A 72089-nucleotide genomic window follows, 5' to 3' on the forward strand; every position below is an offset into this window, starting at 1 on the left:
TCTTGCACAAATGATTAGCTCGGGGGTGTGCTCAGGCATCATTAGTACTCTGATTTCCAATTCTGATACACAGAAACCCAGCCCATTGAACTTGATGAGGACACTAACATTGTAAGGGGCATCAGTTAGGAATTGCAATAAGCTGCTGGTATCATAAAATAGAACTAACAGAGTCTTAAACAAAATAGAAGCTGATTGCTCTCCCACAGAAAGGAGTGTCTAAAGATGGGCAGTTCAGGGCTGTGTACTGCAGCACACTAAGTCATTGGGAATGGCAGCCCCACCATCTTCAGCGTGTAACTTTCATTCTCAAAGCTACAAGATGTCTCTGGGTCTCTAGATACCCAACTTTCACTCCAGACAAGAAAAGGGGTAGAGTAAGGGATGAAGGGAGAGTCTTCCTGATGCCTTAGTTATTGCTTTGCATTTATATCACATTGTCCACCCCTAAATGCAAGAAACACTGTGAAATGTAGTCTTCCAGTTGAGCACACTGGTGCCTCAAATAACATTATACTATAAAAGAAGGGGAAAATAAACACTGGGCAACAAGCAGTGTATTCTACACTCAGCCTAGATTTGTACTCCATACATTAAGAAAATAATTACCCTGTTTTATAATTTCAAATTTCATGTAATCTGAGAAGCAATTAATTGTTTAGTAAGAAGAGTCACAGCAGGGACTTTGAAAACAGCACATTTCAAATATGAAGGAGGCATACAACAATTCAAATCACATATGATCTTTGGAGAACACACCTCTTGTGCTTCATGAGGGATAGTCTCACACAAAGATCTCACTTATTCACTTATGTATTATCCACAGTGAGCTATTAATTGGTAACATTGAACATACCAATGTACCCCCTGTTTGCACCTCACTTCATAAAGCAGGATTATTAACCCCACTTTGTAGATGAGAATGCTGAGGCAGAGAGAAGGTAAATAAGTTATGTAGAAGCACATTGCTGGGGACAGCATCAGCATTCAAACCCAGGTCTGTCTGAAGTTCCCCATACTCTGTAATAGAACCTTGCTACAAAGCCCAACTCCAACTCCACCCGCAACACAAACTAATGATTCTGTCACTCCAAGAATAAAATTTCCACAGTGGCACCCAGTAACTGAGCCTGCAATGGCCTAACCTTAATGGAAATTATTGGCCACTTCGTTGTGCTTAAGCATATGATAAGCAATTAGGTTACTCAGGGTTTTAAAGCTAGGTAGGTCTGTATAGATCTTTGGGAATCACTCTACTCATTTTTGAGATGAGAACATTAAAATTAGCCAGAGTCACTCCAATGAGTTGTACTGCCAAGGAGAGAACCCAGGAATCAAGGTTCTCATTATTTCTGGGTGCTCTTCCTCTATAGCACCTCTCAGCTTTCTCTTTCCCAAATATTTTCAAACTCCAGATTAAATTCCATTGCAGCCTTAAGACATTCCATGATTTTCCCAATGAGAATTAATTACTTTTTGCTCTCAGCTTAAATTATACTTTGAACCTCTGTTCTAGCACATATGTTGATGTCCCCTCCTAGATTATAAACCCTTTAAGGACTTATTTTTTATAGCCTTCAAGCATCTAGTTTATTATTTTGTCCATAACACATGTTCAGCATGTATTTATTGAATGAATGAATGACCTAATAGTATTTTAGTATTTCTTTAATTCAAGTGTTTCCATCAAAAGCTATCTCTCTCTAGGTTTCAAAATAAATACAACTGTGCTTATTCCTCTGTATTAGTTCTTTACACATTGTGGTGCTTTTTTTTGTTTATTTACTCATTTAAAGTGTCCTCTGACAGAAGTTGAGGTCTGCACAAACAGACCTACCTACATTGCCCTCCCCACAAGCCCTAATGCCCAACACTGTGTCTGATACAGAGCCAGCACCTAAGCACCCAATAAATGGCAAATAAGTGAATGAATCCTCGCTTCCATTTCACAGACACACATAAGATCTTTGCAGTTTTGATCCAAGGCTTTCAGAAGCATGAACCCACTAGAGACAAATGCCTCCAAACAATTATTGCATTCTTCCAAAGAAATAATTATGGGATGTGTGAGAATATCAAGTTGGCAGATACGCAACATGTCTTGGGAAAAATGAGAGTGTGGTTGTCAAGGAGAAAAGATATCTTGAACAGGAGTCTTTGAAACTGTATCACTAGCTGTTTCCACAATAATGCTGACTACCAACCAAACACAACACTTCAATGACATAAAACAATATGCAATTCTTACTCACACCTCTGGGATGGTTGATTAGGCAGCTCTGCTGATCTTGGCTGTGTTGTCTGGGTGGTTCTTCTGGTCTCACCCGGACAATCTCATATGTTTAGGGAGATGTATTGATGCATGGGGGTCAGGTGGTTTTCAGCCAATATAGGGTGTTCTTGGCTGGAATGACTGAGCTAACTCATCTCTGTTCCAAATGTCTCTAATCATCCAACAGGCTAGAGTAGATATTCTCATGGTGATGAAGAGGGTAAGAGTGAGAACAACCCTGATTTCCCAAGTGCTTTCAAGCCTTTGCTTATGTCATGCTTCCCAAAAAATCTGGCCAAAGCAAGTCTCACGTCTGAGAACAGAGTCAAAATGGAAGAGCCCTATAAAGTTATGTAGCAAAGAGGGAGAGGTGGAAGTGGGAGCCACTTTTGCAAATCGACCACAAGGGTAAAGATGAATATTACTTGCTTAAATCTTTTTCCCCTAGCACATAACAGTAGGCTCAATAAATATTTGTTGAACAGATGCACAGATCAATGGACGGATAGATGACTGGATGAATTAATGAAGCTAGTTTATGGAGCTCTTCGTAGAGACAAATCATCAATAATTCAACTATTATCTTGATGATGCTAGCAAGAAAACATTTGTCCATACATTTTCACAAACTGTAGAGCAATATCTTACATAAACAGAAACAAGCACAAACATACTGGGTTCATGATACAGCTCTGGGGATGGGTTTTCCAGATTCCTTCTAGAATAAACATGAGGACCTTTCAAAGTGTCCACCTTCGTTAGTTATCACAAACCTTTTTGTGCAACTAAGCTGAGGTTTTATCACAGTTGTATTAAGAACATTCTAATTTCTCCAGTTCTTGTTTTCTTACTAAACAAATTTGGGGCATCAGAGAAGTATTTTTGATCTCAAATACAAGCTCTTTTATTGCAAGAGCAGCAATACTAAAAGCCTCTTGAACCGTAACTCACCTCTGAGAAAGCCATGCAAATTTTCTGGGGTCTTCATTCAGATCTCTACTCAAGATTAGTGAAGGAGAAAAATCTCCATTGGAGATCACACTGCAACAGAAAATTGTAAACTGAAATTTAGGACTTCTGTGGCTTCCTCTACACCCCTTTTTTTCTAAACCCAAGAACAGTAAGTAGCAGTCTAGTAAAATAGATTTAATAAAAAATTAATTCATTCAGGCAAAAAACTGGGATAGCAAGACTTCTGTTTTGTACCAAAAAGAAACAGGAAAATAACACACATGTTCCAAGAAATAAGATCAAGATCTTCTGGTGAGTTCTGCATGATAAGCAAGTAGTATATATTAATATTAATTATTAATACTATTTAACATTTTAGAATGCCCTGAGGGAAATGAAAAGTTAGACATGTACTCACAATAATAACTGACACTTGGTGACTCTTAGTATATGCCAGGCTCTGTGGTAAGCACTATTTATTCATTATCGCATTTAATCCTCAAAACACCCTATAGAATGGATATTTTTCAAATTTTTACATTTTTTTCTACACAATTTACAGAGGAAACGGCTTATTCTTTTAACAGTAGGGTGACCATGCTTCCTGGTTTGGCCAAGATTGTCCTGATTTATACCTGTTGTCTTGGCTTAATTATTGATTATATCACCTTTCACTCTCAAAAGTATCCTAGTTTGGGTGATCATTATGGTTACCGAGGTTAAGAGACTTGCCCACATAGCCAGTAAGTGACAGAGCCAGGACTAGGAGCCAGGTCTGTCTGACACCAGAACCAGCAATTTCCCGACAGTGAAACCCTCGCTGCCTTACTGGCTCCACCGTCATGATGACTGGCTCAAGTTCATCCTCCAGTATCTGCCAGTTTCATTCTGAGAACCGGGAGTGTGGAGGTGCTCGAGTATATTAAGGCTTAGAAAGTGGAACTTTGTTAAATTCAGGCTGTATTTCAAAAAGACTAGGAAAAAAACTGAATTGCCCAAAAAGCTGGAAAAGGCGGAGGGATAGATGCTATTCAAAGTCCCTGAAATTAATCTTTTGGATAGAACCTAAAACAATTATTTTATATATTTAAATTTCAACTTAGTTAACCTGCTATTACATTTATTGAATATGCAACATTGAAGACTCTAAGATTCTGTCCCTGCTCTCAAGTGAAAGGTACTACTTTACAGTTGGAATATCCTTCCCCCTTCCCATGTATCTTGCTACCACTAAATAGCAATATTTATCTCTTTCTATGCAACAGAAAGGATAGCTTGTATTCCCAAAGAGGGTGAATTTGGGTAAAAGGGAGATCAACAAAATCATAAATTCCGTCTTTTACAGCCTCCCTTTCTCCCAGTAGTAGAAAATACATACGTTAGCCACATAGAAATGTAAGAGACCTAAGGAGGAATATTGTGGGAGAAATGCAAATAAGTAAAGTTCTTGTATTTACTTATTATGAGTACAATTCTTGAGAAAAGAGACAGTCGCCTCAGTTCTTTAGATCATATTAACTGTTCTTTGCTAATGCATGAGACTAGCACATTTCAAGCACATTCTCCTTAAGCAAATCAAGTTGGAAAAAAATTAACTTGGACGGGTGGTTGTTTGCTTTTATAAAAGAATTACTATTAAATTATTTTGATAAAATATATTGATTAAATCAAAGCAGGGGGAAATAATTAGCCAAGAAAAATGATAATTGTAGGAGTCATTCCAAATTATAAGAAGAAAGATCAAAAAAGATCAGAGGGGGAAAAAGCAATTGTAATAAACATATATAGGTGCGAAAGGAAAGCATAAGTAGAAATAAAGCCTTCTTATAGAATAATTAGAAAGTGTGGCAGGGACATTAAGAAATTCCTCCCCCAAAACACAATATATTGAGGAAAGCCAGAGAACTTGTAACTGATAGCGGATGAATCCATTTTAGACAATGAAAAACAGATGTTTTTAGCCGCTTGATTGCCTTGGAGAGAACTGTGGAAGCAATAGTGCACACCCTGCCTAGGAGACAGTTCCACTGAGTCCAAGGAGAATTTAAAGAGAGAGAGAAAGGAAATTCACTGACTCATAAGGGAATAAAGGAATTGGGTGGCCTCTCCGCCATCTGCCTAAGATTACCCAGAGCCACACCTAAACCATCCCAAGCATATGAGACCTCCAGAGATGTAGCTCCCATGATCCCCCTTGGTCCCAGTGTTCCAGGGTGGAACACTGGTCAGAATGTTTTCCTTCTTACTAATCAACAGTCACATGCAGAAGATTATTGTCTTTCATTCTGTTCGCAGTGGAGAGAGAGAACAGACAAATCCCTCACCGCCCTTTTCCTTACAGTGCTGACAGGCACTGGCATTGCTTTGCAGCATAGCGCTACCATCTCCTAGAAGAATGTGACCAAGAATTCCCATGGTCATCTCCAGGTTCATTCACCCAGATCCTTTTTGACTTTCCTCCTGAGAGGGAATTCCTAGGCTTTTTGTGAATTAGTGCATTTTGAGAAAACAGTTTTTAAAAATTAATACTAATGAAGTAAAATGTCTCATAATTAAAAACACATTAAAGCAAAATACTTGGGAAATGAAACTCCAGCCCAGTGGTGACTCTCCAGATATAGTTCCAACTATGGACCCAACCAAATCTATCAGGGCATGACTGTCAGACAACAGAGAAGCAACAAAGACTCCAGGCAGGCCAACACTTGATTAAGGCGGCTCTGAATTTTGACAGCTCTCTCTGTCCTCTCAACTCCTGATTGAGCCCCCCTTTAGGTGGGGTAATCACTATTACTAATACTGAAAATAATAATGATGATGGAAAATTACATAGTTAGCATTTATTTGTGCTTACTGTGTATAGTAGGCAGAATAATGACCTCCTCCCTCAGCCCCAAAGATATCCTAATTCTCAGAAACTATGAACATGTTACGTTACATGGTAAAGGGGCACTAAAGTGGCAGATGGAATTGGGTTAGTAATCAGCTAGAAGCTTTCCCACTAAGATAAGGAACAGGACAAGATGTCCACTCTCACCACTGCTTTTCAACATCATACATTAGTCCTAGGTAATGCACTGACAAAAGGAAAGGAAATTAAAAGTACATTAACTGGGAAGGATGAAATAAAACTGCTTGCAGATGACATGATCATCCATGTAGAAAATCCAGAAGAATCAACCAAAAAATTCCTGGAACTAATAAGCAATTATAGCAAGGTTTCAGGACATAAGGTTAATAAAAGTCAATTGCTTTCCTCTTCTCCAGCAATGAATAAATGGAATTTGAAATTAAAAACACATTACCATTTACATTAGCACCCCCAAAATGAAATGCCTAGGTATAAATCTAATAAAATTTGCATAAGAGGAATATACACAAATGAGAAATAGATGAGGAAAACTGTAAAACTTTGAAAAAGATATCAAAGAAGAACTAAATAAATGAAGTGATATTCTGTATTCATGGATAGAAAGATTCAATACCATCAAGATATCTTCTTCCCAAATTGATCTATCTATACATTCAATCTCCCCCCAAATCACAGCAAGTTATTTTGTGAATAGTGACAAACTGATTTTAAAGTTTATATGGAAAGGCAAAAGACACATAAGATTGCAGGTGGAGTTAAGGTTGCTAATGAACTGAACTTAAAATAGGGAGAATATTCTGAATTATCAGAGTGGGCACAATGTAATCACCAGGATCCCTAAAAGTGGGAGGAGGAGGAAGAAAAGTCAATGTCAGAGTAGGGGAGTATGAAACAGACTCGACAGGCTGCTGCTGGCTTTGAAGAGGGAGAAGGGGCTGCAAGCCAAGGAGTGCAGGCAGCCTCCAGGTGCTGGAAAAGACCAAAGGTTGGGGGTAGATTCTCTTAGAGATCTCAGAAAGGAAGACAGCCCTGCCCACACCTTCATTTTAGCCCCGTTATACCCATTTTGGACTTTCGACCTCTAGCACTATATAAGTATGTTGTTGTAAGCCATGAAGTTTGTGGGAATTTGTCACAACAATTGGAAACTAATACACACTGTGTCAAACTTCTGGGCTAAGTGTTTCACATCTAATTATCTCTAATTCTTACACACACTGCAATAAAGGCATGATCGTTCAGTTTCTGTAGAAGACACAGAGGCCCCAGGTGTTAAGTGACTTGCCTAAGGCCTCAGTTAGTAAAACGCAGAGCTGAAGTGTAAATCCAGGCCTGTTTGACTCCAAAGCCCATCTCTCTTCTCTACTCAAAACTAACCCATGTGGTATTGAACCCTAAATAATAACCTCCACTCTATGTTCGGATACGCACTGCTCATGTACAACCTCAGCTGTTAGACTTGCTCCCCAGAAGCTACACAAAGCAAAAAAAAAAAAAAAAAAAGTCCAATTACCATTTAAAAATAGCTCCCTATCTAAATGGCCAAATGAAAGTATTATTTTGGTCTAATTGGTCCAACTGGCTCTGTTTGATACTTCATTTATTCAATATATAGGATTCTTCTGAGGAAAAACATAGAGAGGCCAAGGGGTGACTCGTGAATGCAGGCTAAAAGCTTGGCTGAAAGCAATTTAAATCAATAAGCAAGCCAATGCTTTGGTCTGGGAAATTTAGTATAGTCGGGTTTGCAATGCTTTTTTGTTTTTGCTTTTATAATTAATTACTGTTGATAATGCTTTCTGTTATTATTTTTTATAATTAATTACCAACTGTTTGTAGTAGCCAGCAAGTTTTCACACATTGCTTAAACATACAGAGATAAGAGATCAGAATTGTAACTGGAGTACACGTTTATGGATTACTAAAATGTTCACATAAGAATTACACACTAATTCAACTACAATAAAAAAAAAATTACACTTGAAGAGCTTATTATATACTATTCCTTCCCCTTCTGAGAAACATTTGAGCAGAAGCCTAGCATGGTTACCATGGCAACTATAATGCAAAATTGGCAGTAACTTTATGAATTGCAAATTCCTCTAAGGGTGTTGGAGATTTTTTTTTTCTTACTTCCATTTTTAACCATCTCATATGCATTATTCCAGCAATATGTTAAACAGGGTTTTTGGGAACTCATGCATCACTTCAAAACAAGCTATGCTTTAAACCCTCAAATTCCATTATTCTAACAAGAGCAGGCTAACCAGGGAACACCCAATTTATTGAATTTTAAATTGTCCATTGTTTTTGATTGAGTTCTTAAGATCCAGGTAGTCAAGTAAATGGAATCACTATACTCTTTCCCATTGTCTGCGCTTGGATCTCTGAGAATGGAGAAAGGTCCTAGTTTAAAAAAAAGAAAAAAGAAAAAGAAAAAAATCTCATATTTTCACAATCTGTTTCTCCTTCCAAGTAATTTCAGTTACATTTTGTATCAAAACTTTAATTAAATGAATGGTCATTTTCATTGTTTCTCTTTTTCAACCCCCTCTTCACTCTCAGATGTTAATGAGCATGAAAGTGACCCAGGGAAGCAACTTAGTGACCAGGGAATTATATGGTTCCCAGTATAAACTGTTTGCCTTGGGAGTTTAAGGATTTACAAAGGTAGCCAAAACTATTGTGCTGTATGAGCCTCTTCATTTATAAATACTTGCAATTGAGAGGTGGGTCTACCCACATAATCACAATTGGTTCAGGTCTTAGCATTGTTATTTCCTAGTCATGTGGCTTTGAGTAAGTCACTTGTGAGCTTCTGTTTCCTCATTTATAAAACAGGGATTTTAATTTTTGCCCAGGCCATTTCCCAAGTCTATTACAAGAGCCACATGAGATGATGTGTTTGAATACTGCTATGTCCTATTAAAATATTACTATCAATTCTTCTGAATTTTTCTTTTAGAAAACCAATATTAAGAATCTCCAAAATATGGATATTCTTTATTTTCAAAATCTGGTATCAAGAAGAAAGGATTCATGGAATGGCTGTCTCAGGGTTTAGGAAATAAATTGAAATAATAAGATAAGAATAAAAAGATCAGAATTAAATCCTGTTCTATGAAAGGAGACCCGAATTATTGCCTCTGTTCAGTTTCCAATTCAGGAGACCTATTTGTTTGCAAAACAGTAATGCAGAAAATGACTGCATCCAAAGCACATCTCTAAGACAAGCGTTCATCCATACACTTAACAAGTTCAAAGAGCAACAGCATTTTGTGAAGACAAGCACGTCGACTGGTTTGGTCCTTTCTGTTCTGTTCGAGAGCAACTTCCTAAGGTCAGAGGAACGTTAGTTGTTTTCCTACCCTTGACAACTCTCAAAAAGGATGTAAGTATGGCATAAACCTCTGCTGGACATAAATCACAATATACCAGATAATCAGAGAGAGAAGCTTCTAAAGACTAAGACCCTGTTTGGCTTCCAGGGACTTTCTGTTCATTCATTTATTCCTTCCTTTGCTCACTCAATTAACATTTAGTGAAAGCCAACTCGTACTCTGTTTTGGGAAATAAAGGGAAGAATCAGGCACATTTTTACTCATGCAGAACTCCCCAGTTTGTCGGGGGAAGATTCTACAGCTCTCCTTTCTAGTCCTCACTGCATCTAAGGGCTATGGGAATACAGAAATTGCAAAGACTAACCACAAATGGGGCAGGAATGGGTGAGGAGAGACACCTCGGGGAAGTGTTGTTTGAGCTGTATTCTTGCAGGAGCTTTCCAGGTGGAGAAGAGGTGGTAGCGTCTCTGGAGAGTAGAAAGCATGTGAAAAGGCTCTGAAAGATGAAATCTGAACGCTGGTGAAGGCCTCCAAACAACTGGGCACAGAATGCCAAGGATGAGGAATAACGACCAAGGAATCTGAAAAGTGGGTTCAGGCCCAATTCAACAGTACATGCATAAGCAATGAGAATTGTTTAAATGAGGGAGAAGGATGACAATGTCAAATCTGGGTTTTAGGCAGGACCCTTTAGGAGTAGCCAAGCCGACCAAAACAAGTATAAGTGGTCAATCAAAAGTCACTGACATGTCCAACAGAAGAGCTTGCTCTCCCCAGGGCAGACCTAAAACCCAGTGGCCTCATGGGCATGAGGAGCCTGGGAGAGCTGCAGGAAGGAAGTCAGAATCTGCTGGATTCCATGACTTCCTGATGAGTGAGGGAAATTTTGGAAAACTGTCAGCATTATCTCCGAAGGTGAGCACACAGATTGCAGAGCATTTCTACCTTTCCAAACTTGGCAACAAGACAAAAATGTGGTCGATTCCCTTCACTCTGAGTAACTCACACCAGATGCTGATGCCCTTAGACTCTTCCAAAGCTACAGTTCCCCAAATCATTTCTTTCCAGAGGTCAGGCACATGGAGCTCATTAAATCCCATACAGCAACATTTTAACTGTGTAAAACTTCTTGTTTGCAATGCAATTTAATGTTGAGTTTGATTTACAAAGCACTGTGTATTCTTAGTCCTGAGATGACAGCCTACTCTTCTATGATCCTAAATGTGGTTTGGGGCAGTGGGGACGACCCTTGACCAAAAGATGGAATTGGAAATCTGGGCTTATGCTAAGCATTTTCAAAGAAGGGAGAGAGAGCTTCATGTCTTAGAGAAGGTCTATCCCAACTTTATTGTCATGCAGCTGAGGAAACCAAGACCCAGAGAATCTAAATGACAGAGGCAGTGGCTGGAACCCAGGTCTCCTGATCCTCAGCCCAGTGGCATTTTCTCTCTCCTTTGCCTCCCTACAATTCAAAACACAGCAAAAAGGAAGAAAAAGGGCATTTCTTAAGCATAATGAAATTTATTCCAATGTGAAAAAAGTTACCCATGCACAGTGTATTGGTACCTTCATACCCTAGTATAAAAATCAGAGAAAATTGATAAGACATTGTTTGAAAATGACTTGTTTTCTGTTTGACTGGTACAAAATTATGGGATATATGTATGATATATGGCTCTGGAATCAAATCTAAAAGTTTAAATAACTTGCTCAAAGTCGCATGGCTAGTTAAATGTTAGCCTGGGTTTCTTCATCTGTAAATGGGCATAATAGTATCCCAAAGTTGAATTGTTTCATTGAACTAACCTTAAAAGACATTAGCTATTATGATATTTTATTTTGTATATGTGGGTTTGGGCTTCAAATAGTCTTCCTGGGAGACTCGCCCTACACTCATGCCCATGATGCTGTCTTTGTTTGAAATACTTGGTGCACTTCTCTTTTGGAACTGCCTTCATAGTTTTAGAATCTTAAAAGGAAATTATCTCATTATGTCTACATTGAATCAAAAAGAGTGTAACTCAGTTTTATCAACTTCATTCACCAACACTAGCTGAGAGGTTCTTTTAACCATTTGTTTAAACCAAAGCCAGATACAAAAGATGAAAATTTGTCCTGACTGAGGATGTTAAAAAAAAAAAAAGAAAGAAAGAAAGATATCTGCTTCCTTAAGCAGAGGGGATACATTTTCTATTTGCTGTACTAGGCCCAGAACCTTAGACTAGTTATAAGCCGTGGAGCCAAACCCATCCCAGAGATGAGAAGGTGGAACACGGGGGTGTTGATGACTCAAGGTCAGCCCTTGGGGAACTAGAATTCTTTGGAACTTTTGAGACAGAAATACTGCTTCTCAGAAACAATTATACATGGATTGTCACAAGCAGGAAAGATCACTATACCTCTGATCATTATTAATTCTCATTCTGTGGGAGGGATAGAAGGAAAAAGAAGTCTCTGAGAGCCCTAAGCACTCCTGACCTTGAATGCAAAGCAGACTGCGGAAGCAAGAGGAGCGCCTGGGCCACTCCTATTTCGTCCTTATTCCAGATAAACTCATCCCCTCCCCCATCCTCTTTCCCTCAAGACACACATACCATTAAAGAACAGATGCCCCGCCTCTGTGTTCTACCAGAAACTTCCAGAGTCTAGGGTGAGCACCTTGCCTTCAACTTGCACCTCAAACATTTCATTCTTCATGTTGTTATCATTATAACCCTATCATTACACTGCTGGTTAATCATGATTAAAACCATAAACAAAGAAAAAACCCTTCCCTGGTGAACATAAATAATTGCAGATGAATACATCTTGTTTGGGCCCCATACCATGTAATGTCATGTGCTATTATAGACAGTATTAGAGGATGTTTTATTGTAAGAGATAATGTTTTCTAATTGTAATGTTTATTCCCTTCAGATGAACATTTGTCATGACTGAGGTTATTTAAAAAAAAAAAAAAAAATCTGCTTCCTTAAGCAGAGGGGATAGAGTTTCTATTTGCTAGACCAGGCCCAGAACCTTGGGCAAGTCATAGCCTTCATCCTGACGGCCCAACAAAGTCACCTAGAGGGAGCTTGTGGCTCTAGCCTGCAGTTTATGGGGAAAGTAGCCTTTCTCCTTGGTAATAGCCCTAAAGGGAAAATGTGGAACCAAGCAGAAGGGGCCGAGGGATGCTTCTTCTACAGACTTTAAAAGAAAACACACATGGGACATGGATTCTAGAGGAAGCCTAGCCACCAGGGGTGACAGAGCAAGGAAAGGAGATCCAGGGGTTCATCTGAAAATATATCATGCATTTGGAAGGCTCTTACTCCAGGAAAGCAGCTTGTTGAATGGGCCAGATCGGTAGCTCCCGCAGGCTGGAAACAGCTTAATTTTCCTCCATCCCCTGCAGATCACGCCAGCTCTGCCAGCCCCCCCATCCCCACCCAGCAAGGACATCTCCAGCATATGCCAGGGCACTTTGGGTTACACTTGGGTATTAGAAAAGCCTCATTTTCAGATATTAAAAAGCTCATCTACTGATCTATTCTCGAAATATTCATTTCTCACTCAATTTAAGTTTCTTTTCCCCCAGCTCTTAACGAGCAGCAGAGGGAGGAGGCTGTGGAATCTTCTTTTACTCTGTGTCCACCTTGTTCTTTCTTCTGCCCCTCCTGCCCCACCCTATGTGCTGCCTCCTGCTCCTCCAGGGCCAGGGTGGGGAGGAGGGACACCAGGTAAATGGGCGAGGTCTATTCACCGGTGACCTTGCATGCTGTGAGGATGCCCTTTGTGCTCTAGATGCCCAAATGCTGGCTCCTCCTCATGGGAGGGACTTTTGTGGGCTCTTCAGAGACACCCCCAGCCCTGCCTCCTTTCCATGGCTCTCTCATGCTATGGTATCCCTGACCTGACTGCTGAGATGCATTCTCAGGCTGCCTGGGAAGATCCCACATGGCTTCTTTTTACTGGGTTTGCTGAGCTCTGGCAGGAACCTCTAGGGTAGGTGCCTTTCAGGATAGCTCAAACCTGATAGTTTCTTCAGCATTGGCTTAATCCACAGGAAATATTATGCTTCCATGCCATCCCCTCTCCCCTGCAAAACTTGGAAACCTAAAGCCCTCCTATGGCCACCTCTGATTTTGCTCTACCATCAGAAGCAGCTCCAGGCGGCCTTCTGCCTTTGAGCTTTTGCAGCAAGAGTCAGATTCCCATCTCCAGCCACCCTCCCCCCACTCCCCTCCACCACCGCCACCACCAATGTTCAAAGGAACCACATCAAGCTCTCAAAAGAATTCTGAGTCCAGGCTTCTGAGAGGTGCCCCATGAGTCCTGACTCTACCTCACTAAGTGAACAAGTCCAAGCCACCAGACATAGCCTACAGGATTGAGGTCATGACCTGACCCTTCCTCTCCATACCTGGGCCCCCTGCATGGCAGGTGGCTCTGCTGAGAGTTATTCTCTTGAGACCATTTCAGCTTTTAACTTAGCTAAAAATCTTAAGCACAATACCCTCCTCTACCATCATCTTAGGCAATTTACAGAGATTAACTTATGATTTTATATCTATAGCACACAAATCGTGGATTTTTTAGATTCATTAGAATATGTTATTCTCACATTAAAAAGTTTATATTTATAAACACTATTTCCACAAAGATGATCCCATTAGATATATAGTAAAATTTATCTCTGATGAATTAAAGTTAATCTTGAAAATCCTGCCAACCACACATAATATATGGTACCTAATACATTCATAAATTCTCATGAAATGGCTGAATAGGTGGGTGGGTGGATGAATGGATGGATAGATGGATGAAATATTTTTAAAGCACCATATCTAGGAAGGCAGCAGAGAATTAGAGATGGATTTGATTTCTCATTCTTGAATATAGTAGTTATTGATGTTGGCAAATACCATTTAACCTTTTCATGTTTCAATTTCCTCATCTATTAATAGATACAATAATCACAACGTCTTGCTGTGAGAAATAGATGAGCTAATTTTGGGAGCTCTAAAGCTACATACAGCTAAAAGGTGTTAGTGGGATCTGCAGCTCTGCTGTTACCTTGAACAATTTCTGTGACTCACTTTTATTACCTGCAAAGTGGATATCAGAAGACTTCTCTCCAGTTTTCCATATAGGAGAAAGAACTCCAGTGCCAGGGCCCGGCAGATCTAATTAGCTATACAACCATGGGCCAGTCATTAAAATCTCCATGCTACAGTTCTCTCAACTATGAAACAGGATCATGATGACTATCTCATGAATCATTATGAGAATCAAATGTCTTAAAGTAGAACACTGCCTAGTACGTAGATAACAGTACTCAGCCTGTACAATTGTTAGAATCAATATTGCCCTGTGGGCTTCCATTGAAAAACACCATAAAGATACCTCCTCCTTTACTGCCTAGGTCCAGTCATTTCTGAATAAGCTTAGTTGCTATGGTTACCTTCCAAAGATACCACAGTTGAAAATGTGCTGGGAGATGGGAATTGATGGCAGAAGGTTTTAGGGGAGGACACAAAGCAACTTCAGCAACTGAGACATTTTAATACATGTGAACTCTTTCCCTTGGAAACCAAAGTCACATTTTGCCAAAATGGAAATGAACTCAGGAAGTGGAGTTTCAGAAGTTCCACATTTGGCTGGCCTCCTTCCCCCATCACCAGGACCTCAAGGACAGGTATATCTGGCCCTGAATCAGCTCCAGAGCATCTCAGTTTCCTCCCCCAGGATCTGGCAGTCAGAAAGACGTTGGTTGCCAGACAGAATTCATCAGATTCACTTCCCAGATGCTATCGCTTCTGATGCCGAAAGAAAAATAGGTTGCCCAGCAATTGAGGTTGGAAAGGACAGCTATAGCTGAGAAATGCAGTGTTACACACAAAACAATAATGGGCTACTCTTGCTAAATTTGTTAGCATACATTTATGTTTATTCCAGAGGTCCTCGCATCCCTCAGACCCCACACTTAGCCTCTGGATGGGCTAGCACTAACATCCCGGGGTACACTATCCCCCATGGCAGTGTTGTAAATGGTTTTTGATCTGTCAAAATCAGTCACGGCTCCAACAGTTCTCAGCGAATGAATGAAAGTTGGCCTGACCCTGCTTCCTGTTTCCAACTAAAGCAAACCCAAGACCCGATGGGGCCTCACAGGCAAGAGTATTGTGCACTCAATCCTACTGAAAGGACTCTTTCTGCCTGGTCATTTTTCCCAGATATCCCAGGGAGCTGTCCTGCTCTGATTTGAAATTCAAACCAGAGGGAAGTCACCTCTGAATATATCCACTGTCCCACTTGCACTTTCACGATGATTCAGCACCACCTAGGGGACACTGTCATTCATATCTTGCTATTTCCACTATAAAATTCCTTTTTAAGTATTGCAGTCTCCCCCCAGCCCCCACATAAGAAAAGTACAGACGCTTCTCTGCGCACAGTTTTCAACACACAGCTCCAGATTTCCTTCAACTGGAAACCCTGCTCCCCGCGCTTAGCACATAAGGATCATTGCCGAGGGCAGTGGCTCGCATTTACAATTCACTGCGGGGAATTTGCTTTATTATTATAAGAACTACCAATTGCTAAGCATCTACTACATGACAAAGCATATATATTTATTTCTAATATATACAATAGTCCTTCCAATTGGATATTAGCATCCCCATTTTACAGATGAAGAAACTAAGACTCTGAGAAGTTTATAGACTCATCCAGGATCCTAAACCAGGGCTGACTTAAATTTTCACTGCAAAATGCTGTCTCTTTTTATTCTACTGTGCATTTGAGCCTATATAGCAGTGAAGCTGCTCATTTTAGTGATTCTAAAGCAGAACATTCAAATAAATATTATCCTTCAAAGAAGTCACTTTGAAGTCTATTCTGTCATTCCAATAACTAATGCTCATAACATTTCTGAGTCTCTGCTATAGGATCCGCCTTCACAGCTATCTGTGAGCTACACAGCATAATCTTATAACCTTAGGAGCATGCTACATGTTTAACAAAAATATAGTGGATACCATACTGTTGGGCAGCGTAATCTTCCAGTCCCCTCTTCTGTAGATTTTGATTCCGTCTATCTGGGATGGGCCCAGCGATTTGTGTTTTTGTCAAGTCCACGGTGAGTGCAACCACCAGGAAAGCTTGAGAAACACTGATGGGATGATACAAGCATGAGCTCTGGGGTCAGAAGGACTTGGGTTGCAGAACTGTTTCTGCATTTTTTCTAGTCGTGCACCCCTAGGAAAGTCACTGAAAGCCCCTGAGTACCAGTTTTCTCATCTATAAAATTAATATTAAAATTTATTAGTAACCACCAAACAGAGCTGTTTAAGGATTGTATAACATAATAGATGTGAAATGCTAGTACAGTGCCTGGCACATAGTTAGGCATGTAATAAATGGTCGTTACGGAATCACCCACTCAGCTTATCAAATTTGCCCTATGTGACTTTTTGCTCATTCCAAAAATGAAATCCACAGTGAAAGAATATGAGGACACATAAAATATACTATTGTAACATATATTATACTTCATTAAAAAATAAACTAAAGATCCTTCAGAAAAGAGATGATGGATATAAATAGATAGATGACCCTTAGGATAAGAAAGTACTCTAGAGATGAGAAACCAAACACTTAAAACAGTTTGACACTCAAAAGAATAACAAGTATCTAGAAACACAGACACACATTGATACAAAAGGTGGAAGCAACACAAGTGTCCATTTAAAGATAAATGGACAAACAAAATGTGGTATATAAATACATAATATTGTTTGGCCTTAAAAAGGAAGGAACTTCTGACACATGCTACAACACAGATGAACCAGAGAACATTATGCTAAGTGAAATAAGCCAGTCAGAAAAGTATAAATACCATATGATTCCACTTACATGAGGTATTTAGAGTAGTCAAATCCATAGAGACAGAAAGTAGATGGCGCTTGCCAGGCTAGGGGTGGGGTGAGGAATGGGGAGTCATTGTTTCAGTTTTGCAGGCTGAAAAGACTCTGGAGATGGATGGTGCTGCTTGTTGCACAACAATGTGAACGTACTTAATGCCACTGAACTGTACACCTACAATGGTTAAGATGGTAAATTTTTAAGTTGTATATTTTACCACAATTTAGAAAAAAATTTGAATTAAAAAATCACATTGAAATCAAAATCACAGTTAAATATGAATTTCAGAAATATCTTGCTTGGTCGGTGCTGCTAGGACAGAGAGCACCATATATGAGATACTATGGCTTAGAAGTGCACAGAGTATGTCTTTTTTTTCAAAATAACAAGTAAATCCACAATTTTGCATCTACATTCTCAAAAAATGTGACCGGCACTGCCTTCGCTGTCTGTTTTTCTTATAAGCTACTTATTTGCCAAAAAATCACCCAAGATATGTTATTGATCGAAATAGGTGGTTGCAACTGGAAAACCTGCTCTGCCCTAACTACCCTGGCCTGGGGGGATGCCTTGGAAAATGGTGGTGGTAATGGCGGTTGTGCATGGAGCAGCCTCAGGGAAACACTGAGCGAGCTGAGCAGTATCATCCTCTCTTAAGGCCCTGGGGCAGCTGAGTAAAGAGCAAGTACATCCAGAGCAGGGCCTGCGGGTTGGACTGCACGGGAACACTGCTCCCCGCCGCCTGCCCACCCCCCCCCCATTCCCACGGCCGACAACAGCAGCAGATGGAACTTCATTTGAACCTCAGGCTGGTGAAGAAGGCTATGCCCCTTGATTTCATTTGTCTTTAATTGATTTATTTCAAGACTAGGTTTTCTTCAAAACTAGCATTTAATAGGATAGGAGTATTTTCTGATGAGCACAAGCAACATCCAAGCACTTCAAAGGTTCCCAAATACCATAGTATTGGCGCTTTGTCTAATTTAACTTAAAAGTTATGACAAGATGAAAGTGTTATGTATATATTTAATAAATTTCCTTTCTTCTGTTCTGCATTTTTTAGCAAAAATAAGAAATGGATTTCCTGAGACAATTGGGCAAGAGTTTGATGTCAATGTCCTTTCTCTCTTCAAGATGATGTGTAGAGAGATTGCCTGAGATGACATTGGTAGGGCTGCAGTGAAAGCATGGATAAGTAGAGTGACACTTGGGTGCAAGGAGAACAAGTAGAAAAGAAAGGCAGGTGGGTTGGGTTTCTCCCCTTCATCTGTCCGGGGAGCTGCACTGCTGCCTGGAGAAACCTGCTGAGGGTTTCTGTGAAAGGAGAAACCTGCAAAAGGAGCTGGCAGCAGTGTACATGGGTGTTCCTGTGCGTCTTAGTAACATTATGTGTGTCTCTAACCCTGCGTGAAATTCTTTAAAGCAAAATTCAGAAAACTTTAAAGAAACGGCCGGGTGCAGTGGCTCACGCCAGTAATCCTAGCACTCTGGGAGGCCGAGGCAGGCGGATTGTTTGAGCTCAGGAGTTCGAGACCAGCCTGAGCAAGAGCGAGACCCCGTCTCTACTAAAAATAGAAAGAAATTATATGGACAGCTAAAAATATATATAGAAAAAATGAGCCGGGCATGGTGGCGCATGCCTGTAGTCCCAGCTACTCGGGAGGCTGAGGCAGGAGGATCACCTGAGCCCAAGAGTTTGAGGTAGCAGAGAGCTGTGACGATGCCACTGCACTCTAGCCAGGGCAGGGCGACAGAGCGAGAGCCTGTCTCAAAAAAAAAAAAAAAAAAAAAATTATACTATTTTTTGACTCTATTATATATATATATGTATATATTATAGTATCTTTATCAATCAGAATTCAGTTGTTGATAACAGAAACCACTCTATCTAGTTTAGACACAATGTGCTTGGATGTTAACTTCTGGCCATTCGCAGATGCCTCCGTCTGCTTACAAGATGAATGGAAGGGCTGAAGGAACAGCCAGCCTTTAGTCTGACTTCCAGCGAGGACTCTTAGAGCACCATGACAGAGCTGGCTGTCCAGAAGCTGGGAAATCATGAAGATGCTGCCCAATTGCTGGTCCCAGAGCCACATTACCTAAGCCACCATCCCCACCAGCAAAACGGCTCCATATCCTGCCACATCACACCCTGGGATCTCTGCTATTGATATTCCAGAAAAACCAAATGCTCCATGGCAGTGTTGGTAGAAACAGCAGAAACATGGTCTCTATATCATTCGGCCTTCCCTGTTTCAAGGCACATCCACATGGAGGAAGCTAAGTCATATTTGGAATTCAAGCTAGAAAGGACCCGGGGAAATGCAGACTTCAGCTTTTTCTGGGTCCACCAGTGAGCCATAGCACAGCCATGTGCACAAGTAGGTAACAAGTGAAGACGTCTATCTCCTCAGCCTTCTGAGGAGCCACAGCTCTCTTGGCCAGTAAGCTCCTCACCTAGAAGGGAGCCCAAACAGGGGGACTGATGCTCCTCCTATCAGTCCCCATGAATAAAGAACATGACAGGCCTCTGGCACTCACTGCTCTGGTGTGATGTGTTGTGTGAAGCCAAGACCATGTCCAGTCACCTGGAAAGCTATACAAGAAGCTTGCTGCTGAGTGGGCCACTGACCATCATGGAAAAGGTACCCTCTAGCTGCTGAATAATTTCATGGGAAAGTCAGTCAGTTGGGGTTTGGGGAATGCCAGCTCCTCACAGGTACAGCTCCAGGTATATGTTCCAATTACTTCTATTTGCTTAGAGATACCCAAGCTAGTTGCAGGGTGACTACTCTAACAATACAAACACAATCTCTAAATTGGAACTTCATCATTATTTAGAAATACTTGGTATGAAAACATTCAATTACACTTGAGATCCATTTGTATTATCACCCAAAAATACCAATATCACATTTTGTCCATGATAGAAAAAGAAGAGCAGTTAGGCTATACATGTCACTTTCAATTTTTGAATGTTTTTTAAAAATAGTTTTAAATTGTTTCATCAGCTATTTGTATAAACAGTTTCTTGTCAATGGTAACTACCAAGAATTTGAAGAATTTATTAAAATGTCTTAAGAATTGCCATTTCAAGCATACAACTTGATATTTAATAGTTATGTCTAGAAAGCAAGAGCAAGCTTCTCATTAAGGATTCTGGAAAAAAATTATAATTTGGAAATTTCACACAACTTTTTTTTTTTTTTAAGATGGGGTGTTGCTATATCACTTAGGCTGGTCTGCAATTCCTGGGCTCAAGGAATCCTCCTGTCTTGGCCTCCCAAGTAGCTAGGACTATAGGTGCACATTACCACCATGTCTGGCTAAAATTAACATTTAATATCTTCCCTAATACTTTGAATTTTACTAATTTCTTCTTATGTTATATATTTTTTTCTGCCAAGCTCCAAATAGACACCCCAAATGCTCTGCAGCTAGTGCTACAGACACACCATTATTTCCTATGTAGGCCATAGATCTGCAGTCCCCAACCCCTGGGCCACAGACCAGTACCAATCTGTGGCCTGTTAGGAACCCGGCTGCAGAGCAAGAGGTAAGCGCTGGGCGAATGAGCGAAGATTTGTATATATTTACAGCTGTCCCCCATCACTCGCATCACTGCATAAGCTCCTCCTCTTGTCAGATCAGCAGTGACATTAGATTCTCATAGGAGTGTAAATCCTACTGTAAACTGCACATGCGATCTAGGTTGCTCACTCCTTATGAGAATCTAGTGCCTGATGATCTGAGGTGCAGCTGACGCAGTGATGCTAGTGCTGGGGAGCGGCTGCAAACACAGATTATCATTAGCAGAGAGTTCTGACTGCACAACAAATGTAATGTACTTGAATCATCCCGAAACCATTCCCGCTTCCACCCTGGTCTATGGAAAAATTGTCTTCCATGAAACGGGTCCCTGGTGCCAAAAATGTTGGGGACTGCTGCCATAGATTCATGGTTTCCAGGGGACAGAGGGAAAGGCAAAGATAGAGGAACCTTTTAGAGGTGGTGGATATGTTCATTATCTTGATAGTGGTAATGGCTTCATAGGTATGTGCGTGTATATATAAGTCAAAACTTACCAAATTGTGCACTTTAAATGTATGCAGTTTATTGTATGTCAATTATACTTTAATAAAGCTATTTCTTAAATTACAGGGGGAAAAAAACCACAAAGCACATTCCAAAAGGTATTCATTTACATTCTACCAGCAGCATATGCAAGTGCTTGCTTCGTTACACCTTCATCAGCACTATAATTCTCAAAGAAAAAACAAAAAAACACTGCTAATTTGAAAGGTAAAAATATCTCATTTGTTTGAATGTGCACATCTTTACTAGTAGATGGAAATTTTTTCACATTGATCAGCTCTTTGCCCTTTTTTCTTCACTGCCACAAAGCAATGGAGAACGCTAACCCTAGTGTTGCTAGTGAAGAGGACAAACTCAAGACAGTTACTACCCCAAAAGCTAGTTATAACTATTCATAAATTTGTCCAGTCCTTTGAATATGAGTCATACTTAGCCACCAGAAGAAACTGATACACATTTAACATTTAAAGAACAAACCTTAGTTTCTTCAATTACAGAGTATTTTCATCTTGTTCTGAAGCTTATAATGGTCAAATCTGTTGGCCAAGTGCACAAAACTAGATGATATCCAATCTAGAGCCAGAAGCCAGATCTCCTGGGACACAAGCTGAAGAGCAGTAGAGGAAGAAATGATGATGACATGATGTGGGAACCAACAGCATGGCTGAGACTTTAGAAAATCAAAATTCTTTTGGCCTTAACTTCCTCATCCTCAAAATGAGGAAGGTGTATTAAATGATCACTAAATTTCCTTTCAGTTCTAACCTTTTCTAAATGCAGGCTGGACAAGTTGATAAAACCTGACAACTCTTGCCATATTTCTGCAGTTTTTGTCTTGCCAGCCTGGGAATCCTCAACTACTTGTCTTATAAGCCTATGCCAACTCACATTCAAACTCAGCCCTGTCCTCCTCTGGGCAGCCTTGGGCAAATAACTTATCCTCCTCTTAGAGATGAGGAAATGAACACTCAGAGAGAACCATAATAGCAACTACAGCCTAAGGGTTGTTAAGACAATGAAAAGAGAGAATATCTATAAATACTCAGCAGTACCCGGAACGTAGTAAGATGTTTAGTAATTGTACATCTCTGTACCTGGGGGTAGAACAGTACCAACTGGCATGGGACCCACGTGGAAAGTTCCACGAGAGTTCATGCCTACTCATCACTGGATCCCCAGTGAGTCACATACTAGGTAGACAGGTATATTGAACAAAATGTTTGAACCTGGACAAATATTTGAAGAAAGAATGAACAAATATACCTCAGGTATATTTGTCCTCAGGTCTGATTTACAACACAGTTCAGCTATGTATTTAATTTTTAAAACTTCATGAAATGGTGGGAGGAATAAAGGGGAAGAAAGTAGAAGGAATGACCTCAACAACAGCAAGTTATCATGTTGGCAACTCACAGCCTGTTGGTTTTAACAAATCTGAACTCCTTGCCATTCGTGTATTACCTCATCTGTTTCTCTTATGGCCCATAAAACACCACTGCCAGCAGTGCTTGTTACAAATGCCAGTGTCATCCTCACTCATTTCTAACATGCTACCTCACTAATTCCTACACACCTGACAATTTCAGAACCTGGTCCAATTGCTATCTGGTCCATGCTTGAAAATGATTTAAAGGTATAACCCCAAGTCTTAGAGCAGCTATGGCAGAACTATAAATACTCGGATTCCAAACATGAGGACTGCCCACATCAACTTGCCTGTGACCCATCACAACTAAGAAACCAGTTTTTAATGCCTTGAAGCTAATGAGAAGAAGTGAAACCTACAGCTCATGAATTTCTCAAATATCTGGGCACCAGAGGGAATAGGTGTGGTTGGAAAAATGTCCCTTTTGGAATTTTCTCAGCATAGTCTAAAATGCCAGTAAAAACGCTTTTCTTCCATTCTTAAAATTAATTTTAACACTGAACTGAAGTAACATTTTTTGTCATAGTGAGCAGCCAGGTTACTTGTATTGACAACTAAATTATAGTCTTTATTGAAGTTATTTTTATAAATACATGTCTCCTAATGTGAAAAGGTTGATTTTTACTTTAATATGTGCTTTGCAAATTTATATCACCAGCAGGAAGGTCTTCGACTGAATAGATTTTAGTCTTCAAATATGTGACTGCGTCCTCCATCTCTAGTTGGTCCATCTCCCAGTTATTGACCTTACCAAAGAAAGGAAAACAATCAGTTTGTGAGACAATGATGCATAAAATAAAAGCTAGTTTAGAGATCCAAACATACTAGAGTAACATAAAGTCAACTGCTTTGTAAAAGCAAATGTTACCTTATAATTACTCATATTTTAAAGGCCAAATAAGAACATGTACCAGGGCTGAAGAAAGCTCTAACAGTGAAAAGTATGAAAATTTTTAAGGTCCTTCAAATGGTGCAAAAATTAGTTTCTTGAGAAAATGTTCCTTAGAATATGTATAATCACCAATATGAAAAACAAAGCCTTAAATAGCAGCCCATTAAGAGAAAGGGGCCAACTGAATCTCAATAATCCATGCATAATCCATTTCTGGATACTAAAGTACCATAATGGAACACTGGAATGCTTACATTTCACATTATCTGCAGGACTGAATGAGTGGCATTTAGATAGATCCCAACATCAACACACATACCTATTTATTTGTAAGGTTCTAGATACACAGGGACATCTGAAGAGGCTGTTCAAGAAAAGCTGTGGTGCAGAGAATCAAAGCACAGCACGAGAGGGAAGGCCCATCCTCTCCCGACCGTCCAGCTCCCTCTAGTGATAAACATCCTCTACCAGCCTTATACTAGCCATGAAAACAAAGCTTTTACATCTTTTCTGCTCTTGTTCAAGATAACCTGGAAACTGAATATGGTTTTGTGTATCTTAAATAAAAAAACATATTATTTACATTCTTCCTCTTTATAAACAAGGACTAAAGCTGACCCAAATAATGTTTATAAAACCCCTGGTAAATGATAGTAATCAGCTGAGTAGAAGCCAAATCATGTACCAGAAATGTTCTTTCTCAAAGAAAACAATAACTAAAACACTTATTCCAATAGTGCTGGTAATTCCTCTGGAGTCCTAGTAGCCAACTTCAACCACAAGATTCCTGGCAGCTGTTAGAATGTGCATCAGCAATTGAAGAATATTTCATTTGCATTATTTCCTTACCACGATCACATGAAAACCCATTGCATTCAAATGCCTCATTTTCATAGCAAAGAATCCTTTGGGGTGGCTTGAACCCAAACAATAAGTAGATCTAGGAACACACAGCACAGCTACTCTGAGAACAAAAATAAACAGAACAAGAACAGTTACAGACATTACCATTTACGTCTTGCTGCATTCCTGCTCTTTGGAGATTTCAAAGGTGAGCTCTCCACTGACAACAGTCCTCACCATTCCCGACCTCTAGCCCTACACTCCTATGACTTGGCCTCTGCAGATATGCCAGTATGTAACGCTATCTTATAAACCAAAAGCACATAATGAAATGCTTGACACAAAGTTCTCTCTCGTGTTTAAGGGATGGCTACATTTTCGGTGAGGAAAATTTTCAGATATGAAAGCAGCCACTTTAAGGGTTGCCTGTGTGGTGCTGATTTCTGATTTGAGTACTATTATTCACACTACCAGAAGTACTGGTGTAGATAACACCAACTGGTGAGAGCTCTTCTTATACATATTGTCTCCCAGAGAGAGGAGCATTTAGAAACCAGAACTGGCAGATCAAATACAAAGAAGAAAGCCCTAAGAAAAAGGCAAGATTGCTAAAAAGATAAAATGCATAAATATAACAAAAATGTGGAAGGTGTAATTTGTTTCTTCATTGTTCCTGGCACTTTGGAAATAATAAGTTTGTTGAGAAAAACAAAACAAAACAAAAAAAAGACATTTATATTCTGTCTTCTCCTATACTCTGGCCATTATAAAACAAGAGAAATTTTATATTTTTAAAGGAATGCTCAGACTCTTCACTTCTTAGTACTTTATGCTGAGAACTACCATGTTATTTCATTATGCCAGAACAATGGAGTACCTAGAAAAGAAAAATGATTATTGAATGGGGTCAGAGAAAAAGCCTTTTTTGAGGGGAGATGGGCAACATGGATAGGAAAGACAGCAGTTGAAAAAGACGGCCAAGGAATCAGCTCAACAGATGCAGAAAGGGGGAAAAATCACAGAACTGTATGTGAATGGAGAGGGATGGGCGGGTAAGAATTTGAATCCTTACAGTTTGAATCTGTACCTCTCTCTATCACATTTATGTTAGTATCCAATCCAGTAACAGGGGACATAAGTTCCTTGGGGTCAGGATCCATGTGCGACCCATCTCTGTGTGCCTCACAGAGACTTTCCAAATGCAGGTGTCTGTGCAGTGATTACATGACCTTATGCATTGACTAAAGAGGCGGGACATTCTCTCGTGGTGTAGCATCATATTTCTCCCAAAGACACCATTTTTGTAATATATGAACCAAGGAAACAACTTTGCATTAGCTTCAGTGTGCTCTGACCCATACAGATACAGCTTAATTAAAAACCTAAGGTTTCTCTACCCCTGGAAAAGTCTTGGTGGTAGAACAAAATATTTACTGGGTATTTGATTTTTGTTGAAGCCTCAAGTCTTTATGATCACTATTATATAATCTTGCCAAAACTTTACACTGCACTGATAGTTGCAATTATGTTAATACTGTGTTATTGAACTGTTTAGCTTCAAAACCTATTTTTTAAAAAATGTCTCTTTCATTAAACGGCCCAACTCCATGACTGAATTGAATATGATTATATTCAACCATAAGGCCCAAATTTACATCTAAGGAGTAGATAGATTCATGGATAAGAAGTCTCTTAGTCCACTGAAAGCCCCATACAAACATATGGTCTTATTATTATTGCTATTTAATATGAAGTCTTTTAGAATTAAGATTTAAATTCAAAAAGCCCAGCAAATGAGTATATGTAAGCAACCTTTGAATATCTGTAGCAGAAGTTGCATCCATGTCAGAAAATGGAAGCACTTGACTCCTGTTAGTATCCATTCTAATTTCAAAATCTGGAAGAAAAAAAATTAATATTAATTTTTCAAACATTGCTCAAAGTGATTTTTCTGTGCCAAAATGTCTAATACCACTACTGACAACAGAAGTAGCTAAAATATAGTGAGAGCTTACTGTGTGCCAGATGCCAGTCTAAGGATTTTACATGTATAATTTCATTTATTGGTTACAAGAACCTTATAAGACAGGTATTATTGTTATCATCATTTTACAGATAAAGAAAGTGAGGTTGGTAAATGCCTAAAGTCACAGCACTAGTAAGTCATAGAGCAAGATTCCAGACCCAAGCAATCTAATTCCAGAGGCAATGCTACACTATGCTAAACTGCTGCCGCGAACTTCTAATTTTTTGTCAAAAAAAAAAGGAAAATAAATAAAGTCCCATACCAATATGATAATTATGTGGCAACTGTACATTTTTTGAGAAGTATCCTTCACCTCCCAGAAGGCTACTTAGCGCCTCTGTAACCTTTGTATTTGGATCTGACGGTGCCGACGGCATTTGTGGCAGTAATGAGTCTATGGCCTTGTAAGAAAAAGTATCATCAAGTTTTAGACAAGTATTCAAAATATGAAGCTTGTGAACATTCCTCTCCTTGTCATCTAAAAAATAAAATAAAAAAGGAAGAAAATATATCATTTAGAAAAAATATTAATGCCACATTTTAAAAACTGTATTAATGCACCCATATTTCTAATTATCTCTTTCTTTTTTTTTTTTGAGACAGAGTCTCACTTTGTTGCCCAGGCTAGAGTGAGTGCCGTGGCGTCAGCCTAGCTCACAGCAACCTCAAACTCCTGGGCTCAAGCGATCCTCCTGCCTCAGCCTCCCGAGTAGCTGGGACTACAGGCATGCGCCACTATGCCCGGCTAATTTTTCTATATATATATTTTTAGTTGTCCATATAATTTCTTTCTATTTTTAGTAGAGACGGGGTCTCGCTCTTGCTCAGGCTGGTCTCGAACTCCTGACCTTGAGCGATCCACCCGCCTCGGCCTCCCAGAGTGCTAGGATTACAGGCGTGAGCCACCGCGCCCGGCCTAATTATCTCTTTCTTACCACAAGGAATCTCTGTGTCTCCCTAGTTTCCACAGTGTCTAGATCAAAGCCCTGTACTTGATAATGTTTTACGGTTTAAAGTATCTCTAGAGTTCATGTAGTCTAAACTCCTCAATTTACAGACGAGGATATACCCAGGAATGTTAAAAAGCCTCATGATTAATTAAAGCAAAGTTGGGACTAGAATCCAGTTTTTCTGGGTTCAAGGCTGTTTCCCCATGATTATACTGCCTGAAAAATAAGCACACGGTACTGATTCGTCACAACTCAATTTTAGGATTTTATAACACTATTTTTAAAAGAATTTGAACTACACCATTGTCAGATACATCATCAAATTCTGTACATCTATCTGAATGTTGCTTTTCCTTGTTTAATATTAAAGACTAAAAGTCAACAGTTAATTTGGTTCTAAGACTAAATAAACTCACTAATTTCATAGCTATTTGTTTTCGTGCTCTAACAAGCATGCCCCATTACAGGCCATGAGTGACCAACTGTTTACAGCTGCAAAAGTTGACTTAGTTGACTTCAAATGTGACGTGTAAGGATTAGGAAACGCAAATAGCTCTGATCAAGGACCTTTGACTTCACCATTATCAGTCCTTTCCTAAGTAATATCTGCTCTGCAAATTTTAGCCAACATTACTCCAATTAAGCCCCCATCCAGAATCACAAGGCAGCTAGTGGCCGTGTCTTATTTCAGTCACCATCATACACTGCCATCCTACCTGACGTCAGCAGCTCATTGATGACATCCTTCTGGAGAAGCTGATTAACAAGGGCCAGGGGGAAATAATTCATCAAGCAAAATGAAGACACCACACTCAACAGGTTTTCAGAAGAGACATGGTGAAGACAACCAGTCACAGAACTAGCCATCACTTCTAGGAACTGTCTGGAAAACAAAGAAAAGTCAGTTTCCAAAAACTTGAAGACAAGGTCCTGGTAGGGCTAGTTAGGTGCCATAGAACCAATTATCTTTAAGGATTCTAAAGGAAAAAGTTAAGAAAATCAGGTTTGCAAATAGGCATCAATGCATACATTATTCGGGCCAGGTGGCTATCGTAAGTGTACATATTCAATAAATGTTGGCTATTGCTGTATATCTTATACAAAACAAATGTTTCATAAACTTTAACTCATTTAATTCCCATTAAAATTCTATGGATAATAATAATTACTATCATTTTCATAATAAAGATGAGTAAACAGGCTCAGAGAAGTTGAGTAACTTTTCTAAGAACAGACAGCCAAGGAAGTAGTGGAGACAGTATCAGAACCCAAGTTGTCAGGCTCCAGAGCATTTTAATCATTATGCTAGATTTTCGATAAGGCCTGGAACACCACTGTAGTTTTATAACCAATTAAAATTCTCTAGCTATCAATACTCTGGGTAAAAGAACTATGAGGAAGATTGGTTGAGCCCAAGAGTTTGAGGCTACAGTGAGCTATGATGCCACTGCACTCTAGCCTGGGCAACACAGTGAGACCTTGTCTCAAATAAAAAAAAAGAACTGCGAGCCTAATGCTACCACTCAGAGCTAATGCTACACAGTATGCCAAAGCAGTTAAGCACAAATGAACAAAAGATCAAAATTAGGTGAGATCACTTGCCGAGAGGGACACCGCTAAGAAATGACACAGATAACCTCTGAACTCATGTCAATCTGACTCTCAGGGCATATGCTATATATCACTGTATAGGAAAAAATGAAACATATGCAAAGTACTGTCTTATTGCAGAGGAAAGAAAGTAGACAGTAGCTTCTGGGAGAAACAGAATTTGAATAGGTGGAAAAGATGGGAAAAGGGAAGAACATTTGAATGGAGTCCTAAAAGTGCTCAGTTTGCCTGGTGGTGAATAACTAGTGAGATGAAGGCCCGAGCAGTAATTCTTACATCAGGGGCAAATATGCCCAGAAGAATGCCCTTAGTAACAATGACACTGTAAAGGCAAATGTTTGAGATCAAGTGGGAGGTCCCTGGGCAGGGAGAGATGGGTCAGGGAGGAAGGGGGCTGTGGCAGCCTAGGAGAATTGTGGGCGTTGCTAGGGGATGGGAGGAATGTAGCAGATCCTGGAGAAAACAGGGAGGCAACACTTATGAAACTGGTGACTGATGGCTTTCGGAGTATGCAACAGAAGGGGCTGCAGGTGAGGAAGCTGGAAGCCTGGGTGGTGATCCCCTCTCTGATCTTCTCTTGACCCACTCCTCACACTGTTAACTCGTGCTTCAACAGCCCAAACTGCTGCTGTTCCCTGCACGTGCTTGCCATTGCTTTCCTCCAGCCGTGCGTACAGAGTGCCTTCCACTCGGAATGTTCTTCCCTGCTTATCTGCCCGAGGTGAACCCCCATCTATCCATCCTTTACGAGCAGCTCAGGCCCCACCTCCTCTGGGCAGCACTGCCTGACATCCCTTGACCCTCCTCTTTGCCAGACTGGCATCCTGGCACATCCCACCTCTATTTCCAAATATCTCAGATACAACTCTATCACTCTAGTTTTTATGATATATTAATATTTAATTGCCAATTTAGGTATCTAGCTTACCCATTACACAGAATCTTCTGGCAAGAAGGACTGTGTCTTATTTGTCTTTGTCCTATGTACCCATGGGCTTGGTAAATGTTTGCTAACTAAATGAAGAAATAAACTTAGATGAGGAAGATAGGAGAAGGAGCTTGTCAGTAGAAAAGTTGAGTCAAGAATAACAAGCTGACTTCCAGAATTACAGAACTTGAGACACTTTGGGGATGTCCAGTGATGACATGCAACCCACAGAGACTTAGGTCTAGAGCTCAGGAGCACACTAATAACCAGAGACGCAAAACTGGGATTATCTATCTATAACGGAGTAAATACAGATCAAGAAGAGAAGAAACCAAAGGATCAAAACATCAAGAGTTTAAATGTTTTCTTCCTTGGGTTTCAAACCCAGGAAGATACTCTGGATTTAACATACCCTCTCCCCCACAGGCCATCACTTAAATAATGATTAATGTATAGCATATGGATAAAAATAAGCCAAATTTCCTCCCACTCTCCTACCTAACCCATCTCTTCTAGTCAATTCTCTTCCCAAATGCTTTGAGTCACTCTGTTTCCAAAACCTTTACCACTCTAGCCCAAGACACCATCTTCCTTTCTCCTTCCTCTGGAAAGCACTCATTCGGGGCTCACCATTTACTGCCTTCCTATGGATGTGCAAGACTTGTGTTCTTAACGGGTCTAGGAAGGATATGGAACACAAACTTCTTTTTTTATAGTCCTCAGTGTACCAAATTCAGGCAACTGCATACTCATGGGCTTTCAGGAAATTGTGGTTAATTAATCTTGATATATCAGCCACACGGCCCCTATTTTTCCTTTGGAGAAATGTTGAGGTGGGAGGCTAGGGGTCTGATCAGGGTTTCTCAGTCTCAGCACTACTGGCATTTGGGGCTGGGTAATTCTTTGTTGTGAGGGGCCATCCTGGGTACAGCAGGATGTTGGCAGCATACGTGGCCTCTACCCACTAGAGACAGGTAGTACACACCCCCTCTCCAGGTGCAACAACTAAAAATGTCTCCAGACACTGCTAAATGTCCCCAGGGAAGCAAAATCACCCCTACTTGAGAACTCCTGGGTTAGACGAAAGCAAAATAAACAAAAGGACAACATTCATGATTCCCTTCCTGTTCAAATTCTAGTACTGCTGTTATTCAATTTCCCAAGCTTTGTTACCTTTGTTAGCCCCCCTCTATTTCTAACATAACCATTTTATTGGACCATGTTATCTCTTGGGCTGCCTAGAGCCAGCTGAAAACCCCCTACCAACCCAGTGCATGTTCTCTTAATCCCATGAATCCACGGGGCTATTTCTGGAGTTTTAATTACCACTTAGCTTGACACTAGTTGTCTAGAAAGTACAGAAGGTCAATGAGAGCCAGGGTCATAGCAAACCCAAGCCAGGGGAGTAAAGGGGGGGATAATTTTCAACTTTCATTAAATGCCTATTCTTTGCCAGGCTCTGTGCTAAGTTCAGAATAACAGGAATCTGGGTCTGACTCTAGAGAGCTTGTCAACTGAGGAGCAGAGACAGACTTACTGACAAGTAACTACAAATATGTGGTCAGGGCTCTACCAGAGATCTGGGTAAGGCATGACAAGCACAGGGGATCTGATGGAGACAATTAGGGAAGGCCCTGGAAATGCGGTAAGAGCTGAGTCTGTCCGTTGATGGGAAGTAGAGGAGGCAGCCCAGCACCACTTCATTGATTAAATGCCCCTAAGGGATGGGCATTTGACCCAAACCTAGCCAATCAGATTTTCTCTTTTGGAAATATGAAAACTACAGGGACAGAAAGTGGGAAGAGTCAAGTCATTTAGTGGCAAAGAAATGGCCTATGACTCTTGCCACTAAGACCCTCAGCACTGCCCTAGTTTGTTCCTCTAAGACCTCTGTGACCTATACTCTAATATTTTTTAATCTAACAATCACTGTGTGCCAGGCATTGTTTTAAGAACTTGACGTAGGTTAACTCATTTAATCTTTATAACAACCCAATACAATTAGAAATAACTCATCCCCATTTTAATAGATAACAAACATAGGCACAGATAAGTAATTTGCCAAAAGTCAAGCAGCTAATGAATGGCAGGGCTGAAATTCAAACCTAAATATGACAATCTGTGTTTTTAATAACTCTTCTAACAAAAGACCTTTTATATGTGTTTCTAGTTTTTAATGAACCCTAACTGATCCAGAAAGTAAAAAAAGACATTCTGGGTGGACAGCAGAGGTCTATGAAAGAGCCTGGCATAGCTGAAGAATTACTGTACTTAACAGTAGAAATATATGGTTGTGGTTAAAATAAAAAGAATAGAAAGCAGTAGTTTGTGACCAAATGAATTGTTAGGGTCAAAACTGAACTATGGGAAGGGAGTAATGTCAGCAAGGTGGTCGAATAGGAAGGTCCAGCTCTTGTTGCCCCACAGAAACACTGATTTAACAAGGATATACAGACCAAAATACCTCTACGAGAAGTCTAGAATCCCGTTAAGAGACTGTAGTACTCCAGATGAGCACAAAACCAAGAACAGCCACATTGACACTGGTAGGAAGAGCACTTTCACTTTGCCCAGGTCAGCCCCTCAGCTCAGCACCAAGAGGGACTGCCTGAGCCTGGGACTTCTCCCTTGGAGAGAGAGAGAAGAGTGTGTATCCAACCTTTCGGCCTTCCAGTGTGCTGCCCATGGGGCTGGTTTCTCTCTTGTCTCATGTGGAGTACTAACAGGACCAGCATAGATCAAATGCCTAAGGGCAGTTAAGAACAAAGGAAAAGGGGTGAGCAGCTTCCTGCACCCAGTCAGCACTGGGAGACTGACAGAAGGTGTAGAATCTGAGGCTTCCCCCTCAGGAGAGAAGGGGAGGAGTGGAGCATGTCTTCAACATCCTGGCCTTTTGGTGCACTATCCAAGGGGCCAGTTTCTGTCTCAACTCACCAAGAGAGCTGATGGAATCAGCATAGTTCAGATGCCTGGGATCAGTTACAAAGAAAGAAAAAGGGGCCAGTGGGCTACAGCAGGCAGCATAGCTCTGGAAAATTGGAAGAGCAGAACTCGGGGCTTCTCTACAGGGAAGGAAGGAGAGGAGGGGAGTGTGCTTCCTATGTCCCAGCTTACAGTACAGCAATTCAACACCAGAGGGAGCAAGAGATTTCAGGCTCCTGAAAAAAAAAAAGAAACTGATAAATCCCTCTACTTAGAAATCCATACACACATCCATAGACAAGGTCTGAGAGCCTCCCAGAATCTGGGCTGATTGGCCAAGGTCTTTCCCTGTCAAAATCAGTTTGTAAAGAAAGGGAGAGAAGACTGTTTCTTCTAATGTGTAGACACCAACGCAAAGCTATAAGGAGCAAAAGGAATTAGGGAAATGTGACACAAAGGACCAAAATAAATCTTTAGTAGCCAACTTTAAAGAGATGAAGATCTATGAATTGCCAAAAAAAGAATTTTAAAAGTCACCTTATAAGAACAGACAAGTAAATGAAATCAGGAAAACAATACATGAACAAAATGAGAGTATCAACAAAGAGCTAAGAAACTATAAAAAAGAACCAAACAGAAATTCTGGAGCAGAAAAATACAATAACTGAACTAAAAAAATTCAATAAAGGGCTACAATAGCATACTTGATTAAGCAGAAGAAAGAATCAGTGAACTAGAAGCAAGTCATTTGAAATTTATCCAATGAAAAATGAAAAAAGAATGAAAAAGTTAAGAAAGGGTAAGGGACACCATCAAGCAAACCAATGTATACATTAGGTGTGTCTCAGGAGAAAAAAGGAGCAGAAAGCTCTTACAAGGATAGGATGCCTACTCTCTCCAAGGAATAAGACAAGGATGTCTGCTCTCACCACTTCTATTCAAAATAGTACTGGAAATTCTAGCCAGAGCAGTTAAGCAAAAAAATAAAATAAAATAAAATAGAAAAAGTAAGAAAAGGCATCCATATCAGAAAGGAAGAAGTAAAATGATCTGTTGTAGTCCTACACTTACAACAAATTATCCAAAAAAAAAAAAAAAATTGGGAAAACAATCTTGTCTACAATAGAATCAAAAAGTATAAAATGTTTAGGAATAAACTTAATCAAGGAGGTAAAAGACTTTGTATATTGAAAACTAAAAAAAGTGATTAAAATAATTGACGAGACACAAATAAATGGAAAAACATCCCATGTTCGTGGATTGGAAGACTTAATATTGTTAAAATGTCCATACCACCAGGAAGTGATCTACAGATTCAGTGTAGGCCCTATCAAAATCTCAATAGTATTTTTTACAGAAATAGAAAAAAAAATCTTAAAATTCATATGGAACCACAAAAGATCCTGAATTTCCAAAGCAATCTTGAGAAAGAAGAGCAAAGCTGGAGGCATCACACTTCCTGATTTCAAAACATTTTACAAAGCTACAATAAATACACAACGGGAAAGGAATGTTCTCTTCAAAAAGGGTGCCGGGAAAACTGGATATCCACATGCAAAAGAATGAAATTGGAACCTTATCTTACACGATACACAAAAATCAACTCAAAGTGGATTAAAGATTTAAATGTCAGCCTTGAAACTGCTAAACTTCTAGAAGAAAACGTATGGGAAAAGCCTTATGACATTGGTCTAGGCAGTGATTTTTCTGGAGATGATACCAAAATTACAAGCAACAAAAGCAAAATTAGACAAGGGGGACTACATAAAACTAAAAAGCTTCTGCAAAGCAAAGGAAACAATCAACAAAGTGAAAAAGCAACCTACAAAATAGGAAAAAAATCTTTGTAAACTATATATAGGAAAAGCGGCTAATATCCAAAATATATAAGGAACTCCTATAACTCAATAGCATAAAAATAAATAATGTGATTAAAAAATGGGCAAAGGACTTAAATAGACATATCTCCAAAGAAGACATATAAATGGGCAACAAGTACATGAAAATACGCTCAACATCACTAATTATCAGGGAAATGGAAATCAAAACGACAGCGAGGTATCACTTCACACCTGTTAGGATGGCTTTTATTTAAAAAAAACCCAAAAGATAACAAATGCTGGAGAGGATGTGGAGAAACTGAAATCCTTGCACACTGTTGATGGGAGTACAAAATAGTATATGGAAAATATTATGAAGTTTCCTCAAAAAATTTCAAAGTAGAACTACCATATGATCCAACAATCCCATTTCTGGGTATATTTCAATTCATATGAATTGAAATCAGGATCTTGAAGAGATATCTGTACTCCCAGGTTCACTGCAGCACTATTCACAACAGCCAAGATATGGAAACAACCTAAATGTCCATCAACAGATGAATAGATAAAGAAAATGTGGTACATACATAGAATGGAATATTACTCAGCCTTTAGAAGGAAATCCTGCCATATGCTACAACATGGAAGAACTTTAAGGGCTAAATGATTATGCGAAGTAAAATAAGCTGGTCAAAGAAGGACAAATATTACATGACTCCACTTACATGAGGTATCTAAAAAAGTCAAAGTCATATAAACAGAGAGCATAATGTTGGTTGTTAGGGGTCAGAGGATGGGAAATAGGGAGTTGCTGCTGAACAGCTATGAAGTTTCAGTTATGCAAGATGATTAAGTCCCAGAGATTATACTACAGGCACCGTAAAATACCTAAAATATAGGTGAGATAGTTAAAATATAGGCATAGTTTAAAACATTATACTGCATACTTAAAAATGTATTAAATGTTCTAGCCACAATAAAAAAACAACAAGAAAATTTTTCAAAGACACTTTTCGATAAAGTTAAAGAAAACTAAATTATAAACTTAGGAGAGGGGCTGGGATAGCTGAGAAAGTTTGAAATGAAAACTACTATAATGAAGTAACTAACATATTACAAAGATCAGAGAAACAAGCAAGACAAAGAGCAGCAAATGTAAAATGGAATTCTGTTTAACTTTATAAATGAGTAAGGAACACCATGTTTTCTTTGTTGACATGGATGATGGCTATGGATGTGTTCACTTGTGATAATTCATTAAGCTTATGATCTTTTCTACAAATATGTTATGTAGTAATAAAAAAGTAAAAAAGAACAAGTACATACTCTCTGTTCTCACATTTGTAGACATGATTGAGAGAAGAATACACATGAAGAATAGAGACAATGTTTTTCATGGTTAGGGAATGAGGTTCCTCTACTACTTTCTTCATTAACATGTCCATCAAACCAACAGGTCGAAAGCCAAGGTTTTCAAATGAAATGAGGAGAAAAATAACCTTAAAAAGAGAAAGAATTGAGGGAAAAACTCGTTAATAATTACAGGATGCTAAGAGTATTTTTTTAGATCTCAAAAAACTTAAACAGCCATACAATTGTCCTGATCAAAAGAATATACCCTAAAAAGGAACAATTATCTTTCCCTCACAAAATCTGTTCTTGAATCCTTGAATTCAGTGTCAAGTTAATAAGCAATCTCTTTTTATAAGCTGAGAACCACAGCATAAAATGGTTTCCATATTTCCATTGCATTTAAAAATAAATCCTTTCCAATATGCTTTTCATACAACAGATCTGAAAATTACTTTTAAACACACCTTTTCTGAAGTTCCTCAAAATGTTCAACTCAATCTTGAACTCCTCCCACACCCAAACCAAGACATTTCCTAGATTCTAACATGTAAAAGATAACTCAAAATTTCTATATTTAATATTAATTACTATAAGTGAGAATGGAGCTGAAATATCACAATTAAAATAAATTTTCCTGTTCACCTCCAATTCCTTCTCAGTCTTTCTCACTTATGATTATTACTTCTCTTTCCAGAATCAATTCCCATAGTAAACTAAATATTCATCTTACTCTCCAAAGTAAACTGAACCTAGTGATCTAACACAGTTACCACCTCCTTCATTGCAAAAAGTAGTTTCAACCAGCTGCTTCATTTAGATGTTTATTATTAACAGAGCTCCTGAATTTAAAGGCTTTTACTCTGAAGGACATAATGGACATGATCATTAAATAATGACACTTTATTCCTCAAAAACTATAAACCTAAGGAAAACAAAAACCATAAACCTGCCACATCATCCATCTTTATTATTCTAAATCTAACAAGAAAAAAGTGTAAATACAGAAATAATGCTAAATATCTAACCAAAGCACCATACAACCTTTTGAAAAACAAATAACAGAGCAAACTTTGGACAATATAATTTTCGTTTCAGATAGAAAGATGATCAAAAGATTGAACAGTATACAGATGATCCTCAACTTACAATGGGGTTACGTCCCAATAAACCCATCGTAAATTGAAAATATAAGTAAATCAAAAATGCATTTAATACACCTAACCTACCAAACATCATAGCTTAGCCTAGCCTACCTTAAAATGAGATCAGAACATTCACGTTATCTTATAGTGGGGCAAAATCATCTAACACAAAGCCTATATTATAATAAAGTGTTGACTATCTCATGTAATTTATTGAATACAGTACATTGTATAGTATCAACTGTTTACTCTCTTGATCATGTGGCTGACTAGGAGCTGCAGCTCACTGCCACCACCCACCATCACAAGAGAGTATCCTGTCATATATTCCTAACCTGGAAAAAGATCAAAATTCAAAATTGAAAGTACGGTTTCTCCAGAATCTGTGTAGCTTTCACACCACCACAAAGTCAATACATTGTAAGTTAAACCATCGTAAGTCAGGAACTATCTATATTAACAAGTAACCCCCAGATAGAAATATTAAGGAGCTAATTTTTCAAAAATCAATTTAGCATGGGAATATCTTGGTATCTTAACTGCTATAAGGGTGAAAGAGAAATATTTAAAATGCTAAATGAATTAATCATAATATGCTTTTTCAAAGTTTCTGAGGCTTATTCTAACATACTCACTTGTTTCAGTTTCCAGATGTCATAAGTTGCAGCCACATAGTCTGCTATTCCCTTGAAAAGATCTAAATTATGGTATCGGAGGTCTTTGCAGGACTGTAATATGTTCATCAATATTTTAAAAGGAAATCCATGGACATTATCTTTAAGAATGAGTTAAATAAATAAACAAAAATTACTAGATGGTTTTAGATATAAGATTCAAGATACTTGATACTTATTTTTCATACATAAGGTTTTTAAAACAAACAAAAGAAATATAGTCCAAAACAGTACGTCAGATGCTACAAATCATGAAAGAAAAATTCTTACCTATGACCATCTTACTGCATTCATTCAAGAGTACTATAGAACGATGATTCATGGCGGCTAGTGCCTCAAACATGCGCTGGCTATTCAAAATAGAAAATCTGTCTAATTCACTTAAGGCTTTCATCTAAAGAAAAACAAACTTAAATTTACTATTTGTGGCAAAATAAAAAATAAAAAAACTTTTATTTTTAAGTAAAAAGGATAAAGTTTGAGAAAAATAGGTAAATATATATATTTATATATAGATAAATGTCTACTTCTATTAACTCACTTTAGCAAAGCTAAACCCAAAGGTACAGCAATGTCCTCCTAGAAAATTAACTTAAGGAAGTGACAGTGGGTTATAAGAAATAATTTTTTCAAATATCATTCAGTAGAGAAAATTCAGGTATTTACCTCTAGTTTCTTTTTAAGAGCAACTGGTGCATCTTTTCCAATACATTTCATCACAGCTTGTAAAGTGAAGACACGTTTTATTTTCCAAACTTGCTGATCAGCTAGTATTCTGCCATCAAACACAATAAATATTACAATCCTAGAGTCTTCAAACCAGCAGAGAAATCTTACAAAAATTTCATTTGGTCCAGCTCCTACTTCTTGTAGGCAAAAAATATGAATCCCAAATAAACAATCTACCTGCTCAAGATAGTGTAAGCAGTTAGTGAAAGATCTAGCCCCAGTTTAGTACTATTTCCTCTCACATTATTGTGCTGTCTTTATTAATGAACAATTCACATCAGGAGATTATAGGAAAATAACCTATGCATAGTCAATAAAAAAGGGAATTAAGTATTGTTCTCACTAATATAAGATGTTAGATCAATTGCATCAATTTTATAAATTCCTTTTCAAGCTGGGCCAGCCAGTGTCATATAGTCCCCACATAGTGCTCAAATAACTATTTTGAATTAAATATGTAAATCAATTCTCCCCCAGCCCACATCAGTACTATGTTTTAAGATAAATTAATTTCAACTTCAATGTTACTCAGATTTTTCATGGTGGACCCCAAAGATGGTATTATTTCCAGCTTCATCTCATCCAGAGTCAGAATTTTAAGCTTAATAAGGTATTAAAGACTATAACTATCACAAAGCCTCCCCAACCCCCACTCTAAAAAAAAAAAAAAAAAACAGTTCAGTTTCCATCTCATTTGTTTTATTCCAGATATAAGAGGAACAAAGAAAACCACTTGAAGAAAGAATAAGAGAGTTCTCACCTCAATCCTGCTTGAAGAACGTGCACATTCTGACATGGCTCCATTGCCTCTATAATAGCTGACAGAATAGAAAGATGTTTCTCATCACACTCATTGATACGTTCCTATTGAAATATAAAGACAAAAACACTACAGGTGATGAGCCCATAGTAGACTATCTCACCCAAGCAAAATCACCAAACTGACGCTTTCAATAAAAGGATTAAGTATCAAACCAATAATTCCTACAGTCAGTCCACAGTGAACAGCATCTTTGGGAAATAAGATGTCATACTTCAGTGAATTTTCCAAATAACTGATACACATCCTTTTATGCATCAATACATTTTTACCTTCACCATTATCACTGAAAATCCACTTGGTATTTGTTTTATTTCCCTGCTTCTGAAGCAACCTTTATCAAACATTATTTTTACCTCTTCTGAGAACCCAAGGTCATGATGAAAACAAAAACAGTTCAAGTACAGTAATATAAAAACTACTGAGTTGCACAGCAATTTGTCCATTCCTAAGGATCCTTAGATGGCTGTGCTCTTACAGTTCTCCTATATCCTTTCCCAGGTATCAATCAAGCTAAAACTTCAGTTATGAATCTTCCGAGTCACATCTCCTGCCACATTTCATCACCACTATTTGGGTCTCAAGGGGAGCTCAGGCTCCACAGATACTTCCTTCAGGTCCCTTTAGTTAGGGTACTAATTTAGATTCCAGAAACAACATTGGGCATTATTTAGAAAGTAAATAGTAATAACACAGCTTACCTTCTTTCAATTTAATCACAATTAGTCTATATATCTCACAAGAGTAGTTATGATCACATCTGAGGAAACTTAGGCTAAAAGGGGTATGCTCTTTTGCTAAACTTACATGACTAACCCAATCACAAAGTCTCAAGTCAAAACCAGGTACTGATAATAAACAGATAAGGCTGGAAGAAAAAAAAGGTTTCATTCCCATAAGAGGGTTTTCTTAACAATTTATAGCATTCCATCAATATCTGCTGTGAAAGGAAAAGCCTCTTGGCTATGTTTGAAGGGCAAATTCCCTGACGGTACATTGTCCTTTCATCTCTAGCTAAAATGTCTTTATAACATTCAACAGGTCAGTGAGACACAATGATACACATAGATGTTCTGACTCCAAAAATCCATTGCTCATACCTCACCGGTGCACATGCTATGCTGATGTGAATATCTGTCCAAAATCTAGTAAGAGCATCTCTGATCAGGTAAGGTGGCTTATTATAATCCCTTTTAACTAATATATAGGGAACTAAAACATAATCTACCAAATAAACATGGATATTCTGTGGTTTAAACAAACGCATACACACACAAAAATAAAAATTATGTCTTGGTTGAGGACATATGGAAATCTCAGTAATATAAAAAGTGAAAGTTGAAAACTCTCATATACTTATGAACCCAATTCTTGAATTGTATAGCAAGATAGGATATATGTGAGATTATCCCCAGGAAATCCTTGTCTTTTAAAAAATTATTAATTATGATCATTGAGTTTAGAAGTCCAAAGTCTCCACTCTTAAAATGTAATTGATTAACAAGCTAATCTTTTCTTCATCACATCTGGCACCATTTCAGTGACATCATGCAGGACACCAACATTCCTGTTTTAAACTAAAAATGGCTCCCTCCATCCAATTTCGTCCTTCTTCCAATTCATTTCCCACTCATTCAGTGATCTAAAATACAAATTTGAGCATGTCGACCCACTGCTTTAAATTCTTCAATGGATTCCCATTGCCTAAATACAAACTCCTTAGCCAGGCATAAAAGGCTCTTTATGATTCGGCTCCTGTTTTTCTAGCCTCATGTCCTGTCACTAAGTAAGCCCCTTGCCCCTCTTCTCTGCCCTTTGACCACCACATGCACAATTTCCTCCTCACCCCCTCAAACACACAACCCTATCATTCTAGGCTTCAGCCACACCAAACTACATTCAGTTCCCCAACTTTTCCTCTGGGATGTTAGGGCATGCAATCCTCTCTGCTTGAAACACCATTACTTTCACTGTCAATCCTCTCACCAGCTCAGGCATCATTGCCTACTGGGCATGAATTCCAACTCTACCATGGACAAAGTTCCGTTTCCTCCCCATCCCTTCTCACCTTCCTTCAACTACCCAGTATTTTTTTGTGTATCTTACATCTCTCCTCATTTTACCTTCTTCATTACTGCTAAACCCTAGAGAAGGTAACAGGGCAATCTTTCATAAACTCCATAGCAAAAGGAAGAAAAGACCTAGCTAATTAATTTAGGTCTCTAAATCATACAATATATGTGCCATTTCATTAGATAGTCTCTTTTAAGGACGCTACATATCTATTTCTCTTCATTCTTTCAAGATATTCTAAGCCAAGTAAAAACATGTTTAAATCTTTTGATTTTACCTGGATCACCCTTAGCAAAGTCTGTACCAGAAGAGTGTTCTGAGGGATTCCAAGCTTCACCATAGCATGAAGACTGAATAACAAATGGTCATAGCGCATGATCTTGGCTTCTCTCATTATATGTTCACAGAGCTGGTTAAATGCAGGGTGGGTAAACATCAGTTGTTTTTCACAGCGCTTCTGATCTTCAGACATCCTTTTGGCAATTGTCCACATTGCCGTGAAATAGTTACTACTAGGAAATGTAGGTGCTTTTGAAAATGTATCTAACACATCACTCAGGGAATTACACTCTTGAGACAATTTTCTATAGCTGATAGGGGTTGACTTTGTTTCTTTGGTGAGAACATCTTCATGGGAGACTTCCTGATGAAAGTATACTTTCTTCAATCCATTATTGGGCGTATCAACAGAGACAACAGAATGTTTTGAGTCAAAGGACAGTCTTCTAGGGTAAAGTAGTCTGTCAACTCTAAGAACTGTTAGGGTGCTTCTGCCCTTCGTTGGAAATCCATCATCTCCTGATTTAAAAATGAATGCATCCTGGAAGAGATATCTACTAGATGATCCAGATGATTGAATTATGTTATCAAAGTCATTTAAGGGATGGTTTCTTGGGTTCCAGTTTGAATAAACAAATCTTGGTCTGCAAAATCCCACAGTTTTGCTTCTTGGAACTAAAGTACTGAATTGTCTGAGGTTCCATAAAAAGGAACCTGCTTTGTTATTCATTTTGCTAGCCACTGAACAACTTCCAAATAGCTTTAAAGTTGTCAATATGAAACAAATGTCACTTCTACTAGTGAAAAAGAATACATGCTGTCGTTTTCCTGTAGGGGAAGGGATAATAAAAGGAACAAAAATTAAAGCAAAGCTTTTACTTAAACAAATGAAATATATTTAACAGAGGAGACACTGGGAACCTATGGAGCCATTAAAAATTTTTAAACGGTAAAATTATTTTACCAATATAGCCTTCCTCCACGTGTACAACAATGTGTACAGGTTTAAAGAAGCCAGGTTACTTTGGAAGTAATTGTTGTATAAATGAGATTTTTTTAAAAGTGAATTTCTGGTGGAAAAGCGTTTCATAAAGCTACCTCTGCAGGAGGGACTTTTGTTAGTTTGCCATGCAGATTATCTTCAATGAAAGTAAGGGGGTTAACAGTGACAGATGATTTTCAACTTGAGGATTTAGCAACGGCCCAATCTTCAACTATTAAGAACAGGGAATTGGATAGGTAAAATGGCCCAGGCGAAGAAGGGGAAAACGAAAAGTGATGTTTGCCTGCATTTAGGAGGAAAATACACCAGCCAGCCTCACCAGACCTCAGAACCAGCGTCTGGAGCCTGTCTTTTCGCAGCTGAGCCGCCTAGCATTAACCCACCTCCCAAAACTTAATGCCGGACGACCCCTGAGACCTTTTCCAGCATGGTAAAAAAGTCTAGGGTGCGATACTGCCAATCGCTCCGCCTATGCTCGTCCTCCACTCACCTTAGAGCAGAACCCTATGGCTATACATAGGCGCGGCCATGACAGCTTCCCCGAGAGTTTCGCATATCGCGAGATTTTACGGATTCCTTCAGAGGTCAAAAAGAGTATGTTCGCGGTGGTGGCTGAAAGATTTACTCAGAAAGAAGAAAGTGTATCGAGGAGAATGGCTATTTTTCCAAGATACAGGGATAGGTATGGGGGAGACCACAGAGCTTATAAGAGCAAAATATGATCATGTACTGCAATGTAACCCATTCAAGTCCTAATTTTATAAACACCTAACCTCTCCTGCGGAGCGCGACTTCGAAGTACGCCTGCGCCATGCCCTGGGTTGTGTGGTTGCCGGGATACCGCTACGCCGCGGTCCCCGCCTCTGGGTCTCGTTTGACAATGGCCAAATTCGTGATCGCGGGTGAGTGATCCCGGCTTCTGCCTGCAGATCGCTCAAAACAGCAACAACAAGCCATGGCCTTTTGGCAGTAATCTTCTTAATTGGCTTCTTTTCTGTAATAGGAAATCCAGCCTCTATACGAACCACCCCATGATATTTACTGGACAGTGACCGTGCGCCATGCACTGCCGGACACTGGGGATACACATGGGGAGACATATCCCTGCCTTCGAGGAGCTTTCAGTTTCATGGGGGTACAGAAGCACGTAAACAAGTACTGTTGATGGGCTGTGATTAATGTAATGAGGGAGACGTGCACAGGCCTCTGGGAGAATAGACCCCTAATCTGGGTGTAGGGGGTGGGAGAGAGGACACAAGGAACTCACTGGGGGCGGAGAGGTGTTATAGGAGCTGAGTGGTGAAGGTATGGGCTGGGGAGGCTGTTCCAGAGAAAGGCACCCAGGCTAGAAGCCTCATGGCCCTATGGAAAATCTGGATATAGGGGGAGTGACAGGACCTGGAGCTAGAACAGGAACAGGAGCCAGATCCTTGAACCTTACGTGCCCCAAGCAAAGAAAGGTGTTTGAACTGTATTTTGAAAGCAGTGAAGAGTCACTGAAAAATTTTAAGCAGGAGAGTAGTCTTAGTGGGTTTGCATTTTAGGAAGCCCATCTTGGCAGCAATGGAGGGGAAGAATTGGAAATGCTGACTGGCAGCAAGGAAACCAGTGAGGAGGCTTTTATTGCAACAGGCTATTGCACCTGCCTCCTCCCCTTCTCAGCAAGTTTCTTAAGAGAATAGACTGCTCTTCCACCTCCAGTTCTTTGTTCCACTCAATTTGACTTCTGCTTCTACCGCCTTACAGAAACTGCCCTCGCCAAAGTCACCAATGACTTTTACAGAAGCTCTTCAGTGCTTGTCATATTTGACCTCTTTGATGCAATTGAACACAATTGGCATCTACCATCTCCCTAAGAATCTATTTTATTTTTGCTTCTTTATTCATTCAGAAAAGTATCTTTGAGCACTGACTAACTAGATGCTGGGAAGACATTGGAAAACAAATGTACAGAAAATGTTGCATATGTGACAATGGCAGGGCAGGATTCTATGGGAACAGTGGCAGGGAACCTGACTTAGTCTGGTAAGTGTTTCCCGGAGGAAGAGACTTTAAGCAGATACCTGAAAGATGAGAAAGAGTTACCTAATAGAGAAGAAGTAGAAAAATGGGGAGCAATTTAAGCACAGGTAGCAGAGAGTGGGGTTAGACTAAGGAGAGCTAGTTTAGTAATAATTGAGAATATAAAATAAACAGAAAACTGAAATAAGTTTAATAGAAGTGAAGCAGAGTACAAAGAAGAGAATGTCATAAATGAGGCCAGACCAGAGGTAGATAATGTAGATTATTGTGAGTCACATTCAGTAGTTTAGACTTAATCCAAAATAATGGAAGGTTTTTGGAAGGGGAGAACGTAATAATATTTGCATTTCTTCTAAGTGTTATGGCTATAGTATGGGAGAGAAAGGCTGGGTGCCAAGAGACCAGTTAGGAGACTGGTGCTATAGTCCAGGAAGGAATTGGTGGCCTGGCCTAATGTGGTAGACAGTAGAGATGGAGAGAAGTGAGTGGATTGGAGAGATATTAGGGAGGTAGAATCTATTGCACTGGATGTCTAGTTGGATGGAGGAGGACAGATAAGGGAGAAGAAAAAGTTAAAAATTATTCCCAAGCAGTGGTTTGGATAACTGGGTAGATTAGGAGTCATTGAAAAAATTAAGCAGAAGAGTAGACTTAATTCTCTACTCTTAATACTCTTAGATAATTTGGGACATAAAGAACATAGAAGAGGGAACAGATATGGCAAAGGAGTGGTGACAACATCCATGATAGACCTGCTGATTGTTTATGAGATGCTTAGAAGGAGACAGAAGGGTGTGGGCATTTAGATAAGTAGATAGATCTGAGCTGGAAATACAGATTGCTAGTTGAAACCAAGGGCATGGAAGAGATTGGCCAAGAAGAATACATATATAGAGTATGAAGAGAAGATGCCTCTCAGAATGATACATTTTAATGGGTTGATAAAGGATAGGAACCTACAAAGTATAGAATGGAGTGGCCAGAGAAGTAGGAGAAAAATCTAGAAAATGCCCCATCATAGTGTTTCAAAAGAGAGAAGGGGCAAACAGTGGCAGATGCAGCCAAGGGTCAAGAAGAAAAGGATCGAAAAGGATCCATTAGATTTAGTGGCATGGAGATCCTTAGTGACCTTCTAAAGAATTATGGGAGAAGCTAGATTGCAGTGGGTGAGAAATAAATGGAAGTAAAGAACTGAGGGTGTCATGTGTAGAGAACTCTTTCAAGAAGTTTTGACAGAAAAGGGCATGTGAAAGGCAATAGCTAGAGGAGGGCATGGGCTTTTTGGTTTTTAGGACAGAGAAACATAAATATAATGAGTATGTTTAAATATGATGGAAAGGGACCCTTAGAAACAGAGATAAGATTCTAGAAAGGGGATAATTCATTGGGCAAGGTTGCTGAGAAGGCAGAAGAGGGTAGGATTCAGAGCATAAGTGGTGGGATTACACCTAGACAGAAGGTAGGACTCGTGCTCCAATGAGAAGGAGAAATGAGGAAAGGATGAGTCCAAATGCAGACAGGCATGTAGGCATGATGGTAAGGGGTTGGGGTTTTTCCCAACTGATGCCTTGTTGCTTGGTTTGGTTTAGTTTTTGTAAGGTAGAAAGCAAGGTTATCTATTGTCTTCTGATAGTACAAAGAAATTTTGGGAAAGGGGAAGATTTAGAGGAAGAGAACAAAGTTTGGAATAGTCATTGTGGAGAACAGAAGAGAGTGCTGACAAAGGAAACAGAAGGATCTCCACGCAGAGTTGAGGGACAATTAAGGCTGATGACCGTAAATTTATAATGGTGCCCTCTGCTTGGTTCTACCATGTTTCTCCAGTGGTGCCTACCGGGTAGGACCCAGGCACAGAAAAAGCAGGTAATTGGGTCTATCCATGGTGAGGGGCTTTTACCAGTCTGATTTTCCAGAAGGACAGTGGGGCAAGATAATTTAAGATGTGAGTCAGAGAGTGGTTTGAAGTGATGAACCATGGATTTGAGCTAGGCATGGAAGCTTATAGACAGGGGGAGGTTGAAAGGGGATGTTGACTTAGAAGTTTCCATAAGGTTAAGGAACTGGTGACTGGGAGTTACTTAGGAAGAATTCCACAGAGAGGGCTCTGCCCTTGGCCCATGTCTCTCCTACTCTATCCTATTCAATGTGTTGGCTTTAGCTTCCTGGGTGCTGATGGCTGCAAAATGTGTGTCTGAAACCCCTCCATGGTGCCTGCCCCTCAGACTCATATATCCAGCTACCTACTGGTCATATACACTTAGATATACTACAGTCATCTCCAACTACACTTGTCTAAAGTTGAACTTCTCATCCATGATTTCTCTCGAGTGAGGTCAGGATCATCCATCTATCCAAACCAGAAAATAGAAATTATCCCAGACTCTTCCCTCTCCATCCCCACAACTTCCTGCCATACATATCAAATTGAAAAGTGATTTTACCACCATTCCTCACTTCACACTTTACCTTTTAGTGGCTATTAGTGAGTAGTTCATTCTTAGTAGTTCGTGCTTAATTAATAGCAGTCGGCAGCCTCCTAGAGGAAGTGAGGTCTAGCATAGCACTGGAAAAATGTAAATATTCAATAGTTTTTTTCCTTTCCGTATTTTTTGGGATTCTGACCTATGAAATTTATTTTATTTTTATCAATATAATAAAAATAAATATATCGTGGCAGTGTATTCTATAACCTTACATTATAAAATTATATCATAATTATGATTAATTCTGTAATTACATTGCCCAAATACTTAGACCTACATAATTTCTGTATGATGAAAGAAAACATTGCTAATTTGAACTCTTTTAGGTAGAGCAGATTGTCCATATTATGCTAAAGCAGAACTTCTGGCAGACTATTTACAAAAAAATCTTCCTGATTTTCGGATACATAAAATTACACAACATCCTGAGGTTTGGGAGGTAAGAAACCTTTATAGTTTATTAAACTCACACATGCACAAAAATGTGTTTTAATTTGATTAAATAGTAGCTAGTATATCAGACTGGCTTCCAGTAATGAATGTTCATGTACTACTGATATTTGAATACCAGAGAAATGAGCCCTACTTATCAGTCACAGAACATTGTTTATATTTTTTTCTAACACCTAGTAGAACTAATGAGACCCTCGCCAATAAGTAGAATAAATCTGACTGCTCCCCACGCCCCCAAGAATCCAGGTAGCTTAAATTGCACTTGTTAACTTTTCATTCTTCATTCTCCTTCATATTGATTTGTAATGACGTGAGGGACTTGTTTATTGAAAATACTCTTCTTTGTGACTTTTATCTCCAGAAACAGACTTTGAGATGGAGATTGTGGTGAAGGGGCTTTACTTGGAAGTACTCTTGGAAGCAACATCCTGAAAAGGAATGAGGGTGGCAAGGTCAGGCACAGGGACCCATCCTGCATGGACCCCTCCAGCTGGGATGTCCTTCCAGGAATACCCCAAATTGAGGGAAAGTAGCTGAGCTTTTGTACTCTCACCTCATCCAGTGATTAGCTGCAGGCTGCCCCTGGGGAAGGGATTTAACCTTAAGCAAAGCAATTCTCTTTGGCTGAGGTCAGTTCCTGGAGAGAGAATTGTGGAATCCTCACCGCAGCACTATTTGCTTTGAGGTGGGATAAAGGCAGAGAGATCTTCAACATCAGCAAGGGAAATTAATTTCTAAGATTTTATTTGCAAGGTAGCCTCATTACACTTGCCTCCAATGACTTGGTTTTAAGGCTGCTGCCACATACTTTACCAATAAGAATGTTGCCCTCTGTTCTACTCAAATCTTGTCATTGGAAGGCCTGGTCTACACAAATCAGATAATGATAATTTAAACTTTTTTTTCTATAAATGTTCTCAGAAATCCTCAGATAACTTTTAGCTCATTGATTCAGTCTGAGCTGTAAACTATCCCCACAGATTTGAAAAGCAATATCAAAATTTTTATGGCCCTAAAACTGCAATATCTCATATATAAGAACAATAGGGCAAAATCAGTGGAATTTTTTTTTTTAATCAGTTGAATTGGAACCCCTGGCCTCTCTTTAAGCTAAACACTGTATTCCAGGTCTCCTCAGTAAAAAGAGCAACTTTCAGTACCCTTATTTTGTCAATGAATTTGAAGAATATTCTTTCTTGATTAATTTGTTTCTAACATATCACTACTTTCTATATTTACATTTTACTGTATAAAGATAACTAAAGTGTATTACATATACATAGTGGCATTGAAAACAACCTAGTACTTTAGTGTTTGAATTATGAAGTATTAAATTGAATTCTCAGGCAGATTTAATATATGACTTCATTTGGATTATCCTTCAATAGGAGTGGCTGAAAGATGTGTGTGAAAATAATAAGTGGAGTCACAATAATTCCCCCATCATCTGGAGAGAGCTGTTGGATCGTGGAGGAAAGGGTTTGCTTTTGGGAGGATATAACGAGTTCCTAGAGCACGCCCAGGTATATCAATTAACTTGATTTATCTGTTCAGACAATGATCATTTTTTACATTATCATATTTTTCAGATGTCTTGCTTTCTGAGACATTCTCTCATCTCTTTTTATTCTATTTTGACTTTCAACAAAAACTTTCCATCATAGCCATTGTCAGCTAATTGTCTATTCTCTGATGTTGACTTTCTCTTTCCCAATATTTAGCTTTACTACGGTGTCACCTCTAGCATGACAACTGAGCTGATGATGGTAATTGCTCAAGAGAACCTGAGGGCACATATAGAAAAAGAGCAGGAGAAAGAAGCCCTGAAAGATCTCATCAACCCCTTGCAGGTCTGGATCGCCAGGTGGGAGAGTCAAACCCCAGGATCCAGGAGATTGGCTTTGTATATTTAGAACGGACACTTAATCTGAAAGCAACTTTATAGCATGACTGCTTTGCACAACCTCTTGCTTTTTCCCACTTACTAGAGCTTTCTCTGTGCACTCCCTCCCTCCCTGTAACACTATTTCCCTCACCTCACTCTTGTTTACTTTCTCCTTCTCTTGTTTGCTCCTCTTTATTCCTCTTTGCTCCCAGTCTGGGGCACATGAAGTCTCTGTGTCTTTCTCTCTCTCTCTCTCTTCCTGTCTCTGCACTGCCTGTCTCTCTCCTTCTCTCACTCCCTCCTCCTCTCCTTTCCCCACCCCTCAGTCTGTCTCTTGCACTGTCCTTCTCACTACACTAATGTAGACACTCATTAAAAATTATTTCTTATGAGTTGTGAGAGCTGTATTATAATAAACATGCATGACTCGATCCCCCAGATTTAATAAATATCACATCTTCTTTAGATAGTTTTCAAAGGATTAATACGGTGCAAAAACTGTTGAAATCCCCAGTGTACCCACCACAAATGCCCCGGTGCACATCTGCACTTCCTGCAGGGGGTCCTTACGTCAGTCCCGTTACATCAGCTCACAGTTGATAATCACAGCTATAGAGGACCCAGACACTTGCTGACTTGTGGTTACAGGTACACAATACATAGCCTGTGTTGATCATAGCCATCTTCACAAGGATTTTTCTTTGTAAGAATTTGGAAAAAATAGTCTTTTCCAAAAAATGTCATTACTTTGTAGATGAAGGTATAAAGTTAAAAAAAAAAAAAAAGAACTGAAACTTGCGTCTCATGTTTTTAAGAGGAAATGTAAACAAGTAGGTAGAATATTATGACGCAGTTCTTTGAAAATGTTGCTTTCTGCACATTGGGAATTCTATGTTATTTGAAAAACCTAATAAACAGATATATTTCTTATTTTACGCTTGTTTTCAGATGGCCAGAGCAAAGAGTTAGTAGCGAGAATTTTTTGTTCTACTTTTGATTTCTAGCCTTAAAAATGTCAATGCACCCAGGCGTATGCTTATTTAAAATATTAAATCACCCTATTAATGCACATGCAGAAATATCTATTAAGAATAAATGCTTACAAGATACAAAGGATTTAACCATTCTTAATCCAGCTTTGCATTTTTATCAGTGCATCTGCTCCTGCCTGCTACCACCTAATTCCCATTCTGACCAGTGGTGAAGTGTTTGGGATGCACACGGAAATTAGCATAACTCTATTTGACAACAAGCGAGCGGAAGAACGTCTCGAAAGGCTGGTGGTTGAGACCCAGGAGCTGGCGTCGCCTGTCCTGCGCAAGGTCTCCATCTGCACCAAGGTAGAGGAGGCCTTCCGCCAGGCCCACGTGGTCATCGTGCTGGACGACAGCACCGACCAGGAGGTGCACTCTTTGGAGGAATGTCTCCGAAGCAGGGTGCCACTGTGTAGGCTCTATGGCTACCTGCTTGAGAACAATGCTCACGACTCCGTCAGAGTTATTGTGGGAGGAAAAACCTTTGTGAATCTGAAAACGGTTTTGCTCATGAGATACGCCCCAAGCATCGCACACAATATTATCGCTGTGGCGCTGGGGGTGGAAGGTGAAGCTAAAGCCCTACTGGCCAGAAAACTGAAAACAACTCCGGCATGTGAGTCAACCCCACTTTATGTTTTTGTTTTGTGTTGAAACAGCACGATATCCCAGCATCTAGGAAGAACACTGTACCCTCTAGAATCATTCTGAGTATCTGGAATAGAAGTATAAAGCAGATACAGAGAACTTATTGTTTGATTTGACTACTGTAAAAAACATTTTTAAAACTGGCTTTCATAACTTTGTCCATCATTGTAAAAATTAATAAACAAATATTTAATATAATAAAATTTACATTGTTAAAGTAATAATCTGACACCTAATATTTCATTTCTTCCATGATAGTAGTCAATTAAGGTAATCAGTATTGCTTAAAAAAAAAAAAATCAGGGCTATATCCAAGTGGCTCTGCCCCACTTCCCATCTGTGTGACCTTGAACAATCATTTACTGTATTGTGCCTCAGTTTCCTCATCTGTAAAATAAGGACATTAACAGCACCTATTACCTAGCATTGATGTGAGGATTCAATAAGAATTTTAATAAGAATTCAATTGTATTCAGTGAGAATTTCTAAAAGCCTTAGAAAGTGCCTGGCCCATGATAAACATTGGCAAAAATGTTAAACTTGTCAATAGGATTATAACTGATCAGTTTCTGCTCCTATTAACCTTTGAGCTGGTAGACATCAGAATCATATGAAGATGAGACTGGATCAGAAAATGGAATGTTATGTTTAAAAAGGGAGATCACATTTGACATATTTTAGCTATTTGTGCCCTTAGATGGAGCAGGTGCAACAGTGACCATTGAGAATGGAAGAAGGTGTGAGGCAAAGTTGGGAAGACAATGAAATATGAGCCTAGAATGCTCTAAATCAGGGGAATAGAAGACTTCTATGACCCCATAACATTGTAGCCAGAGCCATGTTATCCTTTTTTTTTTTTTTACAGTGAAGCTCTAGAAATCATAACTTCCTGCATTCTTGCATACATATCTTTAGTGTCTTACCCCCAAGGTCAGTACAATGAAACTCAACCAAATTGATGCTAAAATTATTCAATAGGAAATGAAAACATTTTCTAGCCATTTTTTTTCTGTTATTAACTTTATAATTATATAGACACTGACTCATCACAAAAGGTCTATATAGTACACTGATGAAAAGTGTCAAAAAGAGGCAGTGATACAAAATTTAAAACAAGGTTTCTGTGTGGGTGGGGTTGGGGAGCTGGGAGCCCCTAACCGGAAAGCTGCTCCCTTGTGGGTCTGCTGGCACCATGACTCTAAGCTCCACTCTACTCAAAGCCCATAAGTATGTGAGAGGCAGAAAAAAGAAAAATGTAGGAAAGTTGGGAAAAGGAAGGAGAGACGTTAAAGGGACAGTACTCCAAGTAAAATTGTCGTGAAATGGCAAGGAGATAGCCAGCAACAACAAACACAGAGTTGAAAAAATGGTGTGAAAGAGAAAAACCACCACAGAAGTCATTCAGGGATCACTCCAGATGCCAAGAGGGCAGCAAACCATTTCAGAAAGCAAGGTTCGAGATATGCCCTAGGTTTGATTCACACATAAACCTGTTTCTTAGACCATGTGTATTGGCTCAGTTAAAACTCCTTGTGTTGCAAGTGTTAGAAAGTCAACTCAAAGTGACTGAAGTCAAACAGAGAACCTTTTTCCTACATAACTGAAAAGTACAAGGATGTAGGTCTTATGTCAGGCACAGCTGGATGCTGGGGCTCAAACGATGGTCTGAGTGAGGAATCGCTCGTGCTCTCTCTTGGCCTGTCCCTCTCCTCTACTCTCCTCAGTGTTGGTTTCCTTCTCAGGTAGGCTCTAAGAAGTGGCACAATATCCACTGGCATCCTCAGACTCATGTGCTTGTAGTTTACCCACCACAGCAGAAAGAGGGCTTTCCTTCCCAATTGTGCAAAAGGAGCACAAACTCATCAGCCAGGCTTGGAACACAGGCCCTTCTCTAAATCAATTATTGTGGCCAGGAGGGTAGAAATCTGGGTCTCATGTCTATTGGTGAGGACAATCCCACCCAAAACATAGGGACTGCAATTGGAGAAGGAGTAGTTATTTAAAGAAAAAACAGGATACTGTTAAAGAAAAAAGGAGAACTTAAAGCTGGGAGGGAATCAAGATAGCAGATGTTCAATATAATGTTCTGAAGCACAATGTAGGGTATTTAGAGCCATAAAGGACCTCAAAGCAGAAAAATGAGACCCAGTGAGATTAAAAGCTTTCTAGGAAGGAGGCCTACCATATGCTTACCTGGGACTGGAGAATTCTTCACCCCATGTGGGATTCCAGGAGCTACAAATCCTGACTACCACGTCCCTTCCCTCCTACAACATGTAAGCCAAGTCGACATCATTAGCTCTTTTGAGAGTTGGGTGGTGGAGGAAGAACTAGCTGTTCTGACTCCTACTTCATGAGTCATTTTGATGAGGGAAAGAATCTAGTCTGGTTGGGGTTCCCTGGGGAAAATATTTCACCTTTTGAAAAGAGAAAAGGTGAAAGAGGAAGCCTCTGCTCCATTCCTTTCCCTATTGCCTGACTTTGAACACAGCTGTGTGAGAGTGTGCTACTTGGAGCTGCGGCAGCCATCTTAGAACCACGAGGGGAGGGCCAAGAGCATTATATCTTTGAGCTGCAGAACCAGCACATGCCACTGCCTATCTTGATTTATTATCTGAGAAAGGTAAAGTCCTTCTAGTGAAGCCAAGTCAGTAGGATGTTCTATTACTTAAAGACAAAGCAATCTTAGCTCATACAGGAGAATAGAAAGAACTTAATCTCCACAGTAGAAAGTGGTATGGCCTTATAAGGAAATTAAGTTTTTAAGCAAATAAGTAAGTTAATAAGTAAATAAATAAAATTACTTATTTGCACTCTTCATACAACATTCCTAGAACATCCACAATTAAAGAATCAGATTGAATACCAATCCCTATAGAATATAGTGCTTTGCCCTAATTTCTATTTCAGTCTAGAATCAGGGACTCCTTGTCAAAAATCAAAGTAGATTGAAAGTTTTCTCTCTCTCTCTCTCCGTCTCTCAATGGCAAGCAAAGTAATAAAGTGAGGACAAACACCAGTGATATATTTTTCAGTGGCAGTTTCTTTCAAGGGACATTTCATTATTCCTTGGATTTAATCATATGCCCATACCATTCACAGAGCATTATTAGGGATCGCCAAACCCCAGTGATCTGTGAGGCGATCCACACATTTTGTGCCGTTTTAGGAAATGTAAACTTAGATTCACTTTATAGCAAAAGTACCAACCCTACAACAAGCAAACACATAATCATAAAATAGGCTTCAGGTCATTTTTTATATTAATGTACATTATCATGATTATTTTTTATTTCTATTCTTTACAGACATCAAAGATGTGATAATTTGGGGTAATATCAGTGGAAATAACTATGTTGATCTGAGAAAAACAAGGGTTTACAGATACGAGAGTGCCATTTGGGGACCTCTTCAATATTCACGCCCTGTTTTAAACTTGATTTTTGACAGGTACAGTATATTTTTAAGTGAAGTATACTAACAATGTTAAATAAATGCATAATGGTTATAATCTATTAAATCATCTTATATTTGCACAAAAATAACTTGCATTGTTCACGCTCATATATGTTCATGCTCTCTATTGAAGAAACAGAAAATTTCACAGACTATCACCTAGTTAGTCCCCACTGCCAATTTATTTGATTTTGAAATTATGAATTTTTTTATTTCTATTCATCCAGTAGTTCATATATTCCAAACGTTATCTCTAAAGCAACCATATGTAAAGGGAATCTTATTTAACATAAAGACAGAGGTATGTATCCAAGTTGAAATTAGTTGAAACATCTTTGAGAAAGAAGAATTAAGATGACGAGCATGCCCGGGCCATGCTGGGTGTTCTGTCCCAGGAGAGGCAGAATAGAATGGAGAGGTGGGGAGGAGCACAGTCAGGGCCAAGTCGCCTGGGTTGGAATTCTCACTTAGCCACTTTTAGCTGTGTGACTTTAGAGAAGTTACTCAGCCACTCTATGCTTCAGTTTTTTCATCTGCAAAGTGGAAATGGTAACAGAGGAAGAGGCTTATAGGGTCATTGGAAAGTTGAAATGGACTTATCCAGGTAAAGCAGTCAGAGCTGTGACTGCCTCAATAATCACTAGCATTAGAGTGAGGCAGAGGAGAAATGGGCAGGAGGGCCTTTAAAGCATTTTTCTAAACTTTCCAGCACTTTCTCAGTTGCAGCATTTCCTTCCCAGTGCCCCCCGCTTTCCTTCTCTCCCTCAGACCATGGGAACTTCATCCATGCCTAGGAACGATGTGTCCCCGGTTCACCTCCCTGAAGCATGATTCCTCTGTGTTTGCTCCCTGGGCAGGGCCAGTGTCGCGTGGAGCTGTGTCATGCTGGGTTAGTGGGGCTACCTGTCAACACCTGCTCCTGTCCAGTAGCCTATTCCCTGAGTTTAGATGTCATATCATAAAAACACATTTATTTCCCTAATTCTCAGCATGAATACAGATTGAGCATCCCTGATCCAAAAATCCAAAATCCAAATGTTCACAAAGCCAAAAATTTTTGAGTGCCAACATGATGCCACGAGTGGAAAATTCTACACCTGACACTCTCACTTTCTAATGGATTAGTTTACACAAACTTTGTTTTATGCACAAAATTCATTTAAAATATTGTATAAAATTACCTTCAGGCTGTGTGTATAGGGTATATAAGCACAAATGAATTTTGTGCCTAGACCTGAGTTCCATCCCCAAGATATCTCATTGCATATATGCAAATATTCCAAAATCCAAAAATATCTGAAACACTTCTGATCCCAAGCATTTTGAATAAGGCATACTCAACCTGTAATTCAATGTTTAATGAAATTATTTTATTTAAAATGAAGGGTGCCACTGGTTCCAAGACTCCCTTTACATAGAATAAATTCTTTTTAGTGGAGGCAATTGTCCCTGCAGTCTTTGTGTTCCATATAGGTATTATCATGTTTTTAGTTTCACATTTTGGGATTCCCCTTGCTACATTTCATTATTTTTTAATTGACTTTTTATGGGGATTGAAGACGCTTAAAGAAAGAGCACGTGAAGTCATATTTCTAGTTTGATTGAGGATATAATTCCTTATACTTAGTTCCATTGACCCAGGAAACATCCTTTTTCATTTCCATTCCTGTTTCCATTGTAAAATTGTTTCTTTCTCTTCTTACAGTGAGTGGCTAAAAAAAGAATCTGTGGCAATTCTTAGAAACTTGACCGCCACAGGAAAACAATTTGGAGGCATTTTGGCTGCACACAGTATATCCACTACAATGAAATACTGGTACCATGGCTCACCACCTGGGGAGATTGTATCTTTAGGAGTATTGAGTGAAGGTAAATCTAAGTTTTTCGTATCTTGTAATATTTAAAAACATCCATGTACGCCTTGTGCTCCTAAGTCTGTGTCCCCACCAGTCTGGCTCTTAGCACGGTCTATAAGCTGTCTAGACTTTTATAATTTCATAATCATTCATTCATTCAGTTATTCATTCAGAAATTCAACAGTATTCTGTATGAATGCACTGGAAACACACATAGGAGTTAGACCTGACCTCTGCCTTCAGGAAACCTACAGTAAAGGAGAGCCAGATACATAAACAAAATAATATTGTTAAGTTTTCCTCATTATACCCAGCCAAAAAAGGGAAAGCAAGGTCAATTCTAGGCAGGGAGCAGTAAGAATCAGGACAGGCTTCATAAAGAAGATGACAGTCCAGGAAACCTAAAAGTATGAGTAGTGTTGCCCGGGAGACAAGTGTGGGGAGAGTTCTGGGCACAGAAGGCCACAGGAGCAAAGACATGAAGGCAGGACACAAAGGGGAATGGCAGGACCCAGGTCTTAGGGTACCAGGCAGCACTGGGGATGTAAAAAGGTTGCTGTCCATCCACAAATACTGGATATAAATTTTTATAGCCTTGATATTTTAATCTGCTAAAAACTATTCAGAATGATTCTAACATGCTTACAAAATAGGAAAGAGAATAGTTGATGTTCTGTCCTTGGTCAGTTCTATGTAAAGCATCTCTTCCCTTTGTGATTTCCTATCTCCCTTAACAAACTTATTCACTCCAAAAGGTCCTGCCCCAGGCCCCTCTGCTGAACTCTAGCCTGTGAAACATTGCCACCTGGATGTCCTGTTGTCCCTTGCATCCAACATACACCAAAGTGAACTCACTGTCTTCCTTCCCGATCAGATCTACCTCTTCTTGTATTCTTTATGTTACCAGTAGAAACATCACCTTCCCATTGTTCCAGTGACTATGGTGCAGGTTAAAGAAATTTCCCCAAATCCCCCAAGCCAGAATTGATCTCTGTCTCTCCCCTATACCCACATAGCATTTTGTTCCTCTATCAGAGAGCATATGACAGTCTGCCTTTTGTTGACAGTGTGATTAGCTGCACATGTCTCCTTCATGACAGTGTGGACACCCTGGGGACAAGGGCTTTGTCCAGGCATCTTTCTGCACCTTCATGGGAATAGCATTTTATACGGTATCTTGTTCAATTAAAGTTAAGGTGCAAAAACAAATACAGAATGACTAGAGGACCTGAAAAGCCCTCTAAGGAAAAGTCTTTTAGATCCTGGTTTCTTAACTATCCTCAACTTTTTGCCCTAGTAGCAATATTTTTGGTGTGTAGAATGGCAGGAATAATTTTCTTATGTGATTGAGGCACCACAGAAGGGGAGCGACTTTATTTGAATGGTGCTCAGCTAGTAATAAATATTGTCGATCTTCTTGTTTAGAGCACATCCAAATGGGAAATGGGAAGCTTCAAGGAAATAAGCAAACTTTCTGTCCCTCGTCGCTTTCCCTTCCCAGTCCTTCACACCCCGGCTATGTGACTGCCATGGCAGGCGAGAAGAGTGGAAGGCCATATGGACAAATGACAGGCCCGTGGGCTATGTAGGGCAAGCTATGGCAGCAGACAAAAGGAATACAGACAAGGTTCCGAAGAGAAAGACAGCATTAGCCCCTGGACATGAGAGATGCAGAAGGGAGAATTGTCAGAACACGACAGATGCTCAATCAGTATTTCTAGAGTGAGTGTTGCAGTCTTCCCTGGAGAAGGATTCCAAGAAATTTAGTTCCATCATTATTTTTCAAAATCGTGTATTATGTCTGTCCTTTTTGACAATGCTTAACTTCACAGGAAGGATTTATTTTTCTGAGTTCTTGTGTTGTGCTTTGCTTTGTGTTTGCTCATTGCAGGCCAGTTTGGTATTCCAGAAGGGATTGTCTTTTCTATGCCTGTGAAATTTGAGAATGGAACTTGGGTGGTTCTTACAGATCTCAAAGATATAGAAATAAATGAAAAAATAATGACCAGAATGACAAGCGATCTAATTCAGGTAATGTCAGAATAGATACAAGAGAACTGACTTTGATAATGACCTTAAATTGATTCCACTAGGCCAAGGCATACATTGGTTTTCTGTGGGCTCAATTTGCATCTTATTCCTAAAAATAATGAAGCAATAAAAATTTGAAGAAATCAGCAGAAGAACGCTACTCATTTGATTATATAATTTCTGGTATGTCAAAAATATGTGTTGGTTATCTAAAAATCAAGAATCAAGATGTTTTTCTATTGAAGAATAACTGAGTTAGTAATTGTGGTTATTTAATTCTCTGATTATAAATTTTTTTAACAGGAGAAACTTGTTGCACTTGGAGAGGTGATAGATTTTCAGCCATACAAATCAGGTAATCTCTTAGATGTGATGTTTTATTGGACTGCTATTAAAAGAGTATTAAAGCATTTGTTATAACTGAGTCACTATTAATATGGAGAACTCCAATCCATATTTCATCATTTCTAAACTAAGTTAATGACAAAATAAACTTGTAAGTTCAATGTGTCCTTTGAAATAAAACATCTCATAAGAATGCTAAAGAAAACACATCTTAAGAACACTATGATCTTATAAATTTTGTGTATACCTTATTTATTAGTTTCCTAGGACTACCATAACAAATTACGACAAACTGGGGTGCTTAAATCTACAGAAATTTATTTGCTCACAGTTCAGGAGACTAGAACACCTGAATCAAGGTGTCGGCCACGCTCCCTCTGAGGGCGCTAGGGAACCTTCCTTGACTCTTCCAGCTTCTGGCAGCAATGCTTGCATCCTTGGCTTGTAGATGCATCACTCCTATCTCTGCTTCCCCTTCCCATGTCTGTCTTATCTCTGTGTCTTTATTTCCAAACTTCACCCTTATAAAAATACCAGTCATTGCATTTAGGCCCCACCCTAATCCAGTATGACTCCATCTTTAATTAATTATATCTGCAAAAACTCTATTTCCCAATAAGGTCACATGCACAGGTCCCAGGCATTAGGACTTCAACATATCTTTTTGGAAACACAATTCAACTCACAACACCATATTTACTTTTAGATAACTTTATTAAAAAAAAACAATAAATTTCAATAAGTTTATTTTTCTGATTGGCATTTTCTCTAATCATAAACTCATAAGGAAGAGCTGTCATCTTTCTTTCTTGTCTTTGCCTTAAAAAAAAACCCCATCTTAAATTTGGAAATAGACATGTATAAGTAAATAAATTTATTTATGCAAAGAGCTTCCATCAAGTACCTTTGGGAGCCCAACTTTCCTTTCTTCCACTAATATTTATTGAATGGCAACAATAAGCCAGTGCTAGAAGCTGGACACACAGGGGTAAATAAAACCAATCTGATCGTGCCCTCTTGGAACCTGCAATCCATCAACAGGCTATACATTATACAGACGACTATAATTGTGTTGTGTCAGAGGAATGAGAAGTACCGGGTGCTGTGCTATGAGAGCTTATGCCTGAAGCAGGAAAGTTTATGTCAACTTGTTTGGGAAAACTGGAAAAAGCTCATGTGGCAGAAGCCTAAAGAGATGGAGATGAGAGAGAGCTGTGAGGAGTAGATGTGGGAGTCACAAGGGCTTCTGGACAGACAGGAAACTGATCAGGTGTGGGATTAGTTTGGAAAACAGACTTGAACAAGGCAAGACTGTTTGCAGAAAGACTAGTATCAGGAGTGCAGTGCAATGATGAGTATAGCTGAGACTAGACGCAGCAGAAATTTGGGAGATATTTAGGAGGTGGAATTATCAAGACTTCATGACGCATGGGCTCTTAGGAATACCAGAGGGCTTAGACTTCTGGTTGAGCAACTGGGTGGATTTACTGATAGGAGGACAAATGGTAAAAGAACATCATTTCATTATTTGAGAGAGAGAGATAAAATATAAGAATGTGCTCTGTGTGTGGGTGGGTGGGTGTATGTGTGTGTTGAGTGGGAGAGGAAGGGATGTGGTGCCTTAGTAGAGGAAGGATGAGTTTAGTTTCTTACATTTTGATTTGGAAATACCTGTGGGGTATCTAAAATGGAACCTGGGGCTCAGAAAGATCTGGACTACAGTTGTCAAACTGGAAATTGTTGCCTTATAAATAGAAATGAAGCCATGAGCATGAGGAAATTATCTAGAGAAAAAGTGAGAGACGAAGGCCTGGGGGAACTTAGCCTGTAATAGAACAGGAGCAGCCGACAGAGGACCGTGAGAAAGGTCAGAGAGATAGAATGAGCCCTGGAAATCCGATATTGTGGAAACCTAAAGGCAGAGGTGTTTCGAGAACAAGGGCTGGCCTGCACTGTCGGACGCTGCTGGGACATCAAATAAAATGAGGCCTGAAAAGTATCCAATGGATGTATGACATAGGTCATCCATGACTCTAGTGAGAGAAATTTTATGAACTGGAGAGGGCAGAAGTGAGACCAGAGTGGAAAGGGAGGCCCCTCATCTCAGGAACCACAGTGTCACCATGGAGCTGGTGCACTTAGTGATATGCTGTGTGCCATGAGCAGTGCGGAGGGGACTTTGACATGATGGAAGGGCCTTCTGCAGGAGGTGACATCCAAACTGAGTCATGGGAGAAAGAAGGGCCAGGTGGGGGCGTGTGCAGTAAATGGGACGTTTGTTCCATTCAGAGGGAGCCATGTACGCAAAGACACAGACATAAGAAAGAACCTGTGGAGAACTGCCACTTCATTTATTCATTTTATTCAGAAAATAGAGTTCAAGGTGAGGACTGTCAGGAAGAAGGGAGGTAAGCACGGCCCTTGGCAAAACCAATGAAGGATTCAGGAGGAGGAGAGGGACAGGAGTAGGTTCTAATTTTAGGATGATCGCTCTTTAATGGGAAGAATGAATTGGGGGTGGGGGTGGGGACAAGAAGCACTGAGACCAGTTCTGTGGCAGGTAGGAGAATGATGAGACCCTTACCAAAGCAGTAGCTGTGGGGATGTAGGGAAGGAACTAGATTCAAAAGAGATATAATTGGCAGAACTTGACCAATCCGAGATCAAAGATAAGAGAGAGCTCAAGGGAGTCAGGAATCTCCCAACGTTGTGACATCGGACATATGGTGGTTATGTTGGTGTCCTTATCTGAGGCAGAACATCCCAAACAGTGGGCCACAAATGGGTTGGTAGTGTGGCTCTCTTGACCTCCTCAGCCCTGGGGGGCAGAGTCCGCAGCAGCTGAAGCCCCAGGCTGGTTGCCTCTGTTGTCCTTGTCATTTGCTGGGTGTGCTGAATCATGAAAATGATTGGGAAGGCGCAGTTATGGTAAGGAATATAGGAGAAGGAGCAGAATTTTAAGAGGCATCTAAGTGAAAGTGTCTGATGGGTGCTGGACACATATCTCTGGAGCTGAGGAGGTGACAGATCTGAGCTAGACATGAAGAAACAGAGCCATCAGCAACTGGTAGTAATTAGAAGAAATGGCTAACCATAATGACCTCCTGGAGGAGGGCCTGAGTGGCTGGAGAAGGAAGATTTCTGCACTGTATGGTCTCTTGTGCCCTTTGGATTTTGTTCCATGTGCATGATTTACACAGCCAAAAATATAGAGGTGGCTAGATAGACATTTGGATAGACAGATGTTAATGTTTAACTGCCATTAGAGAGGGAGAGGGTGAAGATAAGAGTGAGGAAAAAGGTTCTCAAGACAGCAGTAGAACTCGAGCACAGGATAATTCAAACTGAAGGTGTCTGTGTTGCCAGTGCTAGAAGGAAGGGGAGAAGATGGTGGGCGCAGATGCACGTAAGGGTGTGGCATGGGGGAGCAGGAACCGACAGGTGGCAGGACCAGGTCCTGAGGGTCAAAGACTAAGGGGAAGACTGGGTTTGTAAGGAGGGAGGTGAAGGGGTGAAATACAGTTGTGCACCGCATAACCACGTTTCCGTCAGTGGCGGACCGTGTATGCGACAGTGGTCCCATAAGATCGTAATGGAGCTGAAAAATTCCTGTCATCTAGCAACATCTCTATGATCATGACCCTGTGTAGGCCTAAGCTAATGTATATGTGTTTGTGACTTAGTTTTTAACAAAAAGGTTTAAAAAGTAAAAAAATAAATAAATAAAAATAAAAATTTTAAAAATGGAAAAAATCTTACAGAATAAGGATAAAAGAAAAAATTTGGACAATGTTATTTGTGTTTTAAACTGTGTTATTACAAAAAAAGTCAAAAGGTTTAAAAAAGTTATAAGTTTATAAAGTAAAACATTATAGCAAGCTAAGGTTAATTTATTATTGAAGAAAAAACTTTTTATAAATTTGCGTAGCCGAAGCATATGGTGTTTATAATGTCTGCAGTAGTGCAGTAATGTCGTAGGCCTTCACTTTCACTCACCACTGACTGACTCACCCAGAGCAACTTCCAGACCTGCAAGCTCCATTCGTGGCAAGTGCCCTATACAGGTGTACCATATTTTATCTTTTATTCTGTATTTTTACTGTACCTTTTCTATGTTTAGATACACAAACACTTACCATTATACTACAGTTGTCTGTAGTATTCAGTACAGTAACACGCTGTGCATGTTTGTAGCCTAAAAGCAATCGGCTATACCATACAGCCTAGGTGTGTAGCAGGCTGCACTAGGTTTGTGTAAGCACACTCTAGGATGTTCACACATGCTAAAATCACCTAATGACATATTTCTCAGAACGTGTCCTATCATTAATCGATGCATGACTGTAATTGATAAGGGCAAGGGAGAGAAACGACATGAGGAAAGCACAGAATTTCCTTCAGAGCTGAGGGCTCAGTGGAAGTCAGAGACCTTGAATTTGTAGTGACTCCAATGTAGAGTTGTGTGATTCCTTCCAAAGATGTCCAGCTGCCTGGATGCAAGAGTGGAACCTAGGTGCATGAATTGCAGTAAACTCCAAAATATTAACGTGTACTGCCACTGCCTGCAATTAGTATAAAAATAACATCACACTGTATTCCAACAAAATGCTGAGTTTTTCCATGTTGATTTTATTTAGAATATCAAATTATTTCCAAAAAGTTATGATTTTTCTCATATTTGTGTCCTTGCTTTACTGGTGCCTTAAATAGGTGCAAAGGTGATTTTGGTCATCAGCATTGAACATGGGAATGGACAATGAATGCAGTTTTGTTAGTTCATTTTGCATTTGGAAAGGAAGGAGATGAGGCAAGGAAATCCTGGGTAATTGCAAGAAAGCAGATGAAGTGATACATTATGGGGGTCTAGGTTGGATAAAGAAGGAGATAATAAATAGAAGTAAAATTTAAAAGTCCAGGCAGGGGTGATATTGAAAGTATTTAACAACCAACATGGCATAGATTCCAACCAATTAAAACAGTTGATGCCTTCTGGAATGGACTAACTGGTAAAAATAAATTGGGAAGGAACAGAGGGGCCCAGTGGTCCACACCAGAGAGGGTTGAGTGAGGTCAAAGTCGGGGCAGTAGGAGGAAGGGTAGAGAGATCTAGAGGCAAAGAGCTTGTGGGCAGAGGTTGGGGTTTAGAAATTTGAGGAGGTTCTGGCTGATAGCCAAATCACCAGGAGGAGGCCAAACTGAGCAAGCCAACATGGCAGGAAGGAGGAGGGTGTGGGCACAGAGGGATGTGGAGAACTCGAACTCTTTTATTCTCAGAAGTTAGAGGCCCTCTGTGTGGCTTCCTGCAATTGACAGAACAGAGCTCCAAACAGTCATTCTAAAATTGACTCCATTGACTGGTCATTAGTCCTAAATTCCCCATGTATACTTGCATTATAGAGAGTGTTGTGGAAGAAAATGACTTGATTTTATGGTGTGTTTTTTTAGCAAAGGTTAAGGGGTGTGTGCATATATTAACATATATATTTGATTGATCTTGACTCTGTTACTTTTGCATCTTTGGAACAATTTTTACACTGTTCCAGGGATTCCAAAATCAAAGCATTGAAAGTAATTAACAGCTTTGCACCCTCTCTCAGTTTGGAGATCTCTGCTTTTTAACATATCAGTGAGATGATTCGTGTCTGTGGTTTGTTTAATCTCTTCAATTAATTCAATACTTAATTTCCTGACTTTTAGAAACTGAATTAGCCAAAAGAAATGAAAAAATATTACCCACCACAGATGACGACCAGGAAGAACACGTCCCAGATGGTAGGTACGCTCAATTAAAAACAATGCCCTTTTTATCCAAGCATTAACACTAAATTTCAAGAGAAGATATTTGATCACTCACTTGCCATAAAGTGGGAGGTAAGTCATGTATCACGTTCATCCTATACTCAAAAATAAGATCATATTTAAAATCTGCTTAAATATTTGGAAGAAATTACCAGGTATTAATTGAACACCTTCTATCTACTGGTCACTGTGAGAGACACTGGGGGATGCAATGGGGAAGTTATGGCCACACAGACTGTCTGGGGGAAAAGGAACCACAAGAATATGAAAAGGTAAATGTTAAAGTAAATAGCTTAATAAAACAGGGCAAGACACGTTAACAGGAAGGAAAGTATATAATAAGTAATCCAAACATGAAAAGGAAAAATTCTTATAATATAGGAAGGAGAAAATTTAATCATATCTTAAAATCTAGTTGGGACTTTACATGGCTAGAGATAAACAAATGGACATTTATTTATTCAGAAACTGTGCTAGTTCAGTCATGTAAGATGAGAAAGTTCTAGAGATGTGCAACAATGTGCATATATTTAACAATGCTGTCCTCTATGCTTAAAAATTTAAGATGGCAGATTTCATGTCATATGCCTGAAGGAAAGAAAGAAAGAGGGAAAGAAAGAAGGAAAGGAAGAGGAAAAAAGAGAAAGAAACTGTCCTAAGTGCTAAGGACCTAAAAGTAAATCAAACATAGTTCCTGTCCTCAAAAGTACTCACTGTCTGGCATGGGAAATAGCAAAGCAAAGAGAAAATTACCCTACTGAAAGATGTCTTGGTCCGTTCGGGCTGCTACAACAAAAATACTATAAACCAGTTGGCTTATAAACAACAGCAATTTACTTCTCACAGTTCTAGAGGCTGGAAAGTCCAAAATCAAGGTGCCAGCAAATTCAGTGTCTGGTGAGGGCCTGTTTCCTGGTTCATAGATGGTGTCTTCTTGCTGTGTCCTCACATGGTGGGAAAGAATGAACTAGATCCCTCAGGCCTCTTTTATAATGGCACTGATCCCATTCATGAGGGATCCACCCTCATGATCTAATTACTTCCCAAAGGCCCCGCTTCTTAATTAAATCACATTAGGGTTTAGGTTTCAGCATACGAATTTGGGGTGGAGAAGGTATAAACTTCAGACCCTAGCAAAAGAGGTGAGTGCTATTACAGAGAGAGGCCCAGTGAATAATGGGACCACATGACCACATAGAGGGTCTCCTAGACATAGACTGGGAGTGCTAGGAAAGATTTTCTTGAAGAGATGACGTGGGAGCTAGGTCTGGAAGGATGAGTAGGAATTATTTATGTAATTTAGTGAAAAGAAGGTGTGCAAGGGAAAGGGTGGGTAGGAAGGAGATTGTGAAAGGTATCTCACCAGAGGGAAAAGGACATGGGCAAAGGAGGCATTTCAGGGGATGAAGGCATGACCAGAAGTACAAATCTGAGGTAATATAAAATTGTAATGAGAAGACAGTGAGTAGGGTAGCTGGACGAGGGCAGAGGATGCAGAAAGGACGAGTAGGTAGGGAGGGGCCATATGTTGTTCCGCTGAATACTTAGTTAACAGTATGACTGGTGGATGGGGGATGGGGACAAAGCATGCACTAGATGGGGTCAGGCTTAGAGGACTAATCTGGCTGTATCAGGAGACCTGCAGAGGACCATCGAGCAGCCCAATCACTGTCCAGTGGAACATGGTGAACTCAGTCCTAGTGAGAATAGGTCACTTAAGAGGCTAATTAAAATTTTAGGTTCTTTGACCTCCTGCTAAGTCATACTCTTAGGCAGACTAAAGAACCTTGTTGGTGATAAAGTAGAGAAAATGGGGTTGATATCAAGTTGTTTGGAGGACCATTTGTTGAATGAGCATTAGAATCAAAGATAACTTCTTACAGTCCTTTCCATATTGTGGAAAATATTTCCATAACGTTAGGCGGGTTGTTAAAAAAATAATGATTAATGAAATCAATTTTATCACTAGCATTTTCCCATTGAAATAGAATAAAATTGGCAAGAAAAGAGTAAGAAGACCAGGTTGTTTCCCAATGAACTAGAATAGAAAAAGATCAGTAAAAAGATAAGAGAAGGGTGAGTAAGAATAGATTAGGGAAAGGTAAGTATTATTTCGTGTAACTTTTTGTTTCATTTATATACACACAAATGCACCCCCTAGGCTATAGTGTAAAATGTATTTTTTACTGTGGGTCATGACCAACCAAGTTTCAAAAATATTGACTTAGAACATCTCACAGGTTTCTGGTTATATTCTAAACCCAGCATGTTTTATTTAATTTTTGTTTCAGAACGTAAAAATAGCACTTATTCTGATGCAGTGGCAGATGAAGAAAAAGATTTGGTGATGTCAGACAGTAAGTCAGTGGTGTTCTAAACAACCTCTGTGGTGTCCATAGTTCTCACACACACATTCCCAGAGAACGACGTTGTTGTGGTCAGAAGAACACAGTCCAGTAACTGAAGTAATTTTTCAATAACTCTGCTTCTTTTCTTTCAAAATGCTTTGAAAGGAGATGAAAATGTCAACAAATATTTTTTTAAAAATATGAAAACTGCTCCCGTGTCATACTCACTTCAAACTCTCCCAAAATAGTCCAACCTCAGCTCTAGCTCCTTGTGTCTCATCCTTCCCACCTTTCCCTTTTCTTCTGAAGCCTTCACTACAAAGCTCAAAATAGCCAATATGGCAAGACAGGATCTTCATCAGAAGGCAGGTGAGAGGAAGAGACTGAGACAGCCAACTTGGAATTCTCCTTAACAGGGAAAATCTGGGAATTTTTGTCAAAGCATCAACTGCATATATATATATATGACCCTTGAACTGCATGGGTCCACTTACACGTGGATTGTCTTCTGCCTCTGCCGCCCCGGAGAGAGCAAGACCAACCCCTTGTCTTCCTCCTCCTCCTCAGCCTACTCAATGTGAAGATGATGAGGATGGGGACTTTATGACGATCCACTTTTACTTAATGAATAGTAATATATTTTCTCTTCCTTAGGATTTTAATAACATTTTTCCCTCTAGCGTACTTTATTGTAAGAATACAGTAGGTAATACATATAACATACAAAATATGTGTTAATCAACTGTTATCAATAAGGCTCTGGTCAACAGCAGGCTATTAGTAGTTAAATTTGGGGGGAGTCAAAAGTTATGTACAGATTCTTGACTGCAAAGGGGATCAGCACCCTTAACCCCCATGTTGTTTAAGGGTCAACTGCATATATATATAATGTGAATACTTGCAAATACTTATGTAGAGGATTGTATATTTTCTATGCTGCCTATACAAATCATATAACAAAAAATAATAATTTAGTTTCCATTTTTACCACTTCTTCACCTGAAACTCTTTAAATAGAAGGAAGCTAGCAAGCACTGAAAAATTGCCCAGTGATTAATATTAACAATGTTGGGGGGCAAGGCTTCCTAGGGAGGTTGGTTGAAAGATGCTCCACTGAGCCATTTGGCTGGACATCTGCTTACTCATATTGCCCCTCAGGCCGTAGACAAGCCACTTTCATGAGTTGAGACTCCATATAAAAGTGGTCTAGCATCTTGCAACTCCAAACCAAGCATGGCCTTCAGAGAAACTTCAGAATGGGAGGAACAAGAAAAGAAAATGAGAATACCTGCAAAAAATCATGCTTGAAATGCTAAAAGCTATTACTTTAATTCTCTATTTGTTGCAGCGGAGATTTCAGATATGGCCCCTCAAACCACGTCTGAAAAGCCACTAAATCAAGAGTCCATAAATGGTAGGTATTTGACAAAATGTTAATGAGTATTTTCTTATTCTACAAATGGAACGTGGTAGCAGAGGATTGAGGTTCCTTGGGATACTGTTCTTTTCAGATCCTTCCCACCGCCTATATCCCTTGCTTGCTTTCTGTCCTGGAACCTAGATTCCCACTTTTAAAAGTAAGGCTATGACGGCGAGAACCAAATCCGTCCTTCAAAATGAATAAGTAAGGGAATGGACACAAATAATCTGCACATCCAGATTTCAAAAGTACATAACTGAGTAGAAAACAAGGCTGAGGTAGATTTCTTTGTGGTCAACCAAACAGGATATTCACCCAAGCCTGCACACCTTTATTTAAATGCTCGTTAAAATGAACACAATTCAGAGCAGCTTTCAATCTGAAAATGTACAGTATATTGGGCTTTGGAATGGGCGCATTATGGGGAAGTGGAATTGGTGCGTAGAGGAAAAGCAAGGCCAAGAAAGGAAACGGAGCTGCCAGTATAGCTGCACGTACAATTAGAATGACAAGCAAAAGAGCCAAAAGAGAATACACACACAAGTAGCTTAAGGTCAGGGAAGAAACCAGAGTTAGTTTTGCTCTATGAAAATACCTAACAAAGGTCCTATGGTTTTATTGCCCCATAGAACCCCTCTCACACAGGCACTTTCTCAACTATTAAATCATGACTACAAGAATTCAGTAACAGGAGGAAGAAGGAGGAGGGAGCAAAACGAAAGCTAATAAAAATATATGTTCCTAATGTATCTTTAAAATAGTTACATCTTTTCCTTTCTCTTCATTTTACAGATTTTGAAGGCAAAATTCTGGAATCACAGATCAACTTAGATGAAATATAAAAATATTTGGTAGTATAAAATAAATGTAGAAAGAATGTATATGGATGTCTGTACTTAGGGAAGAATAATTTGAAAGACTGACGTCAGTCTTAGATAAAATTACGTTAGGCAATAAATAATAGTGACAGCACAAAAGTTAGAGTTCAGTCATTTTGTGTTACCTGTATACACTCATGTTTGTTCATTAATAATTGCATTTTTGTAGAAATATTTCAGTATCAATTGCTATGTTTTAATCTACATTAAAATAGAGTCGTCAGCCATTGTGTCTTTGCCCACACATCCCTCTGAGAGAAGCTGCTTCCTCCCACTGGCCAGACCTAAGACATCGGCCCAGGTGGCCATGTTTGCACTTCAACTGACTTGGCCAAATAGATGCATCGTACTCAAGGAGAACCAATCATATGTTCTCTCTCTCTCTCTCTCTCACACACACACACACAAAATTTGAACTGAGACAAATACATTAAAAAGTTGGTATCTGGGTCAGTTTAATTGTAGTGAGCAAGAGAAGACCACAGAGTTCTGCTTGTGAGGTCCTCAAAGCTGGTCAAGTTCACCACCTTCATAAGACCCAGCTGCATACTGTTTTTCCTTGGATCTGCTTGGTGTAAGTGTCTGCACAATAATCATACTTTTTCTTTAGCTTATATTGAATAGGTTTCAGCTTCTCGACACCAGATGTGGCCTGAGTAAACTGAATTTTGAAAGAAAAGCATAATATTTTTACTATATAATTGCATGGTTTAAGTAATAATTATAGTAGTAGTCAAATCAATATACTCCTATATTTTTTGGCTAATAGGATCCTTTACAAATGCCAGTTAGGAACTTTTGAAAGCCCAAGCATCCTGTTAAAAGCTGCTGATATCTGCGCTTTCTCTGATTTTTAATAGGTCTTAGGATACAAATTACTTTCTGAAAATTCAAGGAAATTTCAGATGCTTCTACATTGCTTCTACACTGTCATAATGAAGCGGATAATTTCAAAATCGTGACTGACTTTTGCTTGTTTCCAAAGTAATCACTTCATTTGATGTTATTGTGAAGAAAGCTTAATGTCTGTGTTAAGAACATTGGTTTTGTGCCCTAATCCTGCCACTTCCACTGCCCATCCTTGTGGGATCCTCAGCCAAAGGAATGTGACCACAAGGAACAATAGTTGGATGAGAAATGAAGGGGTGCTCTATACGTGGCTGGGCACGTGGCAATTTCCTCTCAGTATGCAGGGCCTCTTGATGATACAGGTAAGCTAGATTGGAAGCTCTGATTCTGACCCAGAAGCCCAAGAAAAGCTTCCTGCTCTATACCCCTTGAATTAGTTATGTGAATTACTTACACCAAGAACCAGGTAGAAAAGCTGGAACAGAGGATACAACCATGAACACACATCACCTTTCAATGTACTGGCTCTGCCCCTTGGTGATATTCTTCCCACGTGTGTCAAGCTCTGAACAATGAGATAAAGAGCTTCTTCTCCAAATGAGGACATCTAGGAAAGGGCTAGAGCGAGACCTAGAGAGAGTTTTCTCCCCTTTAGGGACACATTCAGCCCCATCTCCAGGAGTCTGTACTTTCTATAATAGCATGAATATGAACTATTGTATGTTTGGACCACTCTAGGATGACCATGATGCTCTAGAATAGACTCCCATAGGAAAATAGAACAAATTTATTTCAATCACTATATCCTCTATGACACATTTGTCCCAAATTATATAAGCATGGAATTACACCTGGAGGAAAGTATTAGTGTTTGCTATTTATTTAAAAATAATGATGGTGCCACTTTAAAAATATTTTTCAGGGAGATTTTTTTCATCTGATGCACTAGCTTTCACAGTAGCCTGTTAATATATGGTGGACCAACTTGGGAAATCTCAAGTCTGCTTTTCCCACTAGAAGCACTTTAATGTGAGGTTATTAAAAATAATTTCTCCATACTATTAAAACTGTCATGGTAAAGGCATGAGGGAGGAAGATGCAGTAGAAAAATGAGGCTATGACTTGGAGAAAGGCATTATGTGAATAAAGTGAATTACTTTATTGGTCACTGAAATATGAGTTAAGAGTATATAAATCCTTGTCACTACAGCAGGCACTGTTAGTGGCCCTCCCCACAGCCCTCCCCATTTGCTTGATTAACAGAACTCTGATTTTAGGGGATGGGAAATGGTCCCAATGCTATTGGGCTCCATGAATATTGAGATATCTAGTCTAGTCCTAGTGATTGGTCTAGGCGCAGGCATATAGACTAGTTTTGGACAATGATACATAAGAAGAAGTCTTTTGGAGGTGCATGTGTGTGTGTGTGTGTGTGTGTGTGTGTGAAAGAGAGAGAGAGAGAGAGAGAGAGAATGAATATGATATGCAAAAACAAAGCACTCTGGCTCCCCCCACTTCCTTTCTGCTTAAGATGCTGCCCTATGAGAATGTAATGCTTGCAGCTGTGGCCACCATTTTGTGGCCTTGAAGAGAGACATCATCAGCATCGGAGGGCGGCAGTGCTGAAAGATAGAAAAGGCCTGGTACCTGACTTC

At 39.4% G+C, this 72089-nt stretch overlaps 2 protein-coding genes across 2 annotated transcripts; one reads left to right on the forward strand and one right to left on the reverse strand.

Moving 5' to 3' along the window:
* Positions 1 to 21475: 21475 nt before the first annotated feature.
* FASTKD2 (FAST kinase domains 2) lies at positions 21476 to 42747 on the reverse strand. Its single transcript, XM_069467907.1, has 11 exons — positions 41923 to 42747; positions 39513 to 39616; positions 38690 to 38798; positions 38294 to 38417; positions 37985 to 38124; positions 36181 to 36353; positions 28290 to 28456; positions 26886 to 27101; positions 26410 to 26494; positions 24604 to 24718; positions 21476 to 23608 (listed from the first exon to the last, which is right to left on the reverse strand). Exons 1-11 carry the CDS (start codon positions 42652 to 42654, stop codon positions 23489 to 23491), a joined length of 2085 nt encoding a protein of 694 aa, XP_069324008.1. The 5' UTR covers positions 42655 to 42747; the 3' UTR covers positions 21476 to 23488.
* A 1005-nt stretch (positions 42748 to 43752) lies between these two features.
* Positions 43753 to 59493, forward strand: MDH1B (malate dehydrogenase 1B). Its single transcript, XM_069467856.1, has 10 exons — positions 43753 to 43829; positions 47759 to 47871; positions 49274 to 49408; positions 49607 to 49749; positions 50924 to 51420; positions 54761 to 54902; positions 56614 to 56777; positions 58656 to 58795; positions 59099 to 59150; positions 59408 to 59493. Exons 1-10 carry the CDS (start codon positions 43808 to 43810, stop codon positions 59416 to 59418), a joined length of 1419 nt encoding a protein of 472 aa, XP_069323957.1. The 5' UTR covers positions 43753 to 43807; the 3' UTR covers positions 59419 to 59493.
* Positions 59494 to 72089: the final 12596 nt, after the last annotated feature.

This window comes from Eulemur rufifrons, chromosome 1 (assembly GCF_041146395.1).
Source record: "Eulemur rufifrons isolate Redbay chromosome 1, OSU_ERuf_1, whole genome shotgun sequence".
Taxonomy (NCBI): Eukaryota; Metazoa; Chordata; class Mammalia; order Primates; family Lemuridae; genus Eulemur; species Eulemur rufifrons.

What these genes read in the sequence shown, in the direction of transcription:
- FASTKD2 (XM_069467907.1), bottom strand. Translation starts at nt 42,654, where the DNA reads ATGAATAACAAAGCAGGTTCCTTTTTATGGAACCTCAGACAATTCAGT. An exon ending in ACATCTGGAAACTGAAACAA is followed by an intron (nt 36,354 to 37,984) that starts GTGAGTATGTTA and finishes TCTCTTTTTAAG; the next exon opens with GTTATTTTTCTCCTCATTTC. An exon ending in CAATGAGCTGCTGACGTCAG is followed by an intron (nt 27,102 to 28,289) that starts GTAGGATGGCAG and finishes TTTATTTTTTAG; the next exon opens with ATGACAAGGAGAGGAATGTT.
- MDH1B (XM_069467856.1), top strand. Translation starts at nt 43,808, where the DNA reads ATGGCCAAATTCGTGATCGCGG. An exon ending in TTAAACTTGATTTTTGACAG is followed by an intron (nt 54,903 to 56,613) that starts GTACAGTATATT and finishes CTCTTCTTACAG; the next exon opens with TGAGTGGCTAAAAAAAGAAT. An exon ending in TGACAAGCGATCTAATTCAG is followed by an intron (nt 58,796 to 59,098) that starts GTAATGTCAGAA and finishes TTTTTTTAACAG; the next exon opens with GAGAAACTTGTTGCACTTGG.